This window comes from Hyperoodon ampullatus, assembly GCF_949752795.1.
Source record: "Hyperoodon ampullatus genome assembly, chromosome: 2".
NCBI lineage: Eukaryota > Metazoa > Chordata > Mammalia > Artiodactyla > Ziphiidae > Hyperoodon > Hyperoodon ampullatus.
Window position 1 is genome coordinate 163017771 of NC_136915.1, and position 72089 is coordinate 163089859.

The 72089-nt window shown below is 45.7% G+C and overlaps 1 protein-coding gene across 1 annotated transcript; it reads left to right on the forward strand.

The window, feature by feature from the left end:
* Nucleotides 1-9984: 9984 nt before the first annotated feature.
* On the forward strand, nt 9985-46785 carry LOC307066577 (protein transport protein Sec16B-like; the record flags this gene model as incomplete). Its single annotated transcript, XM_079723764.1, is given in 26 exon segments — nt 9985-10314; nt 11615-11727; nt 13049-13169; nt 13923-14016; nt 15233-15377; nt 16035-16183; nt 16594-16655; nt 18071-18206; nt 18701-18931; nt 24525-24622; nt 26736-26817; nt 30755-30872; nt 32056-32167; nt 33772-33877; nt 35800-35940; nt 37093-37215; nt 38027-38099; nt 39644-39943; nt 40777-40844; nt 43547-43702; nt 43877-43975; nt 44199-44249; nt 44254-44455; nt 44590-44669; nt 45991-46089; nt 46717-46785. Coding segments are annotated over 26 exon segments (3324 nt in total). The 5' UTR covers nt 9985-10018.
* Between the last annotated feature and the right edge of the window lie 25304 nt (nt 46786-72089).

A 72089-nucleotide genomic window follows, 5' to 3' on the forward strand; every position in this document is an offset into this window, starting at 1 on the left:
CTTGTTCGGAATGTGTCTCTCAAACATTTCCATCAAATGGCAGGGAGTGATTCCTGGGGATGCAGGGGATGTATATGTGAATGTGTGTGTGTGTGTGTGTGTGTGTGGTGTGTGTACCTGTCCTGTTGCAAGTACAAAAATTTTTTGAAGTTTCTCATCGTTGTAAAAATTAATACAAATTAGAATTTTATTCCATAATATTCAATAGTACAATATTTGTGTTTGTTAAAAATTAAAATAATATTTTAAATAGCTTATAAAATAAAATTAGTGCTGATCCTGTGGCATCCTGCACTGTCCCTGGGGCTACAAGTAGTCCAGAGTGAGAAGCATAGGACTGCATTTTCGTGGTTTCTAATTCTGATGTTTTTACGTTAACCCATTCTTTTTTGTCGTATGTAGTTATGAGACATCGTTTCTCAATTTCCCCTTGATCTCATGGTTCAGTGGGGACACTGGGTTAAATGTGAAGGAGGAGTTGTGGATTTCAGAGCAGGAATGGATAATCAGTTAATTCCTGACTGATGACTTGTACAGAACGCTTCCTAAGCACTTTATAGCATTTCCAGGGAAATGGTAACAGTTAACATTTGTTGAGCATTTACTATATGTCAGGTAGTTTGTAGTTTTTTAACCTAATTTTACTCTTAAACAGTAACTCTCTGAGAAAAGTTCTATTATTGTCATCCCCATTTTATAGAGGAAGAAAAGGAGATACAGAATAACTTGCCCAACTTCTTGCAGCCAGCAGATAGTGGGGCTGAGATTCACACTCAGGTAGCCTTATTCTGCTTACTTCCTATTGGCTTTGGGGGCTCGGAGGACACTCCCAGCACTTATAGCCTTTTATTTCGTTTAGCAGGTGCATGAGTCACCTTTGCCTGATGGAGCTTGATGTGAGGTTAAAAGTCACAGCAGCATCCAACTGCCACCCCACTCATCCTGGTTCAGGGGGCATCAATAAAATGGGAGGGGCAAAGAGCGGAGAAAGTGAGGCCCCCTCTGCCAGCCCAGGGCTGATAAGGAAGAATGGAGGCCTTTGTCTTCATGAGTGGTACCCTCCTTCTCTAGCGCCTGGCAGCAGAGGCGGAATCAGGGGGGGCAGGTGTGCAGGCAGCCACAGGGGTGGCATTTAAAGGACCCCTTTTGTCAGGGCTCACATACAGAGTTCCTTGGTCCTCTAGGAAACCAATAAAGTAGCCAAACCTTCACTTCTAGGACTGTGGTGAGAGCAACAGTCCCAGGATTGGCATGAGTAGCTTGTGATGCCTGTGCCAGGCTAATTGTCTCTGGCCCTTAGACCATGTTTTCCTGGCACTCGTCCTTCCTGATAATAGAACTGCTGACAGGCACATGCTGCTCCACCTCTCGCCTGCCACCCAGCTTACCGGAAGGAAGGGGTTGAAGCCTTGCTGGCCAATTCCTGGCCAAGGCCATGAGCTCCGGATCTCCAAGGCTGGCTTCAGGGTCTGGCTTTGCTGGAGTCAAGAGGCTGCTCGGCACTAAACCTTCCCCAGGTCTCCTTCCTGGAGTCAGAGCTATGAGATGCTGGCTGACTAAAAAGCATCTCAGTGTATCACATATTTTTGGAAAGGTGGGTATAGGCATTATCCTGTCAGTCCCACTTTAAGGTTTTTTATTTTGAATTGTGATTGAATGTTTTTCTTTCACTGTCCTATTGGAGAGGGCCTCTTAAGTATTTCTAGGGACCTCAGTTTAACAAGGTATGCAGAGAATTTGTGTTTCTGTCTCATTTATGACCCACATGGCATACCTTTAACCACTCTCTGGTCAGTCCTCTTAACTCACTGCCTCAACATTCCCTTTTACTTTCTCTAGGAACTCCCTGTTAGAGTTTATTTCTATACTCAGGCTGTGGAAACTACTGGATAAGATCTGCAGTAAGGCTGTTGCTGCTTTAATTTCAGATGTCCATTCATTTATAAATAAAATCTTTATTGCGCTCTTATCACACACTGGGCACCCTGCTAGGCACCGTGGTCATAGCCTGGACCAAACACAGATACTCAATGTCCCCATGGAGTTTCAGATCTGTCTAAGGGTCCAATAACAGCTGCACTTCCTGCCTACTTGTTCCTCTGAGGACATGTTCCTGGTTAAAGCCCACTCCCAGTTTCCACACGGGCCAATCCAAACATTCATCACGTTTCTCAGGTCTCTCTCTAAATGCTCACCCTGATCTCTAGCAGTCTACTCCACAGAGAGATCTCAGTATCCAGTCCCTTTTTGTACAAACTTGCCTCCATCCATGCCCATCTTCACCCCCTTTTATCTCTTTTTCAGAGGAAGAGATGCCCTTCCTCTTAGCCAGGCTTAACTTTTGCTCCTATGCTCTGGATCCAATGTGATCAGCCTCTTTTGAGATGTATTCCTTCAGTAATTGTATTTGCTTTCTGTATTTCCAATCTCCGTATGAATCAGCATATAACTCTCTTTCATCTTGTCCACCCTAAACCAATTCTTCAATCCCAAGTGCCTCATAGTAGTCGTGGCTGTCATCCCCTTTTCTTCACATCCAGCCTTCTTGAAAGAGTAATTCTACTTGCTTTCTCCTTTTCCTTACTTTCCATTTGCTGTATAAGTGATTTCTGTGTCTAATTCCCTCACCCCCTTGACCATAGTTCTACTGAGATTGTTCATGTTATGATCACCAAACCTCCTCGGTGGTTAACCCAGTGTGTGAAGAACACTTTCACTGTTGCCTCTCTCAGTATTTCTGCTATTGTCAGTATGGTTGACCACGCTCCCATTTCTGAAGCCATCACCTCCCCTGCCTTCTGGGACACCATCCTCTCCTGGCTTTCTGCCCACCTTCTGGCACTTCACTGTTGTCTTTCACAGGCTCCTCTTTCTGTGTCCAGCTCTTCAATGTTGCCATTCCTCAGAACTTCTTCCTAGGACTTCTTCTAACTTCAAGCTTTTCCTAGGCAATACTACCCATACCTGTGGCTTCAATCACCATGTCTCTCTCCTTAGACCCCTTTCTTAAGCTCTACACTCTTACAACTGACTTCTCACTGACCACACTTACCTCTGTCCACAGGCCTCTCACAATTAGCATGTTCAGAGCTGAAGTTGTCATCTTCTCCCACCAAACTGGCCTCCTCTTCCAAGATTATTATCCCAAAAAGGGGCAGTGTGGTCCTGTCTTTATAGCCTGAAAACTTGAGATTGTCCTTGACTTTTCCTTCTCCTTCATTTTCTACATTCAACAGAGTGTCAATTCATGTTGATTCTACTTTATATTCATATATCTGTTCCTTCTCTTCCAACCTCTTTGCAGTTGCTCTAGTTGAGGTATTCATTGGTCTTGCCTTTTTATAACCTCGAACAGCACATCTCCCTGTTTCTAGTTTTGCACATGCCCCCGTGCTTCCTCCTATTTGAAAAAGTAGTGATTATACCCATTAGAATAATGATTGCATTGCATATTGATTGCATATTTGAATTTCTGCTGCTCCACCAGACTGAAAGCTAGGGCAAGGATTATATGCCATTTATCTCAGTATCCCCAGTGCAAGTGACAATGCTGGGCATATAATGGGTGTTCAAAAAACATTTGCTTAGTGAATAAATGACTTCCAGAGTCATCTTTCCAGAAGAGGAGACTGAGCACAATCGACCAATCTTGGATGCTTTGGGGAGTCACTGCTCCATTTTAGCAACATGAGTGCATAATTAGTTACTGATATGACAACACCACATTTGGATATAGTATTTTTTTGTTGTTGCTATTTTTCATCCTTTAATTGGGAAATATTAAAAAGAATATCCAGTGTGGATAAGAATGTTCAGAAAGTTCTTCTCGCGTAGAGAATAGACTTGAGGACATGGGGAGGGGGAAGGGTAAGCTGGGATGAAGTGAGAGAGTAGCACTGACATATATACACTACCAAATGTAAAATAGATAGCTAGTGGGAAGCAGCTGCATAGCACAGGGAGATCAGCTTGGTGCTTTGTGACCACCTAGAGGGGTGGGAAAAGGAGGGTGGGAGGGAGACTCAAGAGGAAGGGGCTATGGAGATTTATGGATACATATAGCTGATTCACTTTGTTATACAGCAGAAACTAACACAACATTGTAAAACAATTATACTCCAATAAAGATGTTTATAAAAAAACTTTAAAAAAAAAGGTCTTCTCATGCATTGCTGGTGTGGTTGTAAATTGCTATAATATTTTTAGAAAGAAATTTATAAAAATTAACAAAAATATAACCTGTGACCTAGGAATCTTGCCTTGGATATAGTATTAATCAAAAATAATACTAGTTGATTTTGTCTTTTAAAATAATGTAAGTTTATTGTAGAAAAGTTAGAAAATATGGACAAGCAAGAAGAGAAAAATAAAATCATCCGCAATCCCATTACCCAGACAAATAATTACTGTTCATCTGTTGACATAGGGCCTCTTAGTTTGTTTCCTAAATTTTTACTTTTAGTAAAGAAATGGGGTCAAGCCTGGGGGATGTCTCAGCTGCTGAGCTGTCCCTTGCAAGAGTCAACAGTCATTAAATCATAGTGCTCACGGATTCATGGCAAGCCTGACCTAGATCTAGGTGAGTGTTCACATCTATCAGCACTACTCTGGTGGGAAGAGATTAGCAGTGATGATGCTTTCGTTAGATAGATGTCAAACTAGGGTAGTCATTCCTGGCTGAAGCAAGATCCTCTTAGTGGTCTGACATTTGAAAAGGGTGGCAGGGACTGGGAAAGGAAATTCACAACAATTAGCAACTGGCCAGGGCTCCAATTCCAATGGATAGTTGGAATGCAGAGCAGGAATCAGGCAAGAGTACAGGACACTTGGGGAAGAGATAATGGGAAGACTATAACTGTTCCAGCATGTGGGAGCCTGTGGGATCATGCCAGGGCACTGCAGCCAGGACCTGAGGTGACAAGACCAATTTTAGCCCAACTCCTGTTGGGGATGAGCTGCTAATGTATTCTCAAACTGAGTGAATTTTGTTAGGAATCAGGAAGACTTGAGTTGCCAGGTTGAAAGACTTAGTAACTGTTGATATATGGGGCTGGAGAAGGCAGGGACTGATAAATCCCAAACCTTTTGGAGTGGTGAGATCCCACACGATCTATTTCATTCCATGACCCATATAACTGTGGTATGCCGTATGTCTATATAAAATAATTAAAATTAATTAAAATTAATTTTGGTTGGTGAGTGTTTGAAGAGTTTCATAATAACACTTGAGATAATTAGGGATGCTTTGGGATGTCACAAAAGGAGCATTTGGAATAACTGAGCTAGATGTTTAAACCAGAGACGTGCAATGAAGGCTTGTAAAAGAATGACAATTCTGTGGTTGAAAGAACACTGGAATAGGAGTTAGGAGTTTGGAGTTGTAATCATTATGCCGATAAACTGATTATTGAAAAACAACAACAACCTGGCTTTGTAACACTTGCCAATTTCTGTGGTGTAAATACTCTCACTGTGGTGGATTTCAAATGATCAATGGTCTAACTACTGGCTCACACAATTCCTGAATATTTAATAATCAGCTCTTGTAAGCCCGATGCAAGACAGGTCTAGTACATCAATATAGTCTTAACTGAGCTTCTAGTTAGCTTTGTGATGTTGGGTAAATCACTTCATCTCTCTGGATCTTAGTTTTATTACCAACGAAGTGAAGTTGCTAAAATAACCTGTAAGGTATCTTCCAAAGTCAACATTTCAGTAATGTAGCTGGTGTTATAGGGCAGGACTAACGTCATGTTATAAGCCAAAAGAGTTACATCGGATTTTTCTGAATGTTATTGTGAGATATTGGGACAGATAATTTGATATCTGAGTCTGTGTCATAATCAACCATGTTCTGACTCCTGCTGTCAGTGTGTGTGTCCTTCTCCAGTACCTCTTCCTAGGAGGATTAAAAATGGCAGTGCAGCCATTAGTGAGCCACACCTCACCAGTGGGGTAAGAAACCATGACCCAGAGTCAGAGAATTCTACACTCAGTTGTCAGGTCCTAGGAGTCAGTTGTAGGGCCGTGACAAAATCTTATAGCTTCGGTACCTTACCTTATCTGACCATGAGACCAACCGTGACGGTCTTCCCTGGACTAATAACAACATGAGAAGTTAATTTGCTAGAAGCTTTTTGGAACCAAGGGCTGTGTCCTTCATGTCTATGTGTGTCAAATTCTGATACATAATAAGGACCCAGTGTTTGTTGAAGGAAAGAATAAACGCTTTGAGCCTTTTTAGAGCAAATTCTGAGTTTTATTTATATTTTCCCCCAGCTTTATTTAGATATAATTGACATATAAGTTTAAGGTGTACAGCATGATGATTTGCTGACTTTTAAAACATTAATTCAAAAGTGGACATGAGCTACTCTGTACTTACCTAAAGAAATGTATTTTTCAAACAAAGAAATTATTTTCTTGTAATAGAAAACTTCTCAGTGCCTTCAGTTCAATATTGGGAATTTAAATTTGCCTTCCATCTAGATAACACAATTGATGCACAACCAGAATCCAATGAAGAGAAACACGAATGAGAAAAACCCAAACTGGGCATTTACTACCCACCAGTGAGTACTCTGCCTGCCTCAACCAGTAGAATTAGCTCATCTCTTTTGAAAGGAAAAGATAATACTTATTTAAAGAGCATGCATAATTATATATCGTGTGCCACTTTGCCATCGTTTACAGGCATACCTCGTTTTATATCGCTTCACTTTACTGTGTTTTTTACAAACTGAAGGTTTGTGGCAACCCTGCGTCAAACAAGTCTGTTGGTGCCGTTTTTGCAATAGTGCTTGCTTTGTGTCTCTGCGTCACATTTTGGTAATTATTGCAATATTTAAAACTTTTTCATTATTATTACGTTTGTTTTGGTGATCTTTGATGTTATTATTGTAATTGTTTTGGCATTTTTTTGCAACAAAATGTTTTAAAATTAAGGTACATTGTTTTTTAGACATAATGCGATTGCACACTTTAATAGACTACAGTACAGTGTAGACGTAACTTTTATACGCCCTGGGAAACCAACACATTCGTGTGACTCTCTTTGTTGCAGTGGTCCAGAACCGAACTGGCAATTTCTCTGAGGTCTGCCTGTACTCCTCACGATGACCCTCATAAGCTAAGTACTGTTATTCCCCTTTTAGAGGAGAAGCCGAGAGGCTGAGCGATAGAGCCACTCGTGGCCGAGCCAGGAGTTCACAACCCATAGGCGACGCTCTTCTCCCCAGGTCAGGCTGCCTCAGGGCTTTCTGCACTTCCTCTCCCTCGGGTCTCTGCTCCTTGTTTGCTGTGGGGGTCTGGATGCTTTGTCACATGTCACGTGTGAGTGAACCTGGCTCAGCCCATGACCAGGCAAACAGAAGCAGCAGCCTCTGACAGGGTTGTGAGCAAATACTCCAAGCCAGGTCTGGCCGACCGGGGGAGCTGCGCTGTACTTTGCCCTCGTGAATTGGCTCCATGGAGGCCGTGGCAAAGGTAGCTGACAGGCTGTAGATCTGAGGGCCAGGTAAGTCTTGGTAGATGTGGCATCTGGACTTTGACAGTGTCCAGGAGGAGAGCAGACACTCCTGGAGCTGCGCTGAGGGAAGGTGGTGGAGAGCCGTCAGAGCAGGTGTGTGGGAATGCTAGCGCCCTTGCTTGCTTTGTCTTGGCTGTACTTGCTGTGCTGTCAAATTAGGAAAGGCAATACTGACCTTAGTGGGACCAGGGAAGGTCATTTACGTGATGTGTAGGTATGACTTGTTACTGTAGATTTAATGCCTTCATTTGGAGAATCTTAGGTGCTTTTCATTTGGGGTCCTTAATTGTAACCTGAGATCTAACTGCTGGAGTTGATATCTTGGCAACGAAAATCACTTGTAGTTGACTTTGGCAAAGGGACTGGCTGTTGTGCCTTTGCAGTCGGAGGAGGGCTGTCTAGTGAAAATATCTGGGAACAAGGTGGAAGAAGCTTTCTTCTTGTTGAAATTCCTTGTGTTCAAATGCTATCAAGTTCCGTGGGCCTTCAGGAAAAACCCATTTAGCCTTTCACTGTGTCCGGGGCATTTGGCCTCTGCTGGGATTTGCTGGAAAAGGCTCTCAACGCACCTGACTTTTTCAAGAAAGTGGGCTGACACGGGAAGGAAGGTGCAAGTTTTCCTGAGCTGGATTGCTCTTGAGGTGGAAGGCACTTCTGTGCCTTGTTCTTCTGGTATGTTCTGCTTACAGATCTCGGCTCATAGCTGTGGACCCTGGCTCCGCAGCATTCGAGCAGTGTGACATCTTGATTTCAACACACACCCTTTGACCTTTTGTTCTGATATTCATTTTTATACTGGGCTGGGAGTTTCAGGAGTGGGAGCAAGTGGACTGGATCCGATCAGAACTTTTCAACGTAAAATAGTTCCCAAGGGAGAAGAAACATGGGGTGTGACTGAGCTGTGTATTCTGACACGAGAGACTCCTGAGCAGCAGTAAGGTGTGAGGTGTGCTTTTTCTTTGGGGGCAGCTGGACGCAGGTGCTGCTCTATGATACAAGCAGAGAAGCTTGGAAGGTATCTTGTCCTCTGGAACTATTTCCCATTTTGAAGCATAAGTGGGGAAAATCAGTTTGATGCTGGGGAGACTTCCAGGTTTTAAAATCTCCTGCCAGGAAGATTACTGAGACACGGCTCTCTAGTTTGTCAGGGAAGCAACCCCAAGACTTCAAGGATTCAGAAAAGATGTCTCTTGAGGTCACTTTAAGCTCCTTTTTTTTTTTTTTTTTTTTTTTTTTTTGCGGTAAGTGGGCCTCTCACTGTTGTGGCCTCTCCCGTTGCGGAGCACAGGCTCCAGACGTGCAGGCTCAGCGGCCATGGCTCACGGGCCCAGCCGCTCCGCAGCATGTGGGATCTTCCCGGACGGGGGCACGAACCCATGTCCCCTGCATCGGCAGGCGGACTCTCAACCACTGCACCACCAGGGAAGCCCTAAGCTCCTTTTTATTTAGGAAATGTCTTCAGTTGCTCACACTACCCAAATCTTTATCTCTGATAACACTAACTGTTATTTATTGAACAATTACTATATACCAGCCAGAGTGTTCGGCACTTTATGTAAGGATCTCTGACTCTGACCGTGACCCTGTCAGCTCATTATGGTCCTCATTTTATGGGTAAGGAAATTAAGGCTTGAAAAATTTAAGTAGCTAATAAGTGGCGGAGTTAGGATTTGAACTGTGGTCTAGCTCTGTCTAAGGCCCACTCTATTTCTATGACAGCATAGGGCCTCCATAGTAAATGTTGAATAAACATTTACTGGTGGAATATGTGAGCACACATGTATTTTTAAATTTTTATTTTATTTTTATTTTATTTTTGGCTGTGTTGGGTCTTTGTTGCTGCGCGCGGGCTTTCTCCAGTTGTGGAGAGCAGGGGCTACTCTTCGTTGTGGTGTGTGGGCTTCTCATTACGGTGGCTTCTGTTGTTGCAGAGTACAGTCTCTAGGTGCACGGGCTTCAGTAGTTGCAGCATGCAGGCTCAGTAGCTGTGGCGGGTGGGCTTAGTTGCTCCACGGCATGTGGGATCTTCCCAGACCAGGGATCGAACACATGTCTCCTGCCTTGGCAGACAGATTCTTAACCACTGTGCCACCAGGGAAGTCCAGCACACGTGTATTTAATTGGGATACTTTGATAGTGTTTTGGAGCTTCATCTATTACTGTTCTCTCTCCCATGCCTCCCACATCTATTGTTGCTCCAAATATACGTTTTAATTTTTATAGCAACATCAGTATAGTTGTCTAGCCTGTTATTTATTTCAAATACCTCCTTGAGATTTTTTCAGATATCTCTGTATCAGTGCCTGTGTGGTTTGTTTTAGATAGAAGATTTTGAGGACCATAGGTGCTTCTTTCACAAAACCTAACTAACCTTCATGTTTGGATATAGGCCTAAAATGAGGATAATTTTTTTCTTTCTGTTTTGTCTGTAGGACGATAAAATAACTACACAACTGACTCAAAACACGAGAGAAATTCAGAAGGTCAGGGATGGAGCCTTGGGTTCCCCAGTGGCCGCCTCAGCCAGCGGGGAGGCCCCCAGCACCCTCAAGGGATCCAGACCGAGGGCTTCAGAGAGATGGATACTATCGGCCTATTCGTCACTCCTGGCACAGTGGAGAGAGGGTCCAACAAGAACAAGACATGGGCAGGAGCCCCCAGTCAGAGCAGGACCCTGGGGCAGACCACCAGCAGCCTCACTATGCATCCAGGCCTGGGGAATGGCATCAGCCTGTGTCCAGGGTTGACTATGATAAAGGTGGTTATCCCAGTCAGTTGTATTCAAGGTACGGGTTTAGAGCTGGAATTGACCCAGCTCTCCTAAATGCTTACGAACAGATTGCTCTTTTCCTTGTTCCTTTTCCTTGTATTTCTCCTCTTTTTCCTTCTCCACCCCACTACACTGACTTAGCTACACCCTTTCCTCTCCCAAATGGGATTTTGGTGACTGAAAATATAATATTTTCCTTTCTTTATCCCCTAGGGGAGCTTCTTAAAGAAGCCATCACAATGTGATTGGGTGATGGGGGGAGAGGGTAGAAAGAATGATGAAATTCACGACAGCAGATGAGACCCTCTTGAGACCCTCTTACTCTGGGATCACAAAAGGCAATGTTTGTAGACTCTGGAAAAGCTTTTCCTATGGATCTCTATAAAAAGTTCCTTATCCTCTTTGGAAGACTCTGACCCAGGGTTAGCACTGACCCACCAGCACCAAGAAGAGCCCTAGTGCCTAGAACATCACCTAGATTGTGATGAGTACAGAAAAAAAAATGTATTGAGTGAATGAATGGGAACATAACAAAAATCAGAGAAAGCAGGTACAAGCTTGTAGGCTTCAAATTCAGAATGAAGAGGTCTCAGTGAGGTAATTCTAGGAGAATCTGGAGTTCCTCCTCTTGGACTTCATATTTTATGGAATGTTGCAAGCCATCTATTTTCTACTTTAACTTTTTCAGGTGGGGTGATGTTTTCCTGCCTCCAGATTTAGGGTTGAAATTATGACAATTATTGTAAAGAATTCTGCCCCTATGAAATAGTAAAGAATTATTAATTGATAAAGATACTAACAACATGACGTTCCTTTGTTGAATTCTCGAAGGAAGGTATGTTAAGGACAGAGGCAATAAAAGCAATCAGATTTAAGATGGCCCAACTTGACTTTTTCATCTCATTGCCATCTATAATACGCATGGGAATTACAGTGGTATTGGGGCACTTACACAGTCTTCTTGGGAAGGGGTTTCCTAAGGTGATGTCAGAGCAGGGTTTTCTCAGATAATATTTTGTGTTGTTGGTTGTGTGTGTATTGGAGGAGTAAGAGGGACCATGGGGAGGGAGAATGAGACACTTGGCTATGGTTTTGCTATAAAAATTGCAGCCTTGTTCTGACACAACAGTCCTACTCCTGCTCTGATTCTAGATGTTTTGGTTATGGGATCCAGAATGAACCGTGGCTTTAGAGCAGATTCTAGACGGGCGTCACAATTCTGTCCTCTGAAGTTGTTTCGTTTGTCAAGTCCTCCATTGGTTTTTCTCTTTACCATGCTCATCCTTGAATGACTGTTCTTCTTTGTGATTCTTTAGGCCAGGCATTGAGGACCTCTATCAAAGCTATCACTCTTCAGCCCTAAGGGAAGAATATGCTTATGGAAGTTATTACTACCATGGACACCCGCAGCAGCTGCGGGAAGAAGGAGGTACGGAATAATCTCCAAGAAGCCTTTGGGATGGTGCAGCTGGTTGGATAGGGCAGAGGGCAAAGGGGCTGTGCTCTGGGCCTCTTGCTCGGCTGAGGTAGAGCCCCAGCCTCACCTGCTTCTTTCTTGGCCAGATGAGGCCACAGCAATGACACTACTGCTAAATGTCTTGAGAAGGAGAGATAGAAAAGAGTCATTTTTCTTTGTACGTGAAGATGATGGCACTGAAACTGTTACTACGTTACCAGTATTGTGGATAGTTTGTATTTCATCCATATTTTTCTTCTAAGATTATAGTCTCTGACCAAGTAACAGTGAAGCCTGTTCTTTTTTTTTTTTTTTTTTTTTTACGGTACGTGGGCCTCTCACTGTTGTGGCCTCTCCCGTTGCGGACCACAGGCTCCAGACGCGCAGGCTCAGCGGCCATGGCTCACAGGTCCAGCCACTCTGTGGCACGTGGGATCTTCCCGGACCGGGGCACGAACCCGTGTCCCCTGCATCGGCAGGTGGACTCTCAACCACTGCGCCACCAGGGAAGCCCGAAGCCAGTTCTTAACAGTGAAGTCATCAAGTGTGTGGCTGGGCTGTAATGAGTCTGACCATCATTTACCCTGAGGGAGGCAGATATGTACAAAAAAGAATTTAAACCTTACACCAATAGTAAGGCTTTAGGTAGGTACCAAAGGCATCTTCTGACCTGCTAGCAAAGAGAAACCTGTTTCAACGTTGAAAACACAAACATCTGTGCACACACATAGGATCCCCACTGTTGTACCATTTTATAGAGCTGTGGTAATTGGTTCAGAGAGATGCATCTTATGGACTTTCACTGTTGGCTTTTACTTATCAACTTTACTCCATTTGGCAAATACACTCAGCCCTCCGAATCTGAGGGTCTGCCTCCAACTGACGATTGAAAATATTCGAAGAAAAGAAAATTCCAAGAAGCAAAACTTGAATTTGCTGCTTGTAGGCAACTATTTGCATAAGCACCTACATTGTATTTACAACTATCTACATAGCATTTACATTGTATTAGGCATTATAATTCATCTAGAGATGATTTAAAGTATATGGAGAAAAAAAATAAAGTATATGGAGGATGTGCATAGGCTATATGCAAACACTACACCATTTTATAGAAGGGACTTGAACTTCCCCAGGTCCTGAAACCAATCCCCGCCATGGATACAGAGGGATGATTGTATGTTTTTATACCTGCTGTGCTCCAGTAACTCAGCTTCATGGCTTGCTAGTGTCTTTCTGAACTTTTAGGAATAGGAAGTGACCTGTCTTTATTTTGTTTTTTCTGAGGGTGCAGTGCCAAGGCAAGGGAGTCCTTATAACTGGCATGAAGATTATCGAGATCAAAAGTACCTGAGTGAACACCAACATGAAAACCAGAAGAGTCCGTGTGGAACAAATAGTGAGACCCAGTTCCAGTAAGTGTGAAAGGAGAGGCCGGTTCAACATGATTCAGCGAAACGCAGGCTATGTTAGGCAAACCTTATGTCATCTGGTGCTGGGCCCTCATCTTCAGAAGCCCGTCTGCTTTTGTTCTGGCCACAGGGGTGTGAGAGTAGCCTGGGTTGGCTGGGACCAGCTGTTCACATGGACACTAGGAGGAGGATTCTTAGTTCTGAGAGGTGGTTCCCCAAACCTTTGAGATTACTTGAAGTCCATCTTAGAGGAGGGCCTTAATTCTATGTTGGCCTCGGAACAGATGTGGCCTTGCAGACGTTCTCCTGATTGGGTCCTGCCTGGAGCTGGGGTGCTTCTCCTCTGCCCCGTCCTGTGCCCTGAGAATGGGCTCTCCCGTGGGATAAGGTGAGCAGGAACAGCATTTTGTTCAAGCACCTGTCTGGTGCCCTTAGACCTGGTGCCTTAACCCTGCCTGGAACTCACCAACCCAGCTGCTCTGACTTTATTCCAGGACGTCAGGCTACAGAGACCGAGCCTCCTCTGCAGGGTTTGGGGCCACTCCTAGTAACTGTACTATGAACCCCAGGAGCTCCTGTTTTTCTGGTCTAATAGACTGAGGCGGAGAAATGGAGGACAAGGCTTTTCCCTGCAACACACGGGCCAACCCGACACCTGCCCACGCTTTGCAGCACAACAGCCTCCAGCAGAGAGCAGCTCAGCCTTGCTGGCCTGCCCTGGACCCCCTCTCACCTGCTCCTGTCATTTTGCCGCAGATCTAAGCGTTGGAACCCTGCTTCTAACTCTGGACAGGAGAGGCCTGGGGACTTATTTCTGGAGAGTCCGCTAACTGGGGCCCAGAAAAACAAGGTAACCTGAAGTGACATGGGGCTGGTGGTCTGTGACAGAGCATCACACCTGCCCTCGTCAGTAGGGGCAAAGCAGGGCCCCGGGGGGCGGGGTCCCCAGTGGCCAGCAGTCTGAGGGGTCCCATTCTTCCCCAATTGGCAGAGCCTCTACCCACCTCTTCCTTTCCCTGCTCCCTGTTTCAGTCTTCTGGATCTGGGGCCCTGATCTGGCCCTTTTGCATTTTTTTGCCAAGTTGGCTGGATTAGGAAATGTCACCCAAGTCACTCCAAGGTAGGAAAGAGAAGAGGCTATCACCGGTACCCCGGTGGATTAGCAATTCGGTTTACCCAGGAAGTGGGAAGTTGCTAGAATCTTTTAATTCAGGTCTGAAAAGCAGAACTTTTCTTGACTCTTCCATCTCTCTTTTCTAAAATCTTACTGTGTGTACCAGCTGGGTTACAAAATGGAGCTCTTGAATTTTTTTTACAGTAAACTTTAAATTTTGGAATAATTTTAGATTTATGGAAAAGTTACAAACGTACTACAGAGACAAGCTCTTCATTTTTGACAGTCTTGTATTAATTTTGTATCCCTGATGAGATTTGTATGATTTGCGGGGACAGTTTCTTCTGTACACCTGATGCTTCACAGGACGGGGCACCTGTTATGACTAACAGTAACAATAACACAGTAACAGCAGCCATACACACGTACAGCACTTTACAGTGTGGACAAAGAGCTTTTGTATCCATTGTTTGCATCCATTGTTTTACAGTCCTCAGGATGTAACTTCCGTGAATTTCTTGTACACCTGTATCCTTAGGGAAAGCATAGCACTTGGAGCATAGTCAGTGCTCATTAAACAGTTGGTGAATGAATGCAAGAGTAAGTACTTGAAGTATATAGGGTAGGTATGATTATCTACATTGCAGATAAAGGTCCTGAGCTCAGCGAGTCTAAGTCACTTGTTCAAGTTCACAGCACTGGTACTGACAAAGCTGGGATTGAATTCAGCCTCCCTGACCCCAGGACCTGCATGCTTCCCACTAGGCCACAGTGAATCCTTTAGCAAACACCTGTCAATTGAATGATCCCTTCTTTTCCTTTCAGCACATCCACATTCATTATATTTATTTGAAAGTTTGAATTTTGTTGCTTTGAAGAAACACTTGGGAGGACCGTCTCTCTGAAAGTGCTTCTGATTCTTCCCATGTGTTTTGTTGTTTTTAATTTCCAGCCATCACTGACCGAGGAATCCAACCTTCTCCGGCAGCACGAGTCTGGTCTCACCTCCAGCAGCTATGAGCTCAGTCAGTATATGACAGATGCCTCTGAGCTGTCCGACCCCATGGCTGCAGCGGGTTGGAGTCCAGTTCAGGCTGGTGGGTACTGAAGTGATCAAAGGAGTTGGCCGAGTCTGTTGAGAAGAGGGCTGGGTGGCACATGTCTTGGAAAGTCAGCTTTGCCCTGTATTTCCAAGAGCAGACCATTTGTCTGCCTCATTTGTGTAGGTAGGTCTCCTGAGCAGAGTGGCCAACTTTGGCTCCATTTCCCCCCTTTTCTCTGGTACTGGAGATTGCATCATAGCTGATTCTTGGAAGGGAACACTGCCCCTAGCCATCATCAGGCTGGGAGAGGAGGTACTCAGAAATACTGTTAGGTAATAGGTGAAGAAAGTAAAGACCAGAGTCGGTTTGGGAAAGTGAAGGCAGGTCACAAAGGTCTGGATGTAGGAGACTTGCCCTGAGTACTGGGGCTATGAAAGCCAGAGTTCCCAGTGTGTCACCATTGCTGGGAGTCTGGCCCTGGTACAATATCGTTTGCACCAAACCATCAACTCCTTGCATTATATTCTGACATATTCTCAGAGTTTCAGATCTCACTCGGAGCCTGGGCTTCTTCTAGTTATGTAGCCCATCCAGAATCTTATCTTGGTCCCAGGTGGAATTTGGAAAGAAGTGTGTCTGTGGAGTATTTCTAAAGTAAAGCAAAGCAGTGGTAGTAAATGCTAACAGCGTCCACCTGTGTCTGTTGGTCAGAGGACAACTCAGCTGGTGCCAAGACACCCATGAAGTTCTACATCCCTCACGTGCCGGTGAGTTTTGGGCCAGGAGGTCAGCTGGTGTGTGTGGGTCCCAGATCTCTCAGTGATGGACAGACGGCCCTTGTTGAACTGCACAGCATGGAGGTAAACAAGATTCTGTGTCCTCGGAATGTCAGCACTCTGCTCCCTGCTTCCCTTTGCCTGAGCCCTGGGCATTTCCAGGAATAGGGTGCTCTTGGAAGGGACTGGGCCAGGCACCCTATGGATTGGTGTGTGTGTGTGTGTGTGTGTGTGTGCACGCACGTGCGTGTATGTTTATGAAGGAATGGCTGGGGCTCTTCTGTGAGAGAAGTAATGCTAGACTTTTGTTTTTCCTGAGATGCTATTGGGTCATATTCAGCAACTAGAGAGCTCAGTTTTGTCCTCTGCTTTCTCCATGAGGCACTGAGCCACATCCTAGGATCACGGCTCTGGGTTCTGATGCTGGACTTGACTGAGCAATGGGGCACTCGGGGGACATAGTCTTGAAGACCAAACTTGATTTTTTGTTCCAGGTTATTCTTAATGATTCTGAGGAACAAGAAAAGATGAGGACTTTCTCAGGACCCCTGATTAGGTAAATTACCATGAGAGCTGCAAAATAAGGGCTTTTGAAACCTATAAAATCTTCCTGCCCAGATCAGCATTTTGGGGATTTGTTCTTGACTTCCTTGAAAGAAAATGTCTCTCCCTGTTGGAGTGGAATCTCCGTGCTACAAGTTGGAGCCAAATGTGGCCTGAACCATTTTGACAAGCAATTTGAGTGTTGAAAGGCATAAAGAAAAATTAACTTAAAGGTTTAAAAATCTGAAATCAGTTCTATTTTACAAAGCCTACATGGTAAGGGGTTTTAGCGTTCTGTGTACTTAATAGTACTTAAATTGGTAGAAGAGTGGAACACAGCCTGGGAAATCATAGGCAAGTGGATCATATGGAAAAATTTTTTCTGGAGAGATAAGTAACACGGCCAGCATTTGAGTTACTGGACAGTGTGCAAGTCTGCCCTCTGCAGGATTGAGCTAGAACTGCTTTTACATTGCTAGTCACGTTACCGATAAATATTCAGGATGCTCTTTGTCGTGGAGAGAGGAGTCCTGGCTGGTGTCAGAGGTGAGACAATGCACACCAAAGCCCTTAAACTATCATCACTACTGTGTAAATGTGTTCTTATCCTGAAGCTTCCCCCTCCAAGAAAATCCCCATAGTATTTTGACAGTTCCTTCAAGTAAAAATGAGTGTTGTCTCCATTTCTTACACACAGGTATACAGATGTGGGATAGAGCACCGAGCTGGGTATTTGGACACTAGGGTACTGGTCCCAGTTTGACTGATGTCATTGAATGATCTCAAGCAAACCATAATTCCTGTTTATTGAGCACTTATATACACTACACAATTGGCTAATTCCTTTTTGTACGGAGGTATACTTTAACAAAATTTTTAGTTTGAAATATAGTTGACTTACAATGTTGTGTTAGTTTCAGGTGTACAGCAAAGTAATTCATATAGATATATACACATATGTACATATATCTATGCTTTTTCCGATTCTTTTCCATTATAGGTTATTACAAGATACTGAGTTGGAGGTAGACTTTTTAACTGTTCCTCTTTTAGCGAAAAGAGCAGAGACTCAGAGGAGATAAGAAACCTGTGTAAGCTGCGAAGTGGCTGGCGAGATTTAAACGCAGGGTTGTCTGAGCCCAAAGTCTGTGCTCTTCCTTGCTACCAAACAGTCATTTCAGGTCTCTGGGCCTCAGTTTCCTCCTCTGTAAAATGGAGAGGGTGGACGAGAGAATCTTTGAGGTCCCTTCCTGTTCTATAAGGAAACAACTATTCTGTAGCTATAGACTCACTACCCCCGTCCTGGGTTGTCAGGCTTCTATCCCATCTCCAGCCCCAGCAACACCCTCACACTGTAGGAGGGGACTGTGGTCCTACCCAGGGGAGGAGTCTGTCCCTCACTCTTTGCTCCCTGAAATCTCTCCATAGGGAAGATGTACACAAGGTGGACATCATGATGTTTTGCCAGCAGAAAGCAGCGCAGAGTCGCAAATCTGAGACACCGGGGAGCAGAGACTCGGCTCTACTGTGGCAACTGTTGGTTCTCCTTTGTCGGCAGAACGGGGTCAGTATCACCGCGCTGGCGGGTGGGCAGGGCAGGTGCAGGCTGGGTTGGGACTGAAGTCTTCCTGGGAGAGAGAAGATGCGGCTTGTGGCACGATTGATTATAAAAGGTAACATTAAAGAAGCAACAAATGGCCTCAAGGGGAAAAACTGCTCAGATGTCAATGCCAGTTTGTTAATGCTAACCTTTCCCCTGCCCTTCTCCACTAGCCTGGGGTTATCGCCCAGTTCTTGGGTTACTGCGCTAAGCAGATGATACACCTAGGAGAGTGTGCATATTTCTGGTCATCTTTGTGGCTCCTGACAGGCAGAAAACAAGCATGAGAGTGAAGCTGGAGTTTGAAATACAACAATCTAAGAAGGGGCTGTCTTGTGTTTGCGTGTCAGCCTCCTCCTGAAGAGGGCAGGTGCTCTGGTGCCTTCCTTCTTCAGCCTGGGCTGCCAGCATGAGGATGAATAGGATTCTCTCCCAGGATGGCCCTCTTTCCCTTGCAGTCCGTGGTGGGGTCTGACATCGCGGAGCTGCTGATGCAGGACTGCAAGAAGCTGGAGAAGTACAAGCGGCAGCCGCCTGTGGCCAACCTCATCAACCTGACGGATGAGGACTGGCCAGTACTGAGCTTGGGGACTCGGAACCTGCTCACTGGGGAGGTTCCCCCCAGCGTGGAGACACCTGCACAGATCGTGGAGAAATTCACTAAGCTGCTCTACTACGGAAGGAAAAAGGCAAGTGCTGTGCCCGCTTCTGCTTCAAAAAGTAACCGGCGTCCCCACCACTCACCCCTCCCATTTGTATGAGTAACATATACTCATTTTATAGCACTTAAGTTCAGAAAGGTACAAAGAAAAAGAAGAACACCCATAATCCTATCACTAACAGATAATGCCTGTTAACATTTTGATATATTTACTTCTAGTATTTTCAATGCGTAAATATTAAAAATCAAATTAAATTACATATACAATTACTTCTTTCTTTTCCCCTTAAGAGTATATGGTGAAATACTCTCATGGCATTAAAATGTACCATTTAAAAAATGGACTATATTCTATTATATGAATGTATCACATTTTATTTAACCAATTCACTGTTGTTGAATATATAGGCTATGTACAGATTTGTCACCCATTACAAATTATACCATTCGAACATCTTGTTGTATAAACCTTTGGCTTATTTTGTAAGATACATTCCTAGTAGAACTACTCAGCTAAAGGCTATGCACCTTTTAAAAAAAAATTTTATTTATTTTTGGCTGTGTTGGGTCTTTGTTGCTGCGTGCGGGCTTTCTCTAGTTGTGGCGAGCGGGGGCTACTTTTTGTTGCGGTGCACGGGCTTCTCATTGCGGTGGCTTCTCTTGTTGCGGAGCACGGGCTCTAGGCGCATGGGCTTCAGTAGTTGTGGCTCTAGGCATACAGGCTTCAGTAGTTGTGGCTCGCAGGCTCTAGAGCGTGGGCTCAGTAGTTGTGGCGCACGGGCTTAGTTGCTCCGCGGCATGTGGGATCTTCCCGGGCCAGGGCTCGAACTCATGTCCCCTTCGTTGGCAGGCGGGTTCTTAACCACTGTGCCACCAGGGAAGTCCCAAGGCTATGCACTTTTAAAAGGCTCTTCACATATACACTAAATCAGTTTCCAGAAAGTTTGTTTACAAATGATATCCCCATCAGTTATATCTAAAATATACCTATCAATACTGAATACTTTAATTCCACTGATGAAGTGATGCCTTATTTATTTTTTGATATGTAAATTAGAATTTATTTATTAAAATTTTTAAATTGAGGTATATTTGACAAAATTGTAAGATATTTAAAGTGTACAGTGTGATGGTTTGATATACATATACATTGTGAAAGGATTCCTTCCATTTAGATAATTAACACATCCATCACCTCATGTGTTTCCCTATTATTTTATGCCTTGTTTAATTTTGAAGTTGAACTTACATTTTACAAAAGTCTTAAATATTTGAATATATGACTGAAATCAATTTGAATCAATCTAATTAAAAAAATCAAAAGATGAAAGGGATATAATGGGAGAAATGATGCTGTCCCCCACCCCCTCCCAGCCATGCAATTTCTCTCATTGAAATATCCAGAGATATTTTCTGCATATATAATTATTTTCTCCTTTTTTCCCTTATAGCATACTATGTACCATTTCTTTACCTTCCTTTTGTCATTTAGCAAAATACTTTAGGAAACACTCTATGTTGGGGTTGGCACATTTTTTCTGTAAAGGGACAGACAGTAAATATTTTAGGCTTTGCAGGCCATGGGGTCTCCATTCAACTGTGCTGTTGTCCCCTGAAAGCAGCCACAGACAATCTGTAAATAAATGGGTGTTTCAATAAAACTTCATTTATAGACATAGAAATTTGAAATATATATCACTTTCATGTGATGAAACATTATTCTTCTTTTGATTTTTTCCAATAATTTAAAAATGTAAAAACTATTCTTAGCTTGTGGGCTGTACCAAAACAGGCAGTGGGCTGAATTTGGTCTTCAGGCCACGTTTTGCTGACTCCTGTTCCTTATAGTATATAAATACCTTCCTCATTATTTCTTACGGCTGCATTGGTTTCTATAGATAAATTATAATTGATTCAACTAAACCTCTATAGATTGACATTTAGATTATTTCTAGTCTTTTGCTGTTACAAATAATGCTGCAATGAATAACATTGTCATTTTGCCCTGTGGAGAGAATATATGTAAGGCAAGTTTGTGGAAGTGGAAACTTTGGGTCAAAGGGTATATGGTTTGTAATTTTGATAGGTATCGACAAATTGCTCTTTTAGAGGTTGTACCGATTACTCTACCAGCAATGTATGAGAGTGCCTGTCTCCCCACACTGTCACCAGCCCAGTGTGTTTCCAAACTTTTGGATATGTGCCAATCTGAGAGGTGAAAAAATGTATAGTAGTTATTTGCATTTCTCATTATAAATGAAGTTGAATATCCTTTAATCTATGATTGTTTTTTGTCATGGATTTTCCACATTTTCCTCCTGGATTTTTTTTTTTTTTAAAAAGCTTATTATTTATTTATTTTTTAATTTATTTACTTTTTTTTTTTTTGCGGTATGTGGGCCTCTCACTGTTGTGGCCTCTCCCATTGCGGAGCACAGGCTCCGGACGTGCAGGCTCAGCGGCCATGGCTCACAGGCCCAGCCGCTCCGTGGCATGTGGGATCTTCCCGGACCGGGGCATGAACCCGTGTCCCCTGCATCGGCAGGCGGACTCTCAACCACTGTGCCACCAGGGAAGCCCCCTGCTGGATTTTTGATCCCCACTTATTGATTTGTAGGAGCGCTTTACTTTTTTAGGATTTTCTGTCCAAAATCACTTTTTTGGGGTCATATTTAGAAAATTGATTTATGAAAATTGATTTATGAAAATAAAGTTGAAGTACTTTTGTGACTTCACCTTTACATTTAAATCTTTAATTGTGTGCATGTATTTGTATGTGATGTTATCTTTTAAATGAGTGCAAGATATACTCAGTGAAAATTAATGGGATCAACTTATAGCATCTATATGTATGTATATATATATGTGTGTGTGTGTGTGTGTGTGTGTGTGTGTGTGTGTATTCATTATATAGTAGGGACTTGCTATTTCACCAGTGATTCATTTATTCAATAAACATTTATTAAGCAGTCACTACTTCTAAGGCATTGAACCCAGTTGGGGGATACAGAAATAAATCAGTGATAATCTCTTTCCTTAAGAATGATAAATAATGACCATAACAACAGTAATAAAGCGAATATTTGAAAAATACTTTCTATGTGCCAGATACTCACTTAACACCTTACATGCATTATCTCATTTATCTTCGTAGTAGGTCCTATTCTTGTTTTATGTAATTACCAAGGAGGAAAGTTAGTAAATAATAAAGCCAAGGTTTAGATTTAGGCAGCCTGGTGCCTGAGCTTGGGCTTGTAATCACCCACCACATCACCTGTCATACATTGACCCAAAGGTAAGCGGTGGGTAGGTGGAGCACTATGGGAGTTCAGGGTGATCTGTGAGGAGCTGGACATGACAATATCTTTAAAACCTTTAACATGTGACTGGGGTCTTATTTCTGGCATTGTGTGAGATTGACATCCTTGATATAAGTTCTCAATTTCTTCACTCATTCTTAAATTATATTTTTGGAGATGCAGATTTTTAAAAAATTTTATTTATTTATTTATTTATTTTTGTCTGTGTCGGGTCTTCGTTTCTGTGCGAGGGCTTTCTCTAGTTGTGGTAAGCGGGGGCCACTCTTCATCGTGGTGTGCGGGCCTCTCACTATCGCGGCCTCTCTTGTTGCAGAGCACAGGCTCCAGACGTGCAGGCTCAGTAATTGTGGCTCACGGGCCCAGTTGCTTTGTGGCATGTGGGATCTTCCCAGACCAGGGCTCGAACCCGTGTCTCCTGCATTGGCAGGCAGATTCTCAACCACTGCGCCACCAGGGAAGCCCGGAGATGCAGATTTTTGAGTAAACTAGTAATTCTCAACCAATCGTTAGTAACTCCTTTTAAAAATACTATTATGAAATAGTTTAACATACAAAAAGGGCATTTAAAAAAAAAGATTTCACCTGTTTTTCTTTTTTAAAAAATTTAAGTATAGTTGATTTACAATGTTACATTAATTTCTGCTGTACAGCAAAGTGATTCAATTATACATATATATCCGTTCTTTTTCTAAATATTCTTTTCCATTATGGTTTATCACAGAATATTGAATATAGTCCCCTGTGCTATACAGTAAGACCTCGTCGTTTCAAAAAGATCAATCTTAATGTCATTTTTACTTCCACTGGATATGAGGTTGAATTTCTTAACTGTGATTGTTTAAATTTATTCTCTCTTCAAAGAAGATAACATGGGAGATGTTGGGATAATCAAATAAATTTTCATTTGGAGGTGGAAATACCTCATTAGTGACCTCCTGCCCAAAAATCACATTATTTGGGGGACACTAAGGAAATTATTAATACCAGGTCACCCTCACATATAAACTAAGCTCTTACTAAATAGTTTTGAAAATTAAATGAAGAGGTGAATATGTGTGTGTGTATGTTTTAAAATTTGCAGCTTCAAACCCATGTCACCAAGTTAATGGTGTCATTAATTTGACGTATGAAGTTGATAGTTAACAAGCACTTGATAGTAAGCAGTTAGTTATGGTATTAGCTGGGGGTAGGTTAACTATTATGTATACTGGCTTAAACATAACAGCAGCCTCGGGATTTCCCTGGTGGTCCAGTGGTTAGGACTCCACGCTTCCAAAGCAGGGTGCATGGGTTTGATCCCTGGTCAGGGAACTAAGATCCTGCATGCCGTGTGGTGCAGCCAAAAACAAACAAACAAACCAACAACCCCGCCCCCCCACCAAACCATGATAGCAGCCTCTTTCTTTTCATGCGAGAGTACTGGGCAGGTGAACAGAAGATGGGACAGCCCTCCTCCATGTACCCACCCAGGGACTCAGCTGTAGGAGGCTCCACCATCTTCAATGTAGAGTCTCTAAAGTTTCCGGGAGTCATCTTCATTCCAGCCTGATGGGGACGAGGCTGTGGAGGGTTGAGCACAGGGAGGGGTTCTATGGGCCAGACCTGAAGGCTTCACACATCTCTTCCCTTCCCACCTCAGTGCCACACCTCAGTGCCAGGGAGGTGGGACATGCAGTCCGGCTCTTGGCCTAGGAAGGGGAACTTGGATTTGGGTGAGGAACTAGCAGTCTTTGCCACAGTTGTTAATAAAGAAATGGTTCCTCGAGAGGGGGTATCTGTATGTGTATGGCTTATACATTTGGTTGTGCAGTGGAGGCTAACACAACATGGTAAAGCAACCGTACTCCAATAAAAACTAATTAAAAGAAAGAAAGAAAGAAATGGTTCCTCTACCACGCCCCATGAACCATCTCGCAACTCGCCTTTTGAGACCCAGTGCTGGGGGTGAGATGCTTCTCTCATTTTTTGGTGCTTAGGTTCATAAAAGTATTATGTGACTTTGACTAAAGAGATAGAGCTAACTGGAAACTATGTCTGAGGAGGAGCTAATGCAATCACATAAGTGGTTTGATGAGGTGAAGCCTGGAGAAAGGGGCAGCTTAGAGAGAAGTACCTGCCAGTTAAAGCCATTTCTCCACCGTTCCTTTCTCACGTTCGCAGGGGAGGCTCTGAGAGTCTTCCTGGAAGCCCGGCCTCTGCTGCTCGGGGGTGTTGGGGGGCAGTCCCCAAGCACAGTCGTTTGCTGTCGCTCTTAGAGGCAGGTGAGCAAGGTGGTGCTGAAGGTGATGTCTGTGTTTTCAGGAAGCCTTGGAGTGGGCCATGAAGAATCATTTGTGGGGTCATGCTTTGTTCCTCGCCAGCAAGATGGACCCAAGGACCTACAGCTGGGTCATGAGTGGGTGAGTTGGGGACGTGCCAAGAAGACCAATGGAGCAGAGTGGCCTCCCCTCCAAAGGTGGAGGTGAGGGTGGGGAGAAAGGCCCCACCCTCCAAGCATCTTTCCAGTTCTAAGTTGGACGTAGCATTTCTCTTCTCCAGATCCTAATAAACTAGACACAGACATATTCTTTCTAGCTGGTAAGTTGAATAAAACATTTTACTAAAGTTTCCAAAAATTAAGTAGGTTTCTACGTTGCAGTAGCCTTCTCTCTTTGGGAGGGTCTGCTCTGGAGAGTTCCATCAGTGAGGGGGTAGGTCACTTAAGGGAAACTGACAGAGCCTGAGGACTGAGAGTTAGTAATTTACTGCTTCGTTCTGCAGCACGGGTGTGGGTGCTGGGAAGTAGGGAGGGATACAGGGTAGCAGGACTGCAAGCTGTGGTAGAAAGGGGTTTACAGGACTGGGGATTAGATCCAGCAGTCTTCATCTACTGGGAGATGTCAAGACTGAAGGCATCCCTTCAGGTCACACTGGGCCACGAGGACCTGGGTGCCGGGGGGACCGGAAATAATACCCAAACCAGGACAGAATAGGAATGGAGGTGTGAGTACCTAGCCAGGAGTTTAGAACAAGGGCAATGAAACAGCTAAAGAGACTCAGAACCAAATGGAGGTGGAGGTGTATGGGGTGCTGTAAGGGGTCAGCCCTTCAGGCTGCAGTTAGCATCCATGGATTGTCGGGGACAGATGTGTAGCAGGGGTGGGCTGGGGTGGGAGCCCTCCTGTAAGAAGCAGCCTTGGGTTAGACAGAGAAAAGGATGGTACCTCAAAATTTATCTTCTCACGTTGGTTAAAGCCATGAAGCTACCTTCTCTGCTTATCTTATATTTCAATCCCCCGTACATCCCGTTGGGCAGAGAGTTGGATGAGAAGATGGACACCCACACTTTAAGTTCAGTCTGTGGGGCTAACGTCTGTCACTACCTGGGAGCCCATTCTTCACCATGGCTTCCATGAAATCTCTTTATTACTCTGACCCTCAGTTTTCCCAGGGACTAGTGACACCACCACGTACTTCATTAAGTTCAGAGACCAGAATGGTGAGGAACACTGAACTTCTATTAGGAGAAGCACTCTGAGCTCTGGAGGAAAGGTGCTGTTAAAAAAAAAAGATGGTGGGGCTTCCCTGGTGGCGCAGTGGTTGAGAGTCCACCTGCCAATCCAGGGGACACGGGTTCGTGCCCTGGTCCGGGAAGATCCCACATGCCATGGAACGGCTGGGCCCGTGAGCCATGGCCGCTGAGCCTGTGCATCCGGAGCCTGTGCTCCGCAACGGGAGAAGCCACAACAGTGAGAGGCCCGCGTACCTCAAAAAAAAAAAAAAAAAAAAAAAAAAGATGGTGTTCCAAGGGATGAGTTTCCTTTGGGTTTTGGAAACGAACGTCCCACAACTCCACACTGTAGCATACATCTCGGCTACAGATTTTTGCCTTGGGCCATTGATACTTGATGGGGCCCAGTGAATCATGAGAAATCTCTCTTACTGAGTATGCTTAAATCTCAAATCAGCCATAGAGCTTATTATATCCTTGTTAAGCAGATCCCATGGTTTGTCATCAGCATGATCATTTCTGGTCCCTGCTCTACGCCTCTTTGGTTACTGAAAATGACTATGTAGTGCTTGTGAGCAAAAGCACTAGAGACCCAGGCTAGCGATGAGCCCGAAAAACAGCACTGAGAGCTGTGGGCTTGGGGAGGAGGGCTGCTGTGGGGCAGTGGGCGTGGAGGGTGCCTGGGGAGGAGGTGCCCACCGTTGGGCTCTCAGGGGTCTTTGAAGTATTTGTGGCTCACCTCCGTGATGGACGGAGGCCTACAAAATAGTTATTCGAGAGTTAGGGAGTCAGTGCTAAAATGCAGAAGATCTTCTCCAGTAATGAGATCTATTTGGCGTGTGTGGTGGGATGGAGATCCGAAAGTGGGATGGAGCAGACGCACAGCTGAAAGGAAAGACTCAAGTTCCAAAAGAAGCTGCTGCAATCAAATACAAGTAGACGAGCCCTTGTGCCTCACAGGCAATGGGTTAGAGGCTCTCTTGGCTGGATTCCCACTGACGGGCGGTCTCCTCTCTCTGCAGCTTCACCAGCACGCTGGCGCTCAACGACCCACTGCAGACCCTCTTCCAGCTCATGTCGGGGAGGATCCCACAGGCAGCCACGGTACGCTCTGTGACAGGACCCCCTCAACACCCCAGCACCCTAAGGGTTTAGGGGGTAGGGACTGCTCGGGAACGAGGTGATGGCTTTAGAGATGAAAAATAAGTAATTACTGTTGGTCAGTCGCCTCCCATGTGCCTGGCCCTGTGCTAAGCGCTGTGATGCATGTTATTTCATTTAACGCACGGAGGTAGGAATGATTATCCCTGTTTTGCAGACGTGACGACTGAGTCACAAAGGTGTAAAATGACCAAGATCACAGAGTTAGGAGTAGTGGAGTCAGGATGGGCCCAGGTCTGTCTGGTTCCAAAGACTGTGCCGTTTCCACAATCCACGGCTACCCGCTGTGTGGCAAATAGCGAGAGAACCCGAGGCTGCTCTCCACGCTTCCCATAACCTGGTTTTGTTTCTTCCCCACCACTGCACGTGACCCTTCAAAGCTGGACATGTTAGATTCTACGTCATCAGTGTGGGACGTGGCTCGGGAGAGCCCTGAGGCCAGCTTGATAGTTTTCCCATTATAAGAGCATTGATCTTTTTGTCCCAAGGTATTCCTTTCCTATCCTTGAAGTCCAATAACTTTACTGAGATATATCTTGTTGTTGACTGTCTGTGTCAGTTATTCGGGGATACAGCATGCTCTTTTAATATGTGCATCCATATCTTACAGTTCCAGAGAAATTTCTTGAATTATATCCTTCAGTATTTATTTTGTTCTCTTATTTTGGTTTTCTTTTCAGGAACACCCTCTATACACAAAATATATATAGTTCATATATATATATATATATGAACTGTATACATATATACATGTGAATTATATATATAATTTTCTCTTCAATTAAAAAAATTTTTTTTGTTTCAATTCTTTCTTTCTTCTTCTTTGCTGTGTGTCTATCCTGTGTGTCCCTTACTGTGTTTTCATCAGTGTCTCTTGGCTTCTGTGCTTTTTCCATTTTTGTCTTTATTTCTTTGATTTTTCTCCCACTTCTGTCCTGAGCTCTGCAGGTCACATTTACCTCCTCCTGTTCTCCACCATCTCTTTCCTCTGCTCCTGTAACTTAGCTTTAGACCCTTGCTTCATAGAACAAATTGTTTCATTATTTTACTTAAATTCATGATGAAATGTTTGGTGACAATTCTTTGTTTTGTGGAAACATTTTTCTGGTGAATGTTCTCTCTACCTTCCCCCCTCCTTTGATCTTGATGGTATATTTGTAGCGATTCTGTACTTGTTCCTTCATAGGCTTCAGGTCTTCCCTGGATGAGTTATTTATGGGAGGTTTGATCTGGGGAGGTGCCAGGGCCATATTCCAGGGCAGCTGGCATTTCCGCATGACCTGGTGTTTTCTGTGAGCATCTTTGCTTCTCCCCAGCCAGTGGAGATGGCTGTGGGATCCCCTCCCTCTGGTGTTCTCTCTCTCTGCCTCCTAAACCCACCTCTGTTCAATCTCCATTACTTTTGGAAACCTTTTTTTGTGTTTAGAGGCTTGGATTTTTGCTGACACCTAGTTTCAATGAAAATGTACTTCACGCTTTTGCTTTTTTGTCTGTCTTATTGCTGTGGACAATTTCAAGAACAGAAAAGAGAAATGATGACTTTCATGCCCCCTCGTCAAACCAGCTGGTTATACTGGAACATGGGGTGCACCTCACAATTCTGCTGAGGACCTGTGCTCTGCAATGAAATTGCACCATGTCACAAAGCACTAAATGCAGGAAAAGATATAATCAGCATACAGTCCATTGGGTTTCATTGCACTGGTAGAGTTTGCTAAATGTTCCCTACTCTCAAGGAGCCAGAGGTGATATTTGCAGTATTTGACCCTAGTGTTTGACAGTTTCCTAGCATCATAGCATCCAGTAAAAGGCTAGACTTTGGTACTTATAATAAGAGGAGTAGTGGAAAAAGCATGGCAGCTGGAAAACACAGACGTGGGCCTCTGTCACAGGCTTAACCCAGACTCTGCTCCTCACTGTTGTGGGAACGGGGCCCTGCTACTTAACCTCAGAGCCTCAGCTTTTCTTCTTTGTGGGCATTTTGATGCCTAACAGAGCTACTGTAAAATTAAAGGGGAGAGAATAGCTGAACATATCAACCACCATGCTTGGTCCACTGAAGTTAGTTAATAAGCGTTATCTCTCTCTCTTCTCCCTCCGTAGACCTGCTTTACAGTGATTTTTTTTTTCCAAATCGCCTGGGGGAGGAGACAGAAGAATTACTTCTAAGTTTTTGTTCTTTTAGCCAGGGCTTTTCTTTTGCTAGTCCCTTTAGTTTCAGCAAGAAAGAGCCTGGCTCACATGTTAAAATGGGGATAATAATAGTACCTAATGCATGTGATTGTTCTTAGGAGAAATGCTTAGCACAGGCTGTGGCCCAGGGTCAGGGTGCAGTCAGTGAGAACTGCTATTATTATTGTGATTTATTGTCATCATCATCCTCATTCACCCTGCATTGCCCAGATAAACAGAGTCACTATAAAATGGAGTTGGATAAAGCATCTTTCGTACTGTGGGATAATTACAAATACAATACCAAATAACTGTGAATTGTTTTGACCTCCAGATCTTAGCTATTACTGTCAATCTCCTGCTCTATCTATTCAGTATAACAAAGTGGAGGAGAGACTGGTCTGCAAATCTCCTCTTTCCTTTGCTGTGCTTCTGTGTGTGTGTGTGTGTGTGTGTATTTATATACATGTAATTTATAAGGTGCAAACCAAGTGTAAGGCACTATGCTATGGGCTTCATCTAACTATATTATTATCAACAGTTATCCTGGGATGAAGTGAAAGAGTAGCACTGACATATAGACACTACCAAATGTAAAACAGATAGCTAGTGGGAAGCAGCTGCATAGCACAGGGAGATCAGCTCGGTGCTTTGTGACCACCTAGAGGGGTGGGATAGGGAGGGTGGGAGGGAGACGCAAGAGGGAGAGGATGTGGGGATATATGTATGCATATAGCTGACTCACTTTGTTATAAAGCAGAAAGTAACACAACATTATAAAGCAATTACACTCCAATAAAGATGTAAAAAAAAAAAAAATCCTGGCAGGTAGACATCATGATCTCCATTTAAGAGACGAAGAAACAAAGGTTCAAAGACATAAAGAAACTTGCTCAAGAGGCAGGACCCCAGGTGAATCCAGGGCCCGTGTCATTTCTGTGACATTGTGTTGTTTCTTTATTGATATTCCCTGTCCTGAAATTCCCCTTCATTCAGGAGAAGGCGGCCCATCATTCGTGAGGGGCTTCTGCCCGCTCCCACTTCTCTGATTATACTCTACCGCCCCCTCGTGGAGCTCTGCTGCCTCTGCATGGTCACCAGAGGGAAGGGACGTAGCGCTGGCTGGGCCACTTGGTCTGGTTTTCTCACTCCTCAAGAGGTGATAGGAATTAGAGTTCACAGGGTTGTTGTGAAGATTAAAGAAGGTGACGTGTGAGAGAGGGCTTTGGCTTTGTAAAACCAGAAAACATTAGCCATTTGGTAATAGGTATCAAGGAGCCCAGTGTTCCCCTGTCTTCTAACTGGCTAATGTGGACTCTTCTCATGAACCAAGGGTATTCGATCCTCTGTCTCCCACTGAAACATCAGGTTTTTTTTTTTTTTTTTTCTGATTTTGTCCCTAGCTATTGGGGTTAGGGGCACGAGGAGGAAATCTGAAAATTAGTGACCAAGAGTGTCATTCCATTTATCTATCTCCCAACATCCCTGTGTGTGTATGTATGTATGTATACATGTCTGCCTGCCTGCCTATTCATCCTTCTAAGAGTTTTGCTAAAGAGAACGCAAAATCAACGAGTGGCCACATTGCCGGCAGCATAATGGGCGTTCCCGGAAAACCAGGAAATAGACAACAACCTTCCTTACTTACCTATATTCTGGTCAGGGCTACATTACTCAGTCACTTTTCAATTTTTCTGCTGCTTTTCAGTGTTGTGGGGACGAGCAGTGGGGAGACTGGAGGCCGCACTTGGCTGTGATTCTGTCGAATCAAGGTGGGGACCCGGAGCTGTATCAGCGCACGATTGTCACCATGGGGGACACCCTGGGTAAGCAGAGACCAGTCCATCCCCTCCTCTCCTCTATTTCCAGGCCAGCTTTAGCCACCCTGTGCTTAGATTCTTAGGTTCTGTGTTTGGCCCGAGTCTATGCCTCAGGCTTTCCTTTGACCCAGGAGCCTCAGTGTTTTGGGGACAGAAACTCCAGGGAGAGGGGTGTCCTTCTTGCCTTTCTCTTTCCCAGTTTTCTGCTGCGAGCCAGTGCAGGCCAGGCCCCTGAGACTCTGGGGTCTGCCACTGTAGGAGGCTCCCCTGAGTAGGTGATTCCTATGCCTGGGTCAGATTCCCGTGCAGATGGAGTTAACACATGGGGGCATCTCGCCTACTGTTGCTGTTAGTCCCGCAGTGACCCAGCTCAACCAGATAGGAAATTCTATTTTTGCCTGAACTACCCTGGGTAATCGTATAGTCTTTATTTCTGTCATCTGTCTGTGAATGTGGCCTCATAAACACTTAGGGGCTCTTGAATATTCCAGATCAGTGGTTCTCAGATTTGGTCAAGGGCCAGAACGTCTAGAAATCATCGCTTTGTGGCACTATGTGAAATACTGCTCTGCTAAACTTAAAATAGCTACGTGTAAGATTGTGCCCAGTCAAATGGCAGGTTGTTCAGCACCTGGGTAGAAAGAGAACTAATGTTTGCTGGACCGTCTTGGGTGCCGGGCCCCGTGCTAGTTACTTTACCTATTTGAATTAATTCAATTAATTCAATGTTGAGGTAATGGAAAATGTATGGGAGAACATTTTAAAACTGGGAACAATTTGGTAATGAATGTAATTTTTATGATCACTGGGAAAGGTCTTCTATTGGTTGACTTCAGCAGGGGAGGCATTAGTGCCCCAAGAAGCCTAGTTAAGAATTGCTACTCCCAACGGCCAGCTTCTCTGCTCAGGTGTAGGCATTTCTACCCATTTCTCCCTCTCCAGAAGCACTAAAATGCTTAGACATGTCCTCCTCGAAAATCCATTAGGGGGAACGTGAAATAGTGCCTTATTCTGGCTGAAGAGAAGTGAAATAATGTCGGAGGCCAAAAATGCGGTAGGAGAGGGAGTGGGGTTTGGGGGTCTGTGACTCATAGTGTGAAAAGCCCCTCTCCAGCCCTCTCCCATCCCCCCAGAGGGTGGGTCCTCACGTGGGCGTGTTCCATGACCGGGGCTTGTTCTCCTCCTGCAGCTGGGAAGGGGCTGGTGGAAGCAGCTCACTTCTGCTACCTCATGGCTCACGTGCCCTTCGGCTCCTATACCGTGAAGACAGACCACCTGGCCTTGCTGGGCAGTAGCCACAGGTATGCGATCTTCTGGGGGAAAGGGAGTGGGAAGGACATCTTCCAGGTGATTGGTTTAGCCCTTGCTGGGCTTCATTTTCCATTGTCTTGTGTGAATTTCGGCCACTGCTGGTCCCTTCCTCTGGGATGGTTTTCCTCACAGGTAGGCTCTGGCGGAGGAGATGCCGGGTAGGTGCCGCATCACACCGCCAGGGAGCCTCAGGTCCAGGCCCTGCTCCGGGGAAGCTGTGAACTGGTGCCTGTGGGTTGCATTGTACCCCTATGGCCACTCGGTGGCGCCCTGGCTCCGTGATCAGAGAGTGACTCTTTAGAAAATGCTTAGCGGGAGCGCGGCGGCTTGAGCCTCTGCGTCAGGCAGCTCTGGACCTGTTCTCAGAGCCCGCCTTGGGCAAAACCCGAAAGTGGAAGACATTTGTTTAGCCACCACACCCTACACTGACTTGGTGCACAAGCTACTCAGAGTCCCACCTGTCACTTACTCCCTGCTGGCCGTAGCATTAGGCTTTTCACACAGAAGGACCTTAATAAGCCCCTAGACAATGAATAAATGGACAAAAAGACCGGCTTGCTTTCTAGCTGCCCTCCACATTCTAGATCTTTCTTTCTCTTTCCCTGTAATAGTTAAGATTTCCTAAGCTCTTACATTGTGCCAGCCGTTTTATTTGCACTATTTCCTTTAATCATTACACATTTACCCTGTGAAGAAGGTACGCTTTTCATCTTCACTTTATAGAGGAGGGAAACCAAGGCACAGAGAGGTTAAGTAACTTGTCTAAGATGGTACAGCTAGTGTGGGGTCAGGTTGGACTTGGAATCCAGACTGTAAGGCTTTTCTTTGTAGAAACACATCCTCTCATAGCCTGTCTGTCAAGGTCATGGTCTCTGATAGCACCTAGTTGGCTTGTCAAAGAGGCCCATCTGGGCCAAATGGGACAGTAGTGAAACGGTTTAATGTGTCTCCCTCCTGTGTTTATATTGTACGAGGATGTTTCTGGAGATAACAGTCCTGACCCCAGGCATAGCCCCCGTGATTACGATTTCAAACCCCACAGCAGCTGTTTTGGGACACGTGAGGACTCTGAGGGCCCCTCAGATCACGTTCACCCAGCCTGCTTCCTCACTGGAATGAACCTCCAGCACAGGGACCGTCTTCTGATTTGGGGCTCCGCAGTGCAACCCTCTCTCTGCCGGGCCTTCTTTCTTCAATGCTTCCGAACATCACATCACTGCCTCTTTTCTGCTCTTCCGCTCAGGCTATGGTGGCCTCTCACAGACGCCCGCTCTGGGTTCTCAGGGCACTAAGGCTGGCTCTCAGCGTGCTTACGGGGAGGACCCAGTGCCCCACTGAGCTGGGTGTGAGAGCAGCTTGCCTTACGTGACCCTCCAGTAAAGATGGCAGCGATCTCCCCCTCCCCGCAGTGTCTCCCCCCGCCTTCCCCCAGAGCCTTGGAGGTGCAGATTCTCTTTCCTCTCTTGGAGCTGCCCCAGGGATCAGCCCAGGACAGAAACTCTACCATGAATGGATGCAGCTGGTGTTTGGCCATCTACTAGGATTTAAATCTGTCCCCGCCTCAGTCTCTTTTATTCTTATTCCCTGGTTTTAGTCAAGAGTTTTTGAAATTTGCAACAACTGAGGCTATCCAGAGGACGGAAATCTTCGAGTACTGTCAGATGCTGGGCCGCCCCAAATCCTTCATCCCTTCTTTCCAGGTAACTCAGCCCTCACGAGGCCACCACCTTACCTGTGTCACATGGCTGTGGGCCACTGGGTTTTCCGCCTTGCAATCTGGCATGTAGTGGCTGGACTAAGTCATCTACTGGACTTTTCCTCATTAGCTGGAATGTGGGGAGGGTTAGGATGTCTTTCTAGGTCCCCTAAAGGTTTGCATTTTAAGAGAGGAAAGCAAAACACTGCAGCAGCCTCTGTGCTGGGGGCTCTGGCCTCACTGCTGACAATGCGGATCGTGCCAGCAGCCCTGGGGCTCCCCCCCTGTCTGTAGCTCCTTCTGTTCTTCTGTCTCCACATGGCTCCACTTCTCCTCAGCCCCACGGTCATCCTGCTGGGAGTGGGAGCAAGAAGGCCCGACTGGGGGCTCTTCACCCTTCCTCCTCTCCTCTGACCTGCCATTCCCATCTCTTTTGGATGACTCTGTTTTGTTTTGTTTTTTGCCGTACGCGGGCCTCTCACTGCTGTGGCCTCTCCCGTTGAGGAGCACAGGCTCCGGACGCGCAGGCTCAGCGGCCATGGCTCACGGGCCCAGCTGCTCCGCGGCATGTGGGATCTTCCCGGACCGGGGCACGAACCCGTGTCCCCTGCATCGGCAGGTGGACTCTCAACCACTGCGCCACCTGGGAAACCCTGGATGACTCTGTTTTTAACTCTGGAAATTCCTCCCTGCTCTGTCCTTGGCCCCCATCCTTCTTTCTTCCCTCCAGGGCTGCAGCTGTGCAGGTGGTGTCCACGCAGGTTCTAACCTCTCTTCTCAACCTCTCTACTGGATGCCCTGTTGTTTCTTAAATCCATAATGGCTCCTTCCGTGCCTGTATTGAGAGTGCACTCGGTGGTAGCAACACACACATACATGCACACCACCACCACCAAACACCAAACACAAAACACAAAGGCTTGGAAATGAATGAATTACTGCCTATAGGGCAATGACCCAGTTAGTATCTTCTTTAACAGTTTTACCAAAGACCCACCTTCTCCAGCAGAGCCCTGCCTGACCAGCTCCTTTGGGTCCATGCAGGTCTTCAGTCTCTTTCTTTCTGTTACGTAGTCATCCCACCTCTCAGCTGTCTTTGGGCTGATAGCAGTGAGATTAGCTGTTTTTAGGGAATGAGTTCTACACGCCTGGCACTGTGTTATGATGCTTTGACTGTATGATTTCTAATCCTGTGGTAATCCGGGCATGATTACCCCCCTTTTACAAAACAGGTTCCAAGGAGTTACATGCTATTGGCTCATGTCTCTTGGGTACCATTTGTTCTAAGGACTTTACATGGATTATCTCACTGAACCTTTACAACAGCCAAGGGGTAGATCGTATTATCATGCCCATATTATAGTGAGGAAACCAAGGTGCAGAGAGGAGGTGGGGTAACTAGCTCAATGTTCCACACCCAGCATGGAGTTGGGATTTGAACTTGGGTCTGTCTGATTTCCAGCCCTCAGGCTCCATTTAGTTCTGTCACTTATGCTTCTCTGAGCCCTTACCTGTCTCTGTCTGTACACTCCCTTGGGCTTGAAGTCCCTTGCACCTCAGCCATTTTTTCTTCTTTTATCCATCCCCCTGGTGCCTGGTCCTGTGCCCCACATACACCAGGCTTCCCAGAGATGTGGGCTGCCTGATAAGAAGAGTCCAGTGCATTTCCATGGTGACCAGAGCCTAGGGAGATTCAGCTGATGTGCCTTCCAGCCCTTTCTCTATGAGGACGGAACTGCAGGCTGAATTTGGAATTGTGCCCATACACAGATAGAATGCCCCAAATGGCACAAGGCCCTCTTTAATATTTGGATCCAGAGTTAGAGGAAGTTGGCAGTCAGCTGACTTCCAAGAAGTCTTATCTCCACTTCTCTCTTTCTGTCCCTGCCTGGATGGGCTCATCACTGGCCCTGTTCCTCTTCACAGGTGTATAAGCTCCTTTATGCTTCCCGTCTGGCAGACTACGGCCTTGCGTCCCAGGCCTTGCATTACTGCGAAGCCATTGGCACAGCCCTCCTGAGCCAGGGAGAGAACAGTCACCCTGTGCTATTAGTGGAACTCATCAAGGTGAGCTTCTCAGAGGGTTCTCTGCAGGTGTGTTATCTTCAGTGTTCAGAGAAAGCTATTGTAAAGTGGCTCAGACACCCCATTTCGTCTTCTTTGAACATGCTGTAAAATTGGAGCCCGTGGCTGTCTTTGACCACGTATGCATGTCCAGATGTGATAAGCAGAGGCCTGACACCACACAAAGAAGGATGCTATGGGCGGGGATGGCGGCGGGGAGGGACGCAGTGAAATTGGGGGACTGAAAACCAGGCATGTGCTATGCAGGAAATTTATTCTTGCATCTGCTTTTTTGGTACAGTAAAACTGCCTGTTACGGGGAACTGTTCTAATGATAAAAGCTGGGCTTAGAAAATATATTTTAGTGGTTAAAACAGGAAATGATCCTTATTAAAATGCTTTTAAATGCATGGAATATTTTATCACATGTGAGATACATTCAAAAAGAGAAAACAAAAACATATCAACTTTTAGTTCCTAAGGAAGAAAACAATCAGGCAAATAGTTGTTCCAATTAATTGAAGAAAAATCCATTAGCTGAGAGTAATAAGGCAGCCTACCGTCAATTTTTTCTTTGTTTTAGATGAGGCCCAGTGTTGGATTCTGTAATCAATAAAATCTGTGGTACTGAGCCCCCTTGATGGCAAATTTCTGCCAACAGGATGATGGTTGTAGGCAGCTCAGGACCCAGAATGGAGGAGTAGGGAACTGACTGATGGAATAGCCTTACGATACAGGCAGTCCCTTGACCAGCAGCACAGGCGTCTCCTTGTAGGGAGCTTGTTAGAAATGCAGAATCTCAGGTTCCACAGATTTCTGGGATCAGAACTAGCATTTTAGCAAAGGTCCCAGGTGGTTCCTACCAGGCCTGAAGCTTGAGAAGCGCTGCTCCTGAGGGCAGCTTTGCAGAGACATAAAGCAGAGTAACAGTTTCTCCTCATAGTTTATTTAGTGTCTAGCAACAAGATGGGTTAACTGTTTGTTTACGTTGCAATTCGGGGAAGATATCTGCTGAATTTGCTGTTTGGCAATTCTTTGTAATCTGGTTTACAAGTCAAGGCTCCCTTCTGTTTTCTTAATGCCTCTCCCCATGGTCTGTCCATTTCACTTCTCTCTCTCCTTTTCCCTCTCTTACCGTCTGGAAACCTGGCACAGCTTGCAGAGAGACTGAAGCTGTCAGATCCTCTGGTTTTAGAACACCACCGCCGTCACCGAGGAGACAGGGACCTGGAGCCGGACTGGCTGGTACACCTTCGGGGGCATCACAAGGAGCTGCAGGTAAGTGGGGGGCAGGTCAGCGGGGTGGGCCTCTGTTTGCCTCTTGGCTGCCCTAGACCCAGAGTAGGCAGGCACTGACCTCAGCAAGCCCCCGACCCCATGGAGGGCTCTGGGGGTCCCCTGTCACCCATGAGGCACAGCCCGACTGGGGAAAGGGTGGCACTCAGCTTCCCCGCTGCTGCCTCACGCCCGGGTGGAAACATTTTCCTGTGTTTGGTGTGAGACAGTGGGGCCCTCTTCCAAAGAACCCAGCCACCCTTCTCTGTGGTCCCAGAAAATACATTTTCTGACCATCAAAGCTTCCATCTCTCTGTGAGGAACAGTGGCTCCCTGTGTCCCTTGTCACTTTCATGTAATGTAGGGCAATTGCTTAAAAGACTTCCGGGCCTTTCCTTTTTTTGTTCTGACAATTGCAAAAGCGGCTGGTAGTAACTGTTATACAGTAATTGGAACAGGGCCTCCTCCATGTTGTTTCTGCCTCTGTCGCTGAGACAGGGCAGGGGGGTTTTTTAGGCACACACGGCCCTTGCTTCCTACATGTGCTGTGGGCTCTGGGGCCCACGGCTTCGTTCCCTCTTCTTGCCCCTTCCTCTGGGAGAGGATGCTGCCCTGGTCCCTGCCTGCTCTGGGCAGAGCTGGGAGGTAGGAAGGGCTGAGGCTGCCCCTCCCCACCCCTCCAGCCCCTGCATTCACCTGCGACTCCCTTACCTTATCGCTCCTGAGGTTTCTTTTTTGACTTAATTTTAAACCATGGTTCACTGTTTTTGTTTTTCTTTGTGTTGCTTAAGAGGTGTTTACTTTATCTTCATAGCAAAAGGTAGCAGGAGACATTGGGGATCCTTGCTCTGCTCACTCGGATATTTTGGGAGCCAGAAAAACAACAGGTACCCAAACCAATGAACTGAATGTGTAATAGCTGACTCTCAGGATCTGATTATACGAGATAACGCAACCGAAAAGACTCTCCCCCTTCCGTTCCTGGAGTGCCTTCCTTGCCTGTGTCCATCTGACCCAGTGGTCTGGCTCCCCCCTCTCCACACAGCTCCACTGACCACAGGCATCCCTGACACTTTTTTTTCCTTTTTAAAATTAATTAATTGATTTATTTTTGACTGCGTTGGGTCTTTGTTGCTGCGTGCGGGCTTCAGTAGTTGTGGCACGTGGGCTCAGGAGTTGTGGCGCACGGGCTTAGTTGCTCCGCGGCACGTGGGATCTTCCCAGACCGGGGCTCGAACCCGTGTCCCCTGCATCGGCAGGCAGATTCTCAACCACTGTGCCTCCAGGGAAGCCCCCATCCCTGACACTTCTGTTTCTGCATTATTAGGGTTTTTGCTTCACATTCAGGTTTTAATCTTGTTATGTTGTGTTATCTAATTGCTTCACTTGTGTCAGTACTGTCTCCCTAGCTGAATACATTCCTTGAGGCCAGAGGCGGTGGGTTATCTGTATTTCACGTTAGCGGTGGGGACATAGGAAGCGCCTACGGTGTTTGAGCATCAATTGCCACGCGTGTGAAATAGGTTTCAAAGTGTTTTCAACAGATCCCTCCTTTCCCTTCAGGATGCCTCTGAGTATTGGGTTGGGCAGACGTTGTTATCCCAGTTAATTCTGTGCCCTTTCCCCAGACAGCGCTCCCTGGTGGGGTCAGGACGGGGCCTCATCTTTTTACTTCCGGCTGTTTCCCAGCCTTTTTCACTTCCTTCAGGGATAAGCAAGGGGGTGGCAAGGAAGGTCAGGCCTTGGTTTCTGTTTTCCAGCTTTGCTGCTGCGTCCCAGGATCTGTGAGGGTGAAGGGCTGCAAGAGAGCAGGCTGAGTGTTTCTGAGTGGCCACTTCCGCTGGGAAGCAGCTGTGTCTCCTGTCACCCAATGGAGCGGGTGGGTCAGACGACCACACCAGTTCCATAACCTTGGGGCAGCCATTGTCCCCGTCCACACCTTGGTCTGTCTGTTCAGCAACACAGCAGAGCCAGAATGAATACCAACCAAGGTCCCTTCCTGGGCCAAGGGTTCTGCTTCTTTAAAAGCAAAGCCATCATTTCTGTAGTCTGATTTGGGTTTTAACTGGCAACATTCTAAGTTTCAAGGACCCAAGTCCCTTAGGAGATCCTTAAAAGAGAAAGTTTATCCAAATGCAAAAAATTGTGGAGTTAAATGAGATGGTAATTTCTGCCCTCCCAACCCACTGGTTTAAGGCTCAGAGATCATACAAGGTAGTGAGGGAAATGGTTTTGTAAACTCTGAGTCATAAGCGGTGAGAGGTGTAACAATTACTGCTGTGTTGTACTTGTCATCACATCGATGGCAGCCACACCAAGCGGCCTGTCCTTGTCACTGCTTTCCAAAGAGCAGGATTGTTCCTGGTGTGATTAGTCCACACAAGTGCCACATTACAGGTCTCACTTCCTCCTCTTTGCCCTATGTCCTTAGACGACACTTTCTACCAGGATCTTTCTGGACATCAAGGCAACTCAGAAGCCCTTGGGGACTGCTCAGCCCTGTGGCCAACACTGGAGCCGATGGGCCCGGCCCATCCCAGCCCACAGCAGCCCTTTCCCCTCCAGCCCAGCTCCTACCCAGCAGGAGGAGGTTCCGGGCAGACGGGGGTCCCGGTGCCTCTTTACTCAGTTCCTGAGACCCATCTGCCAGGGACCGGTGGCAGTGTGGCGGTGACAGGGACTCCTGGAGGAAGGGCCTGGGAGGAAGCCCAGCAGATGCACCTGCCCCCTGGTAAGACCTGCCAGCGAGGCAGCGAACCTTGGGTGACGAGGTGTCTAGGGGAGCAAGCAGAAGAGGGAGGTGCAGGAACCAGTGTAGGGTGTGGGGTGGGAGCTGGTAAAGCCCTGAGTGGTGGGTGTGCACATGACTGAGGGCCTGCTACTTCACGTTCTTCTGAGGGAGACGGCTCTCTCCCATTCCAGCCCACGTCTCTACTGGGACAAGCGTAGCACAGCCAACCGCAGCCACTCTTGCCTTCCCCTTGGATTCTGTAGTTTCTAGGATCTCGGCTGGAGAAGGCAAGGAAATGCCACCTGTGCCTGGAGCTGTAGTTCAGGCCAAGTCCTCCCTCTGAAATCGTCAGTGTCAGGGACCGCGGGCAGAGGCTCGTGCTTCTGTCTTCTCCCATCAGGCCTTGGACAACAGGGGCTGAGTATGGGTGAGCATCGCTGAGTGATGCCAGGGAAGTGCGGGAAACCATGCAGAAGGATCAGATCTTAGAGCTGCTAAGACAAGGTCCTGTCCAAGATGGGAGACTCACATGGAGGGGAAGGTCAGGGAGGATCCCTGCGATCCAGCTTGATGTGGCCCTGATTTCCGGGGCTCCTGAGGAATGACCTTGGTTCGGGGTGAAGGTCGGGTGAGCAGCATGTCCTGGGGTGGCTGGAATTCAGAGGCTTGTGCAAATGGACTTTGCATTTACTGTGATGCACTTGGGGCTGTGGGTTCAGAGCTTCAGCTGCTTTGCAATTAGGAAAGCCAACTGTGTCCCCATGACCCTTCGTCAGGATAGATGGGAAAGGCCCTACTTCACATCACGATTTCTGTTGTGTTTTGTGCCGTAGGAGAGAACACAGTGTCTCCAGAAAACTTCCAGCATCCTGATGGGCAGAAGGTTGTTTCCAAACCGCAGGTGAGAGGACAGAGCCTAGCGGATGCGGTGCCCACTCCGAGCTGCGGGTTTCCTTCAGTTGCCACGGTTTCTCTGCCACTCACAGATGCCTTCCTGTGCCTTGCACCAGCCCTCTCTTCCATGTTTCACCTTGTTTCTTTCTACACCAGATCCTGAGAGGTGGAGAGGAGGCTTGTTCTGGTTCATGTTCAGTCCTGCTAACCTGAATCCATGGAGGCAGGGCCGGCAGGGCTGGGTGTAGCTTTGGACTCACACATCTGCTCCCTCTGATGCCCTCTTCTTATTTTTTTTATTTTTTTATTTTTTTGCGGTAAGCAGGCCTCTCACTGTTGTGGCCTCTCCCGTTGCGGAGCACAGGCTCCGGACGTGCAGGCTCAGCAGCCATGGCTCACGGGCCCGGCCGCTCCGCGGCATGTGGGATCTTCCCGGACCGGGGCACGAACCCGTGTCCCCTGCATTGGCAGGTGGACTCTCAACCACTGTGCCACCAGGGAAGCCCCCCCTCTTCTTACTGTTGCACCGAACACTTGCTGTGCTCTGCCCCACCATGGAAGACTCTTGATATTTCTTTCTTTCTTTTAATTTTTACCTTGCTTTATTTCCAAGAAGGACCTACTGCAGTTGTATCTCTTCTGCCCAGGTGTGCCATCAGGTCTTGGAGAGAACCATGTCTAAGTAATCATCCAGCTAGCTGTTGAATGAATGAATCCCTTCCCTCCAACAGCAGGCATTGCTGGTCCCAAACCTGCCTGGCTGGAGGCGAACTTTCTCAAGTCGTAACCGGGCTGCAAGGCTTAAAACACTTTTTTTTTTTTTTTGGTACGCAGGCCTCTCACTGCTGTGGCCTCTCCCGTTGCGGAGCACAGGCTCCGGATGCGCAGGCTCAGTGGCCATGGCTCACGGGCCCAGCTGCTCCGCGGCATGTGGGATCTTCCCGGACTGGGGCACGAACCCGTGTCCCCTGCATCGGCAGGCGGACTCTCAACCACTGCGCCACCAGGGAAGCCCTTAAAACACTTTTATGCTTTACTTTTTTTATTTTTCTAACTGAAAGATTAGTACGTTATTGTTATAGAAAACTTGAAAAATGAAGAAAAACTGTCATATAAAGAGTCAAACAGACATCACTCAGAAGCCCATAGTCAAATATTTTCATTATTTCCTTCTAAAATTTTTTCCGTGTACAGGTTTCTCCTGCTATCTGAATGTAGAGCCTTTCCATGAAACCTTTCGTAGGTCTACATGACACGAAGGGAAGAAGCAGTCACCTCAGTACACGTCTTGCTAACAGTGCACAAGATAAACCGAAAGGAGGCACAGGTGCTCACAGACACAGTTCAAAGCTATGGCATCTTGAGGCGGAGATGTTGAGCGTAGTTTCTGGGAAGGAGATCGTCAGGCCACTCTCACTGCTTAGGGTACGCTCTGCCTCTGTAACAGCTCCTACAAAACAAACGCTGAACGCTTTTTTCACTTTTTGACTTTTTTTGTAAAAGCGAAAATCCTCTTTGGACTTTTTTTTGGTTAGGGAAAACAGGTACTAATGTAGGTCTTTGGTAAAAGCAAAGTGGCATAATGCAAACTTTCAAAAAGTGGGCGAGACCCGTCTATGTATATATGTGTGTATATAAATGTGTATACATACACACATGCGTTTTTAAATGGTTAAGAACATATGTAGGTGAAACTTTATTTTCTATTTATTTAATACTATAAAATTGAGATTTTCCATGTCATTCCTAAATAGGATTTTTAATACTGGTGTGATAAAATCCATTGTATGGACATACCATCACTCATGCATTTATTCATTCACAAATACTGAGTTCCTACAACATACCTGGCACTGTTACAGGGGCTGGGGGTACACAGGGAAGCAGACAAAGCCTGCCCTCATGGGGCTTCTGTTCCGTGGAGGTGACTGCAAATAAACCACTGTGTGCATGAGGGATGTTACTTTACATGGAGTGGAAGGGAAGGCATCTCTGAGGTCAGCATGGAGGGTGGACGGAAGCCACGTGAGTATTCAGGGAACAAGTGTTCCAGGCAGAGGGAACAGGGAGAGCAAAGGGCCTACAATGGGACTGACTTGGTGCAATCGAGGAAGAGCATGGAATCACTGTATCTAGAAAGTGGGGAGCAACGGGGGAGAGGGCTAAGAAGCAAAACCAGGGAGGCAGAGAGAGACTGGGTCATGGAGGGCCTGGTAGGCCCTGGGAGGAGCTCAGATTTTAATTCATCTTTCCCCCGTTGTTAAACACTTCAAGTGTGTCTCTTCTCTTTCCCACTCTTTCTCGCTACGCCTCCCTTCACTTCCCCTCATGTAAAACACAATGATGGACATTCTAGTATATAAGCCCTTGTCTATTCCTCAAATGTATTCAAATAGGAGAAATTCCTAGAAGGAGAGTCAGACTGCTTAAGTTTACATCCTTGCTCTGCCGTTTACTAGTTTTGTGACCTTAGGTTGCTTAACCTTTCTTTTTTTTTTAAAATAAATTTATTTATGTTTGTCTGCGTTGGGTCTTCGTTGCTGCGCTCGGGCTTTCTCTGGTTGCTTCGAGCGGTGGCTTCTCTTGTTGCGGAGCACGGGCTCTCCCCACTACTTTACTGAGCCGGTCAGGTGAGGGAGTACGTGTAAATGTGCCTTTGCAACCTGTCAAGTGCTATAAAAATGCTACTTCTGTTTTCTTTAATCCCAGGTGCCACCGATTCCCAGAGCACGAAACATGTCTGAGAGTTCCACTGTATCAGTCAGGGAGGATGAGGGGGAGTCCTCCGACGAGGCAGAGAAGAAAAAGTCTTCCGAAGACACCGCCCAGAGAGGAAAGCTGGGAGACGCGAAGGAGAAAACAAAGGTGGAGGGATTCTTCTCTTCCCAGATGGCGGAGCAGAGCTGGGAATCTGGGCTTCGGTGGTGCCCCTGCCCCTCCGGTCTCACCAGCATCACAGGTGGGGGCGGGGCTGGCTAATCTCATATGCAGAGGGAGAAGCAACCCTGCAGGCCACAGAACTCGCCCTCCTCCCTCCAGGGCTCGGGGTTTGGCTGGCTCAGCTGGTTTCGTCCGAAGCCCGCCGGCGACGCGCCCCCCTCTGGAGACGAGGATGCATCTGAAGGTCCTGACTCCGAGGTAACCTGGGCAGGGAGGGCCGGAAGCTCCCCCTTCCAGGGGCCCTAGGAGGGTCTGGAGCTGGCATCTCTACACTGGGCCGGGTGAAACAGGTTTAGCGATGGAAGACTGTGGGAAACAAATTGGTCCAGTGAGGGGAAAGGCAGATGATGAAAGGCCTTAGAAGTCAGGATGAAGAAATTTAACTTTTGAGGGACAGGAGTTAACTTGGATCATTGAGCAGAGGACCGGCATAAAGAAAATGGAATTTGGGGGAGAGAAGGCCAGCATCTGGCTGAGGCCGGAGGCCGCCATGTGGGCCCTGCAGGAGTACAAGCAGGCAGCACCGGTTTAGCTACCGTCAGGGACACCTTCCTTTCTGCACTAAGCAGGAAGCCCCCCGAGCATCTGATCCACCCCGGCCCAGCCCGGGCCTCTCACCGACGCCACCCCCAGATCCCCAGTCTCTGCCGGACGCCGGCGCCTTCTCCACGGACACAGGTACCGCCAACCTCATGTCCTCTGGGCTGTCTATGGTCCTCTCTGCGCTCCCCGGGGGCGTGGGGGTTGCCTTCTGGGGGTGGGGACTCCTCTGTCCCGAGCAGCGGGAACACCCCTGACTCATTGCTTCCTAGGTGGCAGTGAAGCCCAAGGATCAGCGTCCAGGACGGGGACAGCCGAGGGCACGGGGAGTGGAGGCTTGTCGGGACCTCAGGTGAGCAGCCCACCAACCGCCTCTGTGTGGACTGAACTTTCACGTGGGCTGCAGGTGCCTCCCTGTGAGGGCCTGACTCGTGGAGGATATGGAGAAAGCTTCTGTATTAGTTTGCTAGGGCTGCCAGAACGAGGAACCAGAGACTGTGCCATTTAAACACCAGAAACTTACTTCCTCCCAGTTCTGGAGGCTGGAGATCTGAGATGGAGGTGCCAGCAGTGTGGGTTTCTCCCGCAGCTTCTCTCCTTGGCTTGTAGCTGGCATCTTCTCCCTGAGTCTTTACATGGTCTTACCTCAGTGTGTGTCTATGTCCAAATTTTCTCTTCTTATAAGAACACCAATCATAATGGGTTAGGGCCACTCTAATGGCTTCATGTTACCTTAATCACCTCTTTAACTTTTTTTTTTTTTTTTTTTGCGGTACGCGGGCCTCTCACTGTTGTGGCCTCTCCCGTTGCGGAGCACAGGCTCCGGACGCGCAGGCTCAGCGGCCATGGCTCACGGGCCCAGCCGCTCTGTGGCATGTGGGATCTTCCCGGACCGGGGCACGAACCCGTGTTCCCTGCATCGGCAGGCAGACTCTCAAACACTGCGCCACCAGGGAAGCCCTTAATCACCTCTTTAAAGACCCTGTCTCCAAATACATTCTGAGGTGCTGGGGTTAGGACTTCAACATATGAAGTTTGGGGGGAACAGGAGTTAGCCCATAACTACTTCCTTAGGTGATGTCTAGAGAATGGCCTTGGGACTTCCCTGGTGGTCCAGTGGTTAAGACTGTGTGCTTCCACTGCAGGGGTGGTGGGTTCAATCCCTGGTTGGGGAACTAAGATCCCGCATGCCATGTGGCATGGCCAAAAAAACAAACAAACAAACAAAAAAGAACGACCTTTTTCCCTGTCCCAGTAGGAGCCAGAGTTCACCAGTATCCTTGGCAAGGGCTGTGATAAACTCTTGATGAATTGTCCACACCAGTATGGATTTCATGCCAATTACTAGGAAAACATGTTTATTTCTTGTGGCCTGGTTATAGCACTCTTGTAGTATTCTAGGTCTTTCGAAGAATATGAGGTTGCTTTTTATGATGCTATTAATACATTTATTATGACCTTTTCTTCTCATGCAGCAGCACCCAAGGCTCTGCAATGCCACCCTTGACTCAGGGGTTGGCTGTGCCCACTTGAACCACGTTTGTTTGCTCAATATTCCCTGAGCTCTATCACATCTGCATCTCTTGACCAAAGTTGATGCTCAGGGAAGCCCTTGATGTTCTGGAATCTGGGGAGTGGTGACTAAGAGGATTTTCTATTATTTTCCATCACAGGGTGTTTCCTCCGGGCTCTCCTTCAACCCTGGTGTTCTGCTTCCCCCACCCCCCTTGAAAGGGGCTGTCCCTCTCTACAACCCATCCCAGGTCCCCCAGGTAAGGAGGCCCTGAGAGAGAGGGGTTAGGAGCATGGGTTCTGGATTAAGGAGACCCAGGTTTATAACTTACTTATAACAAATTACTGTGCCTGAGTTCTTGAGCAATGACTAACCTCTCTAAGTCTCAGTTTCTGCATCTGTAAAATGGGGTTAGTAGTAGCTACCTCAGCAGGAGCATGTCTGTGAAGGGACTGGCACTCAGAAAATGCTCAGTCAATGTCACTATTATTAATATTGCACTTGACCTTTCATAAGTCTTGAGACTCGGGAGAGACAATTGGTGTTGATGTCAATGGTGTGGTTGCGCCAGGGCTGTGTCCTGGGGGTGAGGGGATCTTTGCAAAGTTTGGTTGAAGCTAAACTCCCTGCTTCTGCCTGATGTGGGGCAGACTGCTTGTTCTGGTGCATTACTGGCCTCCCTTCTATATAAAATTGAATTTCTTTCTCCTTATTTAAGAGGTGAAGGTGTTGGGTGAAAGTGAATAATGAGAACACCACCATGGGAAGCCAAATACAGCAGAAGGGTTTCTAGACCCTCAGGATGCCCAAGCTCAATCCAGCCAGTCAGCCCTGGTTGGAGTCATGCTTGAGGCTATAATCTAGTGCCATGCTTGTTCTTTTCCAGCTCTCCATGGCTACCAGCCTGAACCGGCCAAATCGCCTAGCTCAGCGCCGCTATCCAACCCAGCTGTGATGAGAAGGAGCACCCATCCCAGGCTGGTCTCCCTGAAGCACAAGTTTTATGTTGTTCTCGTTTCTTAATCTCCCAGCCCCTCTGCCACATCAGGGCCCCCAAGAGGGTTGTGCTAGCCTGTTGCCTCCATGGGGCATAGAGAACGCAAGGGGACAGGGTCTCCCAGGACATAGCTCAGTTCAGTCTCTTCAGATTAGCTTCAGAATGATGGTGCAAATGACTTCATCAGATGGAAAAGCTGGGCATAACAGCAGACTGGAGGTGAGCAGAATGCTCTGGCAGCAGCACTTAGAATGTGGCTTGAGATCCTCAGGAAATTCAGGGCCTAAGAATCCCACTGCTGGAATCAGTGATGACACCACTGGGCTCAGCAGCAGGAAATTACTGGGGGAGAGCCACTCAGAGCAATATTCGAGACTAACATTGACTTCTTCCTCAGCCTTAGTTACAGACCAATTCATGGCGCTAGTTAGCAAAAAAAGTTTTGAATCTCGGAAACTTATCATTGTTTCCCGTCATCATTCCCTCTTGGGTGACATTTTGGCAGTTTCCCTCTTGGTTTTAGTTTTGTGCACATTTTTTATGTGGTTCAGATTAATTATATTTCTCTCACTTTCTTAGCTGGTCCTATTTTTCCACATTCTGGCATCTGGCTATCAAGTTAGATTGCTGTAGGCATCATATTGTCATGGTAACTACTGAACCTAACGATGCAGATGGATGGAACATCAGTGTAATAAAGGATGGAAAATGTTCCCTAAAAATTCACTCCTTCCATAAGAGAGGAGGAATGAGTGCCTGAGTTTTTTAATACCTCCCTTCCTCCCTTGGGCCTTTGCAAATTGATGTTCGGAGGGTCAGAGGAGCCAGAGGGAGGAGGGGGACATCTTGGAAATTTCCATTTCTCCTTTCAAACCCCCAATAGGAGTAACTCTTGCTGTTTGTCAGATTTGCTGAAAATTGTTCCTCACAAAGAACATTTTTTGTATGTGTAATTGTACATTACAGGTTTTGTACTTTAATGTAATATGGTTCTGATGTTGATAGCGATTAAACCAGATAATTTTATAGCAGATGCTTGTCTCCTGCTGGTTTTTGCAGAGGGAGAGAGCACACTGAGTGGTCTCTTCCCTGAAGTCTTTCTAATAATGGTTTCATTGTGTGATAGGTGCGAACAGCTGGTAAAAGCCCTTTGTTAATGGAGAATCTAGGGAATGATCCTCTTAACTTCTAAGTCTACCGCTATTTTTTCAGTTAAAAAAATATGGACAAAAGCTCCTCTGATGCAAATTGGTTACTCTGTTAACTAAATATTGCATATTCTGTTCTCTAAAAAGTTTATTCATCTCTCAGATTAAATTGGGAAATGTGTGCACCAGTGTTTTGCATCTAGAAGGCCCTCAGTAAGTGCTGTTCCCTTTTTCCCTAAAAAAGACTGCAGCCCCTTCAGTTTGGTATGCTGACACCCAGTGGCGGTACCATGTCAGTAGTTTGTGAGTTTCATAGGCACCAAATTGTTTAGACTTGAATCCTGGCTCATCCACAGTTCATCTTGTAGTCTTGGACAGGGTTATCTAACTGTCCTGTGCTTCAGTTCCCTCATCTATAAAATGAGGATGATAATTACAATAGTACTTACCATATAGGGACAGTGCAAGAATGAAAGGAGTCAAGCTCTTAAAAAAGTACCTAGTACATGCTAAGCATTTTATGTGTATATTTTAAAAAAATTATTAGTATATAATCTAATAAGTAAAATTGCCTTATCTTGTTGCCTATGATATTAAACTGTGGATTTTTCATTCTTTTTTTTAAATTATATTTTTGAAGTATAGTTGATTAATTCCTACTGTACAGCAAAGTGATTCAGTTATACATATATACATTCTTTTTTAATATTCTCTTCCATTATGGTTTATCACAGGATATTGAATATAGTTCCCTGTGCTATACAGTAGGACCTTGTTGTTGATCCATTCTGTGTATAATAGTTTGCATCTGCTAATCCCAAATTCCCAACCCATTCCTCCCCCATTCCCCCTCCCCCTTGGCAACCACAAGTCTGTTTTCTGTGTCTGTGAGTCTGTTTCTGTTTCATAAATAAGTTCATTTGCGTCATATTTTAGATTCCACATATACGTGATATATGGTATTTGTCTTTCTCTTTCTGAATTGTTTCACATAGTATGATAACCTCTAGGCCCATCCATGTTGCTGCAAATGGCATTATTTCATTCTTTTTTATGGCTGAGTAGTATTCCATTGTATATATGTGCCACATCTTCTTTATCCGTTCATCTGTTGATGGACATTTAGGTTGCTTCTATGTCTTGACTATTGTAAATAGTGCTGCTCTGAATATTGGGGTTCATTTATCTTTTCAAATTATGGTTTTCTCTGGATATATGCCCAGGGGTAGGATTGCAGGGATCACATGGCAACTCTATTTTTAGTTTTTTGAGGAACCTCCATGCTGTTTTCCATAGTGGCTTACCAATTTACATTCTCACCAACAGTGTAGGAGGGTTCCTTTTTCTCCACACCCTCTCCAGCATTTGTTATTTGTAGACATTTTAATGATGAGCATTCTGACCAGTGTGAGGTGGTACCTCATTGTAGTTTTGATTTGCATTTCTCTAATAATTAGCGATGTTGAGCATCTTTTCATGTGTCTGTTGGCCATCTGTATGAGATTTTTCTTTCTTGATACAGGTGTGTAATGGGAAGAATAATTTAAAATTACTTCTCAATAGGTGTTCTTATGACTAAGCCAGTTTCTCTCCCTGAATCCCACCTGCCACCAATGTTAGGTCATGTGGCTTAGTGCCCCCAGGAACAATGACATAGGGGAAGTCCTACCCCGTAAAAAGAAGCACTTTAGAGGAGGAGAGTGAGGACCAAAGAGGAAGGTAAAGACATCAGATGCCTGTGTCCTCACTTCTGCCTCCCGTTGGGATTATTCATGGTAAATGAGTGACTACAGTGTCAACAAAGCAGGTACTGAGATTAGTTACTTCCCAGGCACAGGAAGTAATATGTGCAGCAGTGGACACATTTTATGAGGGGAAAATCAGAGGGTTTTATGTGCTAGAAAGGGAGGAGGCTATGGTACTTATGCTAATTCATGATTGGAAGCTTGTACTCTGGCAAAGTCAGAATGTATCCATTAACATGGAGCATGGTCGGTTAAAACAAGTCCTGTCGTTCATTCGTCAGGAAAGAGCCCTCAGTTGGGCCTAGTAAGGGTATGATGAACTGGGGTCTCTCAGAGTTCTTGGTTGCTTATCAGCTTTTTTTAGTGGTCGTGATGGTGGTGAGTTTGCTAAAGGTCATGACTGTTTTAGAGCTTTAGGGGTTAAAACCAGTTGTGGTGAAACAAAGCAAATGCAGCTGTAAGAAGAAAATACTTTGTTCCTCCTTTACAAGGTGGAAGCTTGGGGAGTAGAACAGGTTGTGCTAGAAATATGCTGCTGGGAACCGGGAGCCTGAGAACACTGAGGCCTTTCCTCATCTATAGCTCCCGAGAGGCTGCAAGCCTCTGCAGGCTAAGGAGAAGCTGGCTTTGGCTTGGGAGCCATAGTATCTTGGCCTTGGGTTTGACCATGGTCTGAGGCAGAGCCTCCAGCTCCCTGCAGTCTGGTGTACGTGGACTCTTACAGGCAATGATTGCACAGTGTCCCAAAAGGCCACAAGGGACCAGTTGTTCCCTGCAGATGCCAGGTCAGTGCCGGGCCAGACCAGCTACCTGCAAGGTGTAAGGCTGACCGTGTCAGCCATAGGTCTTTTTTCCCATCACCATAGGCCATTTTAGGGAGAGGAGATAAACAGAATTTTCTCTCTTTTAAAAAGGGAATTACCCAAAGATGCTGTTTAAAAAGGAAGAAACTGAGATGTTGTTAATTGGCAAGTTTGTTTTTGCTCCTACTCCTCAATGGGGTATGAGCTTGGAGGAAGAATAGTTATAGGAAACAAAGAAGCTACATTTTTCTTAAAAAACTGAGTGGTAATGTGCAAATTTGCGATCCTGCTATATACATATAATTTAATATTTATATGGAAACATTTAAACCTAATGTTCAGTAATTTGGAAGGGAATAAACCGTTAAATTCCATTTAAGCGTCTTTATCACATATCACCATTCCTGCCTTCTGTCTAATCCCCTTATATGACTATAAAACTGCAAACAAGCCTTGCTTCCTCAGTCACCTATGCATACTCCTCTTTCAGCCCTAACTCAAGCTTCAGGTTGCTCAGGAGCAAAGTCTCTGCTAGCTTTTTTCTTTACCCTAGAAATCTCCTTTCTCTTTGGTTTCTTCTTCTGAGCAACCAAGAAGGGCAGGAGACTGCATCCACCTCTTCACTAAAATCAGAATATTTTCTTCCCACAGGAAATATGCAAAGCACTCTTGCACGTGAAAAGAATAATAGGTGTGTAATTTGTGTCTCTCCACTCACAGGGGTTTCTCTGACACTTCCCCCACCAAGAGAGTGGCATGGAAGTGCCTTTTCCCCTCTTGTTTTTGTCATCTTAAGCTGGAAATTGCATATGGCATGGTCTGCATGTAATAAGGTATTAGGTACTTACCTGGGTTTGCCTCAAACACGGCCTTCAACACTGCCTGCTCTCAGGAAGTACTTATACCAGGCGCCATTCATTCAGATCCTTCAGAAATGGTCTCTTAATGAGATTTAAAGTTATTTTGAATGAGGATTTAGAGCATATTAAACTGTTTTCATTGCAATCTCACTAAGTAGAGGAATCTGCTTCCCATACTCTCTTCCTTTTTATATGTATCTCCAGGTAATGGTACTTTGCAGGAACTAGGTCAACAGCAGTGCAACTCAGACTTGACCCATGCAAACTATTGTTATTTTAATGTGAGATGCTTTCCTGGTCTTTATCCAACTTAGAGCCGATTAAGTATCCCATTTTTAAAGAATCTCAAGAGAGGATTCCATGGATTCCCCTGAGGTTTCAGGCTAGGGTTTCACACTCTTACACATTATTAGGAAGCTATTCCTAGTACTTTCCACCCAAATCACTCATGTGGCTCTTTGAGACTCTCAGCTGGTCCTCAGCAGAGATGGAAAACAGCTGCTCCCCACCACCTGTGCCTGGAACTCTTCCACGTTCTGTAAGCCCATTAAATCTTGTCTCAGCTTGTGAAATGAAGGCTTACAAAATGGGGTTTTCTTGACTAAAGTTGGGGATTAAACCAGCTAAATGGTTGGAATCTTTTGGTAGCTATGGTGGCCAGACACTGTGAATTGCAGTAACAATAGAAACGTATTTATTGAGTACTTAGGTGATAGGGGCCTTGTGAGCGCGCAGCTGTTAGAGCCAGACAGTTATCGCGAGACCCTGAGCGCGGCCGGCAGTCAGCCTCGCAGTGGTCCTCCAAGCAGAGGGTTCGGTGAGAGGCGGATCGCGTCCTTCTCCCTCGGGCGCTCCAGGGCCTCTGGCTTCGGGCGTGGCGGGTGAGCTGGGGGGCCCGGGCGGGGACAGGCTGAGGGTTGTGTCCCGCAGAGCTCTAGAGCCCTCTCCACGGCCGCCCACTGGCCAGGCCCAGGCCTGGAAGCAGCAGCGAACCTCTCCCACATCCCAACCTCTGCGACCTGGTGGTGGCATCTCCATAGGTCGCAGTCCGTGGAGGCTTCAGCAACTGGAATATATGGACACCGCCACTAAGGTAACAGCTTGAACCAGCTTCAGTCTCTCTGTTCAAGTTTCAAAAATTGGTCCAGGGGCTTCCCTGGTGGCGCAGTGGTTGAGAGTCCGCCTGCCGATGCAGGGGACACGGGTTCGTGCCCTGGTCCAGGAGGATCCCACATGCCGCGGAGCGGCTGGGCCCGTGAGCCATGGCCGCTGAGCCTGCGCGTCCGGAGCCTGTGCTCCGCAACGGGAGAGGCCACAACAGTGAGAGGCCTGCGTACCGCAAAAAAAAAAAAAAAAAAAAAAAAAAAAAAAAAATTGGTCCAGCTTAGATCAGCTGTCTACCCCTAGGAGGTGGCCAGAGGTCAGAGCTAAGTTGCAAGGACATTGCACATTATTACTTTGGGTCCACCTCTGTGGTTGGCGCTATTCCCAAAGAGAGGCAGTTGTGAGCTGGGAATTTACCTGATTGGTATTTGCTACACGTATTCCTGTTGATCCTAAACAAATGATTCTTTCCACTTTAAATGAAAAGTCTGGGCTTCCCTGGTGGCGCAGTTGTTGAGAGTCCGCCTGCCGATGCAGGGGACACGGGTTCATGCCCCGGTCCGGGAAGATCCCACGTACTGTGGAGCGGCTGGGCCCGTGAGCCATGGCCGCTGAGCCTGTGCGTCCGGAGCCTGTGCTCCGCAACGGGAGAGGCCACAACAGGGAGAGGCTCGCGTACGGCACAAAAAAAAAAAAAAAAAAAGTAGTCTGAGGGACTTCCCTGGTGGTCCAGTGGGTAAGACTCTGTGCTCCCAGTGCAGGGGGCCTGGGTTCGATCCCTGGTCAGGGAACTAGATCCCGCATGCATGCCGCAGCTGAGTCCGCATGCCGCAACGAGGATCCTGCGTGCCGCAACTAAGACCCAGCGCAGCCTAAATAAATACATAAATACTAAAGAAAAAAAAAAAAGAAAAGCCTGAGGGCCAGCTGGGTCCTGGGAGCCTGGCTTCCTCAGTGATGATGGCTGAGCAGGGTCTGGCCCTCAGGGTGCCACCAGCTGAGATCTGCCTCCTCAGCCGGGGCTGGGCACTGGCGGGAGGACCCAGACTGGGTGCTGGATGAATGCTCCCCGGGAGGGTAACCGGCCTGTGCAGGGACCCCTCCTCATAGCCAGGCCTGAACCTCGGAGGGCGAGAGTTGAGCCTTTGGGACCTTGTCCTTTCTTGTCAGAACAAAGAATAATGTTTATTTTGGTGGAGGTTTACAGGAACATCGTGACCTGACCATGACCTGGCCTCAAGAACAAAGACTCTGACACCAAGAAGTCTGCAACAACTAATCATGCCACTCCCTCACCTTTCCTATAAAGGGCTTGCTGAAAGCTTTTGGGGAGTTCTGGGTTTTTAAGGCATGAGGCACCTGTCTCCTTGCATGGCCCTGCAATAAACCTTTCTCTGCTCCAAACTCTGACGTTTTGGTATTGTTTGGCCTCACTATGCATCGGGCACATGGACTTGCGTTTGATAACACTTACTTTGTGTCAGGTGCTGTGATATACATTCTATGAAGTATATAGTCATATTGCAACGTTTTATAGATGAGGAATCTGAAAATTCAAGAGATAGATTAAACAATATGTCCAAAGTCACACAGCTCATAAGGATGGAGCTGGGATTAGAATCCAGGTAGTCTGGCCTCAGAATCTCGGCTTTTAGCTACATTGTCGTTGGACATATGTACATTTATTTGTTCACTAATTCATCAGATATTAATTGAATGATGTGTCAGGCATTGCACTACTTTCTCAACAAGGTGGTCTTCACACTTAAAACACTCAAACTCTAGTGAGGGAGACAGACACATGAACACAGAAATTACTGCCTAATGTGAGAACTGTTGTACTTAAAAATATATTCAAAGAACTTAGTTACCTTGATATCCTTCATAATGTAGGGATGTCATATATTTATATAATTTGGGGGCTAATATGTAATATGTTCAAATTATACCACCTACTGCTAGTAACAATCAAGGTGAAGTTTGTCGCTAGTGGGTAGGAAAGCAAATTTAAACATTTGAGCCAAAGTTTAAAGTGGCATTAAGCTGTGGAGGGTGCGCATGAAGCCTGAAGGAACAAGGGTTGTGGAGCATTGTGATAACAAGGGTCATGGAGCATTGTGATGACAGGTCACGGAGCATTGTGATGACAAGGGCATGGAGCATTGTGATGACAGGGGTCATGGAGCATTGTGATGACAGGGGTCATGGAGCATTGTGATGCCAATGGCATGGAGCATTGAGATGCCAGGGGTCATGGAGGATTGTGATGACAAGGGTCATGGAGCATTGTGATGACAAGGGTCATGGAGCATTGTGATGACAAGAGCATGGAGCATTGTGATGACAGGGGTCATGGAGCATTGTGATGCCAAGGGTCATGGAGCATTGTGATGACAAGGGCTTGGAGCATTGTGATGACAGGGGTCATGGAGCATTGTGATGGCTGGTTTCATGGAGCATTGTGATGACAAAGGTCATGGTGCCTTGTAATGACAGGTTATGGAGCATTTTGATGACAAGGGTCATGGAGCATTGTGATGACAGGGGCATGTAGCCTTGTGATTACAGGGGTCATGGAGCATTGTGATGACAAGGGCATAGAGCACTGGGCTGAAGAGGATCATGGAGTATTGTGATGAGAGGGGGCATGGAGCATTGTGATGACAAGGGCATGGAACATTGGGCTGAAGAGGATCATGGAGTATTGTGATGAGAGGGGGCATGGAGCATTGTGATGACAAGGGTCATGGAGCATTGTGATGACAAGGGCAAGGAACATTGTGATGATAAGGGCATGTAGCATTGTGGTGACGGGGTGAGGGAGCATTGTGATGACAAGTGCATGGAGCACTGTGATGACGGGGTAATTGAGCATTGTGAAGACAACAGCATGGAGCATTGTGATGACACGGGTCATGGAGCATTGTGATGACAAGCACATGGAGCATTGTGATGACAAGGGTCATGGAGCATTGTGCTGAGAAAGGCATGGAGCATTGTGATGACAGGGGTCATGGAGCATTGTGATTTCAAGAGCATGGAGCATTGTGATGATAGGGGTCATGGAGCATTGTGATGACAGTGGCATGGAGCATTGTGATGCCAAGGGTCATGGAGGATTGTGATGACAAGGGTCATCAAGCATTGTGATGAAAAGAGCATGGAGCATTGTGATGACATGGGTCATGTAGCATAGTGATGATAAGGGTAATGGAGGATTGTGATGACTAGTGCATGGAGCATTGTGATGAAAGGGGTGAGGGAGCATTGTAATGACAAGGGCATCGAGCAATGTGACGCCAAGTTTCATGGAGGATTGTGATGACACTGGTAAGGGAGTATTGTGATGACAAGTGCAAGGAGCAGTGTGATGACAAGGGTCATGGAGCATTGTGCTGAGAAAGGCATGGAGCATTGTGGTGAGAAGGGTCATGGAGCATTGTGATGACAAGTGCATGGAGCCTTTCGGTGACAAAGGTCACAGAGCCTTAAGATGACAAGGGCATTTAGCATTGTGATGACATGGGTCATGGAGCATTGTGATGACAATGGTCATGGAGCATTTTGATGACAAGAGTCACAGAGCAGTTTAATGACAGGTGTCATAGAGCATTGTGATGACAAGGGCATGGAGCATTGTGAAGGCAAGGGCATGGAGCATTGTGATGACAGGGGTCATGGAGCATTGTGATGAGAAGGGTATGGAGCATTGGGCTGAAAATGTTCATGGAGTATTGTGATGACAGGGGTCATGGAACATTGTGATGACAAGGGAATGGAGCATTGTGATGACAAGGTCCTGGAGCATTGTGATGAGGAGACCATGGAGCCTTGTGATGACAAGTCTCATGGAGCATTCTGATGAAAAGGGGCATGGAGCATTGTGATTACAGGGGTCTTGGAGCATTGTGATGACAAGGGCATGGAGCATTGTGATGAGAAGGCCATGGAGCATTGTGATGACATGCGTCATGGAGCTTTGTGATGACAAGGGCATGGAGCGTTGTGATTACAGGGGTCTTGGAGCATTGTGATGAAAAGGGCATGGATCATTGTGATGAAAAAGGCATGGAGCCTTGTCATGACAGGGTTCAAGGAGCATACTGGCGACAAGTGTCAGGGAGCATTGTGATGACAAGTGTATTGAGCATTGTGATGACAAAGGTGATGGAGCATTGTGATGAGAAGACAATGGATAATTGTGATGATGAGCGTCATGGGGCGTTGTGATGACAAGTGTTATGGAACATTGTGATCACAAGGGTTTGGAGCATTGTGATGACAAGGGCATGGAACACTGGGATACATGGGTCATGGAGGATTGTAATGACAAGGGCACGGAGCATTGTGATGAGAAGGGCATCGAGCATTGTGATGACAAGCGTCATGGAGCTTTGTGATGACAAAGGTCATGGAGCATTTTGATGACAAGGGCATGGAGCAATGTGATGAGAGGGTTCATGGAGCATTGTGATGACAATGGCATGGAGCATTGTGATGCCAAGGGTCATGGAGCTTTGTGATGACAGGGGTCATGGAGCATTTTGATGACTAGGGCGTGGTGCATTGTGATGAGAAGGGCAGGGAGCATTGTGATGACAGGGTAACGGAGCAATTTGATGAAAAGGGTCATGGAACATTTTGATGACAGGGGTTATGGAACATTGTGATGTCAGGGGTCATGGAGCATTGTGATGAAAAGGGTCATGGAGCATTTTGATGACAGGGGTTATAGAACATTGTGATGTCAGGGGTCATGGAGCATTGTGATGATAAGGGCATGTAGCATTGTGATGACAGGGGTCATGGGACATTGTGATGACAGGGGTGAGGGAGTATTGTGATGACTAGTGATGGAACATTGTGATATCAGTGGTGAGAGAGCATTTTGATGAGAAGTGCATGGAGCATTGTGATGACAAGGTTTATGGAGCATTGTGATGACAAGGTTGTGGAGCATTGTGATGACAAGCGCATGGCGCATTGTGATGACATGGGTCATGGAGCATAGTGCTGACAAGCGCATGGAGCATTGTGATGACAAGGGTCATGGAGCATTGTGCTGACAAAGGCATGGAGCATTGTGATGACAAGGGTCACAGAGCATTGTGATGAAAAGTTCATGGAGCATTGTGGTGACAAAGGTCACAGAGCCTTGTGATGACGAGGGCATGGACCATTGTGATGACAAAGGTCATGAAGCATTGTGATGACTGGAGTCACGGAGCATTGTGATGACAGTGGGCATGGAGCATTGTGATGACAAGGGCATGGAACATTGTGATGACAGGGGCATGGAGCATTGGTCTGACAAGTTTCATGGATTATTGTGATGACAGTGGGCATGGCGCATTGTGATGACAAGGGCATGGAGCATTGTGATGACAAGGTCATGGAGTATTGTGAAGACAGGTGTCAGGGAGCATTGTGATGACATATGTCATGGTCCATTGTGATGACAATGGCATGGAGCATTGTGATGTCAAGTGTCATGGAGGATTGTGATGAGAAGGGTAATGGAGCATTGTGATGACAAGGGCTTGGAGCATTGTGATGACAAGGGTCATGGAGCATTGTGATGACAAGGGCATGGAGCATTGTGATGACAAAGGCCATTGAGAATTTTGATGACAAGGTCGTGAAGCCTTGTGATGACAAGCGCATGGAGCTTGCTATGACAGGGGTCATGGAGCATTGCGATGACAAGTGCATGGAGAATTGTGATGACAAGAGCATGTAACATTGTGATGAGAAGTGTCATGGAGCATTGTGATGACAAGGATGTGGAGTATTGTGATGACAAGGGACATGGAGCATTGTGATGACCAGGGCATGGAGCATTGTGATGGCAAGACCGTGGAGCATTGTGATGAGAAGACCATGGATAATTGTGATGACGAGCGTTATGGAGCACTGTAATGAGAAGGGGCATGGAGCATTGTGATGACAGGTGTCATGGAGCATTGTGATGACGGGTCATTTAGCATTGTGATGACAAGGGAATGGAGTATTGTGATGACAGGCATCATGGAGCCTTGTGATGACAAGTGTTATGGAACATTGTGATCACAAGGTTTTGGAGCATTGTGATGACAGAGGTCATGGATCATTTTGATTTCAAGGAGCATGGAGCATTTTGATGACAAGGGCATGAAGCAATGTGGTCCCAAGGTTCATGGAGGATTGTGATGACAATGGTAATGGAGTATTATAATGACAAGCGCATGGAGCATTGTGATGACAAGGTCATGTAGCATTTTGCTGACAAAGGCATGGAGCATTGTGATGACAAGTGTCATGGAGGACTGTGATGACAAGCGTCACGGAGCATTGTGATTACAGGGGTCATGGAGCCTTGTGATGACAAGGCCGTGGAACATTGTGATGGCAGGAGTCATGGAGCATTGTTATGACAGGGGTAATGGAGCATTGTGATGACAAGGGCATGGAGCATTGGTCTGAAAAGTTTCATGGAGCATTGTGATGAGAGTGGGCATGGAACATTGTGATGACAAAGGCACGGAACACTGTGATACATGGGTCATGGAGGATTGTAATGACAAGGGCATGGAGCATTGTGATGACAGGGGCATGGAGCATTGGTCTGACAAGTTTCATGGATTATTGTGATGACAGTGGGCATGGCGCATTGTGATGACAAGGGCATGGAGCATTGTGATGACAAGGTCATGGAGTATTGTGAAGACAGGTGTCAGGGAGCATTGTGATGACATATGTCATGGTCCATTGTGATGACAATGGCATGGAGCATTGTGATGCCAAGTGTCATGGAGGATTGTGATGACAAAGGTAATGGAGCATTGTGATGACAGGGGCTTGGAGTATTGTGATGACAAGGGTCATGGAGCATTGTGATGACAAGGGCCATTGAGAATTTTGATGACAAGGTCGTGAAGCCTTGTGATGACAAGCGCATGGAGCTTGCTATGACAGGGGTCATGGAGCATTGCGATGACAAGTGCATGGAGAATTGTGATGACAAGAGCATGTAACATTGTGATGAGAAGTGTCATGGAGCATTGTGATGACAAGGACGTGGAGAATTGTGATGACAAGGGACATGGAGCATTGTGATGACCAGGGCATGGAGCATTGTGATGGCAAGACCGTGGAGCATTGTGATGAGAAGACCATGGATAATTGTGATGACGAGCGTCACGGAGCAGTGTAATGACAAGGGACATGGAGCATTGTGATGACAGGGGTCATGGAGCATTTTGATGACAAGCTTGTGGAGTATTGTGATGACAATGGCATGGAGCATTGTGATGAAAAGGGCATGGATCATTGTGATGAAAAAGGCATGGAGCCTTTTCATGACAGGGTTCAAGGAGCATTCTTATGACAAGTGTCAGGGAGCATTGTGATGACAAGTGTATTGAGCATTGTGATGAAAAGGGCATGGCGTATTGTGATGACAAGCATCATGGAGCGCTGTGATGAGGAGTGTTATGGAACATTGTGATCACAAGGGTATGGAGCATTGTGTTGACAAGGGCATGAAGCAATGTGATCCCAAGGTTCATGGAGGATTGTGATGACAATGGTAATGGAGTATTGTGATGACAAGCGCATGGAGCATTGTGATGACAAGGTCATGTAGCCTTGCTGACAAAGGCATGGAGCATTGTGATGACAAGGGTCATGGAGCACTGTGATGACAAGTGTCACGGAGCATTGTGATTACAGGGGTCATGGAGCATTGGGATGACAAGGGCATGGATCATTGTGATGACAAGTGTCATGGAGCATTGTGATTACAGGGGTCATGGAGCATTGGGATGACAAGGGCATGGATCATTGTGATGACAAGTGTCATGGAGCATTTTGTTGACAAGAGTCCCGAATCATTGTGTTGTCAGGGGTCATGGAGCATTGTGAAGGCAAGGGAATGGAGCATTGTGATGACAAGGTCCTGGAGCATTGTGATGAGAAGACCATGGAGCCTTGTGATGACAAGCCTCATGGAGCATTCTGATGAAAAGGGGCATGGAGCATTGTGATTACAGGGGTCTTGGAGCATTGTGATGACAAGGGCATGGAGCATTGTGATGAGAAGGCCATGGAGCATTGTGATGACATGCGTCATGGAGCCTTGTGATGACAGGGGCATGGAGCATTGTGATTACAGGGGTCTTGGAGCATTGTGATGAAAAGGGCATGGATCATTGTGATGAAAAAGGCATGGAGCCTTTTCATGACAGGGTTCAAGGAGCATACTGACGACAAGTGTCAGGGAGCATTGTGATGACAAGTGTATTGAGCATTGTGATGACAAAGTTCATGGAGCATTGTGATGAGAAGACCATGGATAATTGTGATGACGAGCGTCATGGGGCGTTGTGATGACAAGTGTTATGGAACATTGTGATCACAAGGGTTTGGAGCATTGTGATGACAGAGGTCATGGAGCATTTTGATTTCATTGTGATGACAATAGCATGAAGCATTATGATGATGGCCATGGTGCATTGTGATGACAGGGTTCATGGAGCATTGAGATGAAAAGGGGCATGGAGCATTGTGATTAGAGGGGTCTTGGAGCATTGTGATGACAAGGGTATGGAGCATTGTGATGAGAAGGCCATGGAGCATTGTGATGACATGCGTCATGGAGCTTTGTGATGACAAGGGCATGGAGCATTGTGATTACAGGGGTCTTGGAGCATTGTGATGACAAGGGTCATGGAGCCTTGTGATGACAAGGCTGTGGAACATTGTGATGGCAGGGGTCATGGAACATTTTTTTGACAGGGGTAATGGAGCATTGTGATGACAAGGGCATGGAGCATTGGTCTGAAAAGTTTCATGGATTATTGTGATGAGAGTGGGCATGGAGCATTGTGATGACAAGGGCACGGAACACTGTGATACATGGGTCATGGAGGATTGTAATGACAAGGGCATGGAGCATTGTGATGAGAAGGGCATCGAGCATTGTGATGACAAGGGTCATGGAGCTTTGTGATGACAAAGGTCATGGAGCATTTTGATGACAAGAGCGTGGTGCATTGTGATGAGAAGGGCAGGGAGCATTGTGATGACATGGATCATGGAGCATTGTGATGACAAAAGCATGGAGCATTGTGATGAGAAGTGGCCTGGAACATTGTGATGACAAAGACATGGAGCATTGTGATGACAATGCATGGAGCATTGTGATGACAAGTGTCATGGAGCATTGTGATATCAAGGGTCATGGAGCATTGTGATGAAAAATCTATGGAGCAATGGCATTGTAAAGGAGGATGATCTGATTTACATGTTCCAGGCTGCCATCAGTGAATCCCTGCTTGCTTCTTCCTGCCTTGTCCAAGGTCCTGAGGCAGAAAAAGTTTGACTATTGCAGTGAAACTCTCTGAGGGAAGGGTCCAAGGTGAGGAGTGTGTGTGAATTATGTGGGTTTGCACATACATGGATGCCATCCCATGAGGATCTGTTCTCAGTGGGTCTCTTTTCAGCTTTTCCTTTTCTAGACCTTATTTCCTCTTCTTTCCAGTTACTTTTTATCTGGAAGACAGCCTCTCCATTAAGCTAGTATTGTGGCTGATAGTGTGTTGCTATCCATGGAGTCCCATTTACCAGAATAGGGTATGACAGATAGTAGGTCAGTAAATCTGAACTTTCGGCTAGAAAATTTTAGCTAGGTTGTTATGTTCCATCAGTCTCGTTTCTTAGAAATCAAAGGCCTGGACTTTTAAAACTTGTCTCTGAGTTCTAAGAGCCAATGTAATGGATGATCACTGACTGTTTCTTTTTCACTGTCCTTGTGTTCTACAGTCATGATTTGAGATCACGAGGAGACCTCTTTGTCCTGGAGGAGAAATAATTTGAGTTTGGGGCTATTAGATTTTATTTCTACTTCTCTGAGTATTTGGATGAATTACCAATGAATTGAGTACAAATCAGAGCCTTACACTCATGACTTCTTTATGTAATTTTTCAGTTTCTTCTCCTTGCAGACAACAATAAACTAACCCCCGACCTCACAGATGGTGTTAGTCATCCTGATAATGCACCTCAGCTAACATCTCAAGTCGGGATCCAGTTGCACTTGCTTTGTGCGACAGGTATTCGAACGACAAGCTGCAGGTACATTGACATTGGCTAAATCACATTAGTTTTAAAATGCCCTGGAGTGGCTTGCAATTTGAAGGTAATTGATGTTAAGCCCCTAAAATTAAAAAAATGATTTGCAAAGAAAACAGTCACCCCAAATGTATCTCTCACTTTGTAGAGGCTGTCTTTGCAGTCTCAGGGAAGGCACTGTAGTGAGAGCGAGAAGACTTCCACATCTCCCACGAGCTAAACTGGTCACTTTAAGTAAGTTAATTGAATTTCTCTGTGTCCCCAAACTTCTCAGCTAAAAACTTGGATTTGCTTATTCAACAAATGAATTAGGACCTGTCATGATAGATAGGTGAAAATAAGGACTAGCTCTCAAAGAGCTCACAGATGAGATGAGAGACCAAGTGTATTCCAAGATAGCTGTTGGTCCAGGAGCTAGTGATGTGCTCCAGAGGTCCCTGATGCTGCCTACCAGGGAAGGAGGTGATTGGAAGTTTCTGGAGGAGGTAAATTTATGGATGAAAAGACCATAGACCGGACAGGTTAGTCAATTTTCCTAAATCCCCTTAATTAAAGTTTTGGTTTCCAGGCTGATGGTCTTTTCCTTTGAATATGATAACATAATTTAAAATGTAAAGCTTTTTTACTATTATGTTGAGAGTGTGTCTGTAGTAATAAAAACATCAATAATAATAACTAAGATTTTGTGCTAGGCATTTTTACCAGAGTTTACATGTGTTTAGTCATTAAACTCTCTTAACATACAATGAAGTAGGTATTTTGAAGAAATTAAGCACAGAGTTCAAATAACTTGCATAGCATTGCACAGCTAATGATGGAGCCAGGAAAGCATCGTGCTTGGTGCTTCACATATGTTGTCTTCTTTAATCCTTAAAATAACTCAAACAGGTAGCTTTATTAGCCTCACTTCACAGATGAGAAAATGAAGGCACAGAGAGTTTAAGTAACTTTCCCAAGATCACACAGTAATTAGGGGAGCTGGGATTTGAACCCAAGCAGTCTGGCCCCAGAACTTAGACCCTTACCTTCTGTTATCTTAGTTTAAAGCAGTTGAATCTGTTCTGCAAACCCAAGCAAGACCACTGAAACTTATTTCCAGTTTGACACTGCCATCTCAGCTAAGGTGAATCTCTGCTCCTCTGATTCTCTGTTCCTCTGTAACTGAGGAATATTACTCATTATCTTAAGTATTTATGCATATATCTATTTTTTTCCATTAGACTTGTGACTTCTCAGGGACAGGGGTGATACAACTTACTCATCTTTATATTTCCAGCACCTTGTACAGTGTCTTATGCCTAATAAGGGCTCAGTATTCAAAACAGACCTGAATGAATAATTTCCCATCATGAGAACTTGAAAACTGTTTGCAAGAAAATATCCACAAATTATTTCTGGCCTAGAGATTGCCATGTGGGGTCATCCTATGGTTTGATCCATCTCTGCATCTTTAGAATTTGAGACAGGTCTTGGTATATAGAAAACATTAAAAAAAATCCATGAATGAATGAATGGCTTAGTAAGGGAGGCAAGAGGTGCAAATGAGAATCATTGCAGCTTTTGGGAAACTGTCCATGGGAGAGGTGATAGCAATCTCTGGGAGAGGGAGCCCAGGCTCCTTGCAGAGACCCCCAGCAGGCAGCCTTTGTGGCAGCTGATGGAAGGGAGGTGCCCGCTTGAGGTCAAGGCAAGTGATATTCTCCACTGACAGCTCCTCATTTGACCCTCAGGGGTGCTTATTTCTGGCAGAAGCATTTCTTGGTTTTAGAAGGTACTTCACCCCTTTACAACCTGTGTAATTGCTATTGGAATGCTTTGCCCTGGTAGTGTCTTAATTAGGTAAATTTTATACCAAGGGCTTTAACTTAATGCTGCATTTGCAATTCTAAGACCCCCTACTCTTGGCACTGCCAGGAAACACATTTTCTAGATGTGGGACACCCTGATCCAGAGCTTGTTTTTGCATTCTTCCACGAGGAGGGGTGGGGTGGGGACAGGATCCGGGGAGCCAGGCAAAAGGAGACGTGTGTCAGGAGAATAATCTCAATGCTTCTAGAAAGAAAAGCCCATCTCTATGTTACCCTGCTCCAAGAGCTGCTTGGATGGAGATTGCTTGGATAATTGCAGGATCTGAGGCTGTTCACGTTTAGTTAAATTATATAGTTTTGCTCTCTGTGGGTTTTACAAAAAAGCCACCTTTTTATTACCTGCCTTTCATCAAGCAGAACATCCCCCTAGAGTCACCTTTCCTCTCCCCACCATGCCACCCCAATAACGAGAAAGAAGCCATCTGCCAAGAAAACAAACACAATATAAAAATTACACAAATACATAATCCCCAACCCAGAAGGAAGGAGCAGCTGCCACCTGGTACCAAGCAGAAAACAGTTTAATATTTATCCAGAATAGAAGGTCCCCCAACAGGCCGTAATTCCTCTGTGGGGTGGGGCGGCTGAGGGGAGGTCAGGGATGGGAATCACCTCCAAGGTCTGGGTCTAAATAGGGACATAATGGGAATCAATTCAGCGAGCTCAGTGTTGCTGTCTCCTGTCACGGGGTGCATTCAGGGGGCACCTGAGGAGGCCATCAATCTGTCACTGGAAAGGGGAGAGGATCAGGGAGATAGGAGGTAATTGGAAATGAGCATCACTGGGGACTTTTCCTCCAGCTGGAAGTGTCGCTAGAGAAATATGGAGCAGAACCATCCCCAAGGTAACGTAAATGGGGGCTCTTGCCCCTGGCCTTGGGGAGTGGTGCCTGGGAGAGATGAAAATCTGCTCTATCGCATTTCAGACAAGCCTCTTTTCTTACTCCTGATCTGGTCTTGGATTGGGATAAAATTTTACTCCCTTGCCTGAGAAATGCACTTTCCAATGCTTCAGCCAACTCAAGGCTTGCACTGATTTTTATATAACTTGTATCTAATTCCTTAATCAAATGCTCTCTGACTGAATAGGAATGCAGTTATTAGAAATTGCGCAGTGCATGAGAGCGAGTCAATCTTCCGTTTTATTGATAAATCAGCATGTTAAAACAACGATGCCAGCCGACATGACAGTTCTTTCTAAGGAGGAGGCAGTTTACAGAGCTGTGTAAATCAGAAGTGTCCTTACGCTGTGGTTGGGGAGACATGATATGGCAAAATGTCTACCAATAAAGTGGAGTATTACAGCAAATTACCCAGTTTATACATGCAGGCGAAGCTTCGTTTCTCTTGCCATGTTCAAGAGCCGATAAAGCTTGCAAACGTGATGGGAGCCACTATTTCTGCCTCTGTGCAGCTGTTTATCAGCAGCTTTTTCACACATTTTCACATATTAATGAGGTGGCATAGCAATTCCAGAATTAGAACAGTGGGTTGTATCATTGTCTGCCTTATCTGAAGATATGCCTGCTGTCAGCATCATTACCAGGGTGTGTACCACGGAAGATGGAAATTTTGGTGGATGAACCATGTGCACGTGACCTCTCCTTCCCCATGCCCTCAACCTCATCATCTGATCATACCTGCACTGGCCCTGGCACTATTATTTGCAGGTCTTGCTGCATTTTGCAACTTTGTCTTTTTGTTTCATTTTTTAAATTTTAATCAAAGTATAATGGTCTTATTATATTAGTTTCAGGTGGAAAATAGTGATTCAATATTTTTATACATTATAAAATGATCACCATGATAAGTCTAGTTACCACCTGTCACATACAAAGTTATTCCAATATTATTGACTATATTCCCTATGCTGTACATTACATCCCAGTTATTTATTTTATAACTGGAAGCCTGTACTCTTAATCTCCTTCACCTATTTTCACTCATCCTCCCTCCCCCTCCCCCTGGCAATCACTGGTTTGTTCTCTGTATCTGTGAGTATGTTTCTGTTTTGCTTTGTTTTCTTTTTTAGTTTCCACATAAAGTGAAATCAGATGGTATCAACATTTGTCTTTCTCTGTGTGACTTATCTCACTTAGCAAAATGCCCTCTAGGTCCATCCAGGTTGCTGCAAATGGCAAGACTTCATTCTTTTCTATGGTGAGTAATATTCCATTACATATCTATATCTATATCACATCTTCTTTATCCATTCATCTATTGATGGATACTTAGGTTTCTTTCATGTCTTGGCTATTGTAAATAATGCTGCGGTGAATATTGTTTCATGATTTATGTGTCAATAGGGCTTGAAAATTCTTCTTTCCTTCTCCATTTTCTAAAATAGTCCCTGGCGTTTAGTAGGTACTCCATAAATATTTAATGAATGAATGAATGAGCGGGTAGGTGGATGGATGAAAGTGCTTGTTTCCTCAGAGACGAACCTCTGCAGGTACAGTCTACCTGTCATTGTGGCTTCAAGGAACAAAATAGGTATGAGGCATGGTTTTCCTTGAATTTGCATACAAATGGTAAAATGGCAAATGAGATCTCTGAATTAAGAGCCATCAGAGAACTTACGGAGCATTTAACCTGGAGATTTCCAAACACAGGTCTGTAGCTGGGGCCAGAACAATGCAAAGTTTTCACCGGTTTGCAATGAGATGAGAAAATTAAAAGTGTAGTGAGTGTTCATGGATCTACATGAATTCTTTGCTAGAATTCTTAGATTAGGCCTTTCTACTTTATTTGGCATTAAAACATCCTTTCTTTTATAAAATGATGGTAATAGTGGATGCTAGCCTTTACTTGGCAAAACGAAAAGATCCTAAGTCCCCCACATTTTGGGAGGTTGGGGAGGGGAAGTTTAATTAGTCTGTGAAATCCTCAAATCTGGAGCCATGGTTTAACTCATCTCTGTCTTTTGAAAAAAATTCACTGAAATCACCCTATTGGTTTTAAGTGAGACACTGGGCTGCTTAAAAGAATTAGCTCATTTCAGCAAATTATAAGATGCCTCAAGCCCTACAGGCACCTCTCTGTCTTGTCTCTTCAGAGCAGGGATCCAGGCTGGGCCACATGAGTCTTGCAGTAATGCCATGACTAGGCTATAGGAGATTTCCTAAATCCAGGTCAGTCCCTGTAACAGGAGCACAGAAGCCAATACATTGATGTCTAATACATTTTCTTCTGCTGCAGACGTAGTTGCTGCTTTGTCTTTAGGTGGAACATATATATGCTCCGACTGTGTAAATACAGAGCCCCTCTCTGAGCTGTGAGAATTCTAGTTGGTGTGGAAAAAAAAAACCTCTGCATAGACACATCTGCACAATCACGTCTTCTTTCTCCGAATCCCCGCAGCTCTTATTGTCTATGCCACACAGCATAGCCCTTGGTTTTTACATTGTCTTCTGTGCTCTGTTTATTATTCACAAGTCTCATCTCCCCTAAAGAATGGGAACACTCTATTTGAATCCTGTTATTAATTGATTAATTTTTTTTTTGTCAACACAATCTTTTTTGGAGGCTGTTGGCCGCTCACGGTTCTACATATGTCGGGGAGATCAGAGATTCTGTCGACCTGGTTTCCAGCCCTGGCTCTGTGACTGATGGATGACCAGTGTACGAGTGAGCACTGACTCTCACAGCACCTGGATCCCTGTCACTAAGAGGAAGTAACAGCACTGACCTGCCTCATGGAGCGAAGTGTCATATGCATTAACTGCCTAATGATGCTAAAGCTCTTTGAGAATATAAACGGGAAACATTATCATTATGGTTAACACTGGTCTTTGGTTTTCAAGTTTTTTTTCCTTGAAGAGGAGAGGCAGAAAGATTATTTAAAGAAACAGTGAATAGAAGGCTACAGTTTGTTCTTAATTCATGACTGACTTTGATCAGAATGGCATAAGCAGTGGGAATGTGGTCTTGAAGTCCTGAAGGTAACTATTTCTACTTCAGGGCATGAAGGCTTCTCCTTCTCCTCCTCCCATCAAGGAAAAATAGAAAGAAAGAAAAAGATAGGAAAGCTAATGCTCTTAAAAAATAAGATGATTTCCATCTGTCAGGTCTGGAAATAGTGTTTCCTAAAAGCTCCTGCTACAAAAGAGGCCAAGCTGAGTAGACAGAGCTGGCCTCAGTCTTGAACATCTTGCCGTGGAAGGACCCAGAGGCAGGAGAGACTGCAATGATTTTTTAAAGTCCCTACAGTTTTTTAGAATTTCAAGAGTGAAAGGATTCTTGGAGATCCAAAAATCCTTGTTCAGTGTCCTTTCCACTTGTGACAGGCATCGGTGGATCCCCAGTGGTATGTCTCCTATTGCTTCTGTAACAAATTACCACAATCTTAGTGGCTTAAAGCAACACAAATTTATTATCTTGCAGTTCTGGAGGCCACAAGTCTGAAAAGAGTCTTAAGGGGCTAAAATGAAGGTGTTAGCAGGGCTGGTTCCTTCTGGATCCGGGGGAGACTCTGTTCCTTGCCTCTTTCAGCTCTAGTGGCTGCCCACATTCCTTGGCTTGTTGCCACATCACTGCAATCTCTGCTCCCATCATCACATGGCCTTCTCTTCTCTATCAAATCTCCCTCTTCCTCTCTCTTATAAGGAGCCTTTTGATTACATTGGACCCACCTGGATAATCCAGGATAATCTCCCCATCTCAAAATCCAGGCCAAGGGTCTGTCATACAGAGTGAAGTAAGTCAGAAAGAGAAAGACAAATACCGTATGCTAACACATATATATGGAATTTAAGAAAAAAAATGTCATGAAGAACCTAGGGGTAAAACAGGAATAAAAACACAGACCTACTGAGAATGGACTTGAGGATATGGGGAGGGGGAAGGGTAAGCTGTGACAAAGCGAAAGAGAGGCATGGACATATATACACTACCAAACGTAAGGTAGATAGGTAGTGGGAAGCAGCCGCATAGCACAGGGAGATCAGCTCGGTGCTTTGTGACCACCTGGAGGGGTGGGATAGGGAGGGTGGGAGGGAGGGAGATGCAAGAGCCAAGGGATGTGGGAACAGATGTATATGTATAACTGATTCACTTTGTTATAAAGCAGAAACTAATAAAAAAAATATCCTGTGCACTCACTGAAAAATCAGGCAACCAGTTTCTAACCCTACCTTCCTCAAAATCATGCAATTAAAAAATTATTTGACATTTCTGAGAAAAAAAAAATCCAGGCCAAGGGAACCATAACAGCCATGAGGTCAGCATGCTGCAGGGGATGCAGTGGGAGGGGGCAGTAGGAGAAGAGCTCTCTGAAGGGTGCAGCGGGGGGGTGGGTTGGAGGGTGGTGGGCAAGGTCATATAGGATTATGGACCAAGGTCAGGACTTTGGCCTGTACTCTAAGTGAGAGGGAAACTACAGTTGGATTTTGAGCAGAGGAATGACTGACATGATCTGACTTGTATTTTTCCAGGACCACTCTGGCTTCTGGGTGGAGACAGGAGGCTCCTGCAATAATCTAGGCAATAGGTCATGGTGGTTGGATCAAGGTGGTGGGAAGTGGTGGATTTCTGGATATATTTTCAAGGTTGAGCTGTTAGAATTTGCTGATGAATTGGCTGTGGGGTGTGAGAGAAAGACAGGAGTAAAAGTTGACTCCTAGGTTTTTGGTTTTAGCAGCAGGAAAATGGGGAAAAACTGCAGGAAGAGAGAGATGTGAGAAGAAGATGGAGAGTGTGGTATGGACATATTAGGATTTGAGAATTACAAGTGGAGATGTGTCAAGCTATGCAGCTGGATTTGCTAGTCTATAGTTCAAAGGAGAGGTAGGGAAAGTCTTCAGAAAATAGATACTCAAAACCTATAAAGCCTGCTTACTTGTTAAAGGACAAAGGAGAAGCCCTTTAATACGACATCTAGGATTTTCTATGGGTTGGTTTTAGCCTCATCTCTCATTGAGCTCCTACACCCAAGGTTTCAATCACTGATATTTTTCAAAACCCCTTGCCCTTTCATGCTTCATTGTCTCTACTTGTGTTGTTCCCTCCACCTGGAGTATGCATCCCTCCCTTGCCACCAAAATCCTGTTCATCCTTCAAGGCCTGTGAGCCTCTTCTGATTGCTTTCGTTGAAATCCATCATGCCCTCCTCTGTGCTCCCAGGTAGACAGATGGTGCATTCTCCATCTACCTTATATCTGACTACTTGTGTTTGTCTATATCCCTACTAGATTGTGAGTTCCTTGAGAGTAGGGAAGGACCATGGTTCATTGGTCCTTATATCTCAAAGATGTCTCCAAGATGGAGACAGACAGGGGTGTGATCCTGAAAATCAGAATCCTCAGTCTGTCAGTTTACCACTACTGGTTTTGAGGTAGAAATGCATGAAGACATGGCCAGACAAGAGTACACTATTGATGACTACACGTTGTTGGCCAAAACCCGCATGTGGAACCCATAGCCCAGGGAGCTCGCTTCACCAGGTGTGAGTCACAGTTTCTTCTTTGCCTCCTGAAGAGCTCAAGGATTAGACTAAAAACTGGCTTCCTTTGTCCCTTTCTCACACCCAAGCCTTGACCACGTGTGTGAAGGCAAGAGGGCAAGGACAATTGAATCTAATAGGGAGATGGTCCAGGGAAATACAGCCTAGAGCAGAGCTGGTCTAAGTTAGCCCCTGAGGCATTGGGAGATGGGGGTGGTAGGAAGTTGAAGGCTTAACTTATCACACTAACCAAATATAGGGACATAGTCTGGAAATTGAGGGACTAGATAGGAGGGGAGAGAGCAGGGCAGGGATGCAAGAGCATTTGACCTGTTGCTTATTGCACAGAATCTCCTACGCTGCATCATGGTCCAGTAGTGCTCTAAGCGGTGTCCCACACCAGTGCACCTCCTCCTTGGCAATGAGCTGCAATGAGGAGAGCCTGATTCCACCATGAGATGGAGCCTGCCCCTGCATCTGGCCCTGATTTTCACCTAGCAGGTGCTGAATAAGTTTTCATTGGATTTGCCAAATTGGATAAATCCTCAGGAATGCACATGTATTCCCAATGGAAAGACTTAGGGGTTTCTCTGTGTCAATGACAGCAAGTGTGATAGAAATCTAAGGTTTTCCTGCAATCCTAGTATAAGACATAGTATAGTGTAGTGGGTAAGAGTGAGGGCCCTGGAGCTGTGTGATCTTGGACAAGTTTACCTTCCAGGGCCTCAATTTCCTCATCCATAAAATGGGAGTAATGATATTTCTCACCTCAGAATTTTTTTGAATTAACTAAATGAGTTAATACTTGTAAATACTTATAACAGTGCTGGGCACATAGTGAATGTTGGGTATGTTCTAGCTATTTTATAAGTGTGGGTTAGCTATAGAATGTCAGAGGGTCGTATGTCAGGGGATGTCTCTAGGTCTTTGTTCTAAAAAGGTTTAAAACTTCTGAGGAAGAAAGATTTAGATTTTTATCACGCTGTCAGTCTCTTTTACCTGAATATTTTACCTGAATATGCAACCCATATCCTGGCAGCAAACATGACTCTTCTTATCCAGAGGGATGACCATATTGGAGCTGGTTATGGGGCTGATATTTAGGTAGCTGCTTTTTGGCATGATCCCAAGTGAAATGTTTGAGCTGACTCTTCCCTCAGACTCAGAAGTCACCTGCTAATGTGAA